We start from the raw sequence: 71416 nt of genomic DNA, 5'->3' as shown, positions 1-71416 counted from the left end.
GAACTTACTGAACAAATATGTCCTTACTCTACCCTGAAAAACATCCACAAATGTTTCAACCCCTTGTGTTTTTCTTGACATACTTGGCCTACTCACATACAGAAAACAGGATCTATAACAAATGACCTTTATTTCTCTGAGCTCCATTGTAAATAAAGTGATTTTGATTTTGATCATATTGATGGTTATTCAAATTATTCTGATGGATGGATAAAATCTCAGACCACATTACAGTCAAAAGGAGAATCTATAGTTTGCAAATCTATATGGATGGATTTAAGTCTCTCAGTTACAGGTGATACTAAGCTTTAAAACAAAATATAAAAATCTGTGTACACAGGTAGAGCTAATCATAGTATCTATAAGGCATTTCCTGGCAGCCTGACAAACAAAAATACAACTATGGGATGAATGTTTTCTGCTAAGATGCAAAGTTAAAACCAGCCTGAAAACTTGCTTATAAAATTGAATGTCTGTCTTTCTTGCCTATTGTGTGAAATAAAGTGCATCACTATGAGTTGTATTTTGCATCACTGTTGGTACATTGCACATGATGCTTGAACAGATGTCATAGAGTCAGCCATCAGTTATAACACCTTGCATCTTGTATGTGTTGCTGAAAATCTCTGAGTGATTTTAAATTTTCAGTAAGCCTGAGGAGTCAAAGGTGGGTACGCCACAGAAATCATGAGGTTTTGGGCTCACCCCTAGTTTTTCTGGAGTTTATATTCTGCCTTGCAAGCAGGAGGAATTTAAATTAACCCATCGTTGTGTTTTTTTTTTTTTTTTTTTTTTTTTTTTTTCTTTTTATTGAAAGCTAAGAAAAGCAAAAAAAAAAAAAAAGGTTTAAATAACTAAAATGTCATAGGATAAGTACTGAATTATTTGGACATGACAACATTAAGTCAAACAAGCTTGCTATTGTTTTATACAGACATCTCCCTATTTTTGAATTTTTTTAAAAAAAAGCAGAGCCAGATTGCGTTTTGCACATCCAAACCCATATTGAATAGTGGGGAAAGCTCCATCAAATCATTTCCATTCTTTCCTGTGGTCAGTGTTACAAAGGGAAAACAAATGATGTTACAGGAGTGTCAAGTGGTTTTCTGTTTTTTCAGTGCTGTGGTTATTGACAGTCCACGGTCAAAGAGACGTGCAGAGGAGCCCTGAGGGTACCTGTTGTAATTCAGTCCCTTTCCCTGATTTCAGAGTGCATTTTCCCTTCAAAACAAGAATTTAAAAGCCTCAAAAGAGATGAGAGTTTTTTTGAGAACAGCCCTAAATGTCTAACTCCTAGCTTGTACAGGGCTATGCCCAGTGCAGGCTGTGCCTGGTGAACATGTGTTGTGGGAGGGAGAAAGAATCACTCAAGCACTTGGGAGAGCCCTGTTTTGACAGAGTTTGGGAATAGCAATTTCCCATTTTGATTTTGCTATTGTGAGTTTTGAATTAATCGGTATTAGTTATGATTTGGACAATACAGCTCTGCACAGGAGCAATCTTTTTAAAATGTCCTCTTTTTAGAGTCTATGTCCTCCTATTTAGTCCTGGCAAAAAGAAAAGGTGGAATAAGCAACATATCTATTTGGTTAGCAGGAGCGGAAGCATCAGAGATCTGAGTTTATAGACCCTGGACAGACCATTAAAAATAAACAGTGTCTCCTTGAAATAATTTATAATCTATATAGACTAAAACAAAGCAGAAAAATAATCTTACATAAAACTTTTAACCTTTACCCTGTAATTTTAAAAATTATCTTTATGACACCTACAGAGAGGCAGGAGCAGAAGCTGTAAATGATGACATCTCACTCTCCCATGAAGTGTGGCAGTGGGGACAGGGAATGCTTTCTTTTGGGAGGTTCAAACAAGATGCTTTAGAGATGCATCTCCCAAAGAGCTGGTGAAAGAAATGTGGATGTTCACGTCCAGGGATTTTGGTATAAAAAGGAACTGATCTCCTAAAAGGCCATGACACCTTCTGTAATTTTGACTTGGACAAGTATTTGAGCATTGAAAATACTCAAATACTCAAATGGTGTGGGTCTTCTGGCATGATGGTCCCTCTCTGAGTGGTTTCCTGTGTTTCTGCTGCCTCCCTGCCCATTGTTCCTGCCTTTCTGCTGGTTTAATTTTTGAGTGACTGTTCAGGCCTATGCACTCTTCTTTCTTTCTTTTTTTTAAGTAGGGTTTTTTGGGTTTGGTTATTTTTCTTAATTTTTACTTGTAGCAGCTGAATGATAAATTATCTCACAAAGATTGCTCCTCTCATTATTTTTATTGATTTCTGTCGATTCATAGCAGAAGTTATCCATGGCAATGGCACTCTAGATTGATTCAACAGAAGGCTATCATATACACTCTAATGAAAAATCTAACCTGACATTTCATCACTTAAACCTGCATTAACTCCTAGGAATGAGTAGTCCCACAGGCTGTCCACTGGAAGAGCTTGTGTTACCTGAGCTGAAAGCACTGGAGGTTAAATACTGAACAAATTAACGAATACATTAAGGACAGAAATAGGCTACAAGAGCCTTGTTCCAGAGATGTATTTGTTAATCAGCAGAGAATTATTTTGTTCTGTGCATTTTTTGGCCTGGAATGAAATTAAAGGATTTTCGGAGGGGATTGGAACTAAACGACCTTTGAGGTCCTTTCCAACCTAAACTATTCTGTGATTCTATGATTCAAACATTAATAGGAAGAAATCCAGGCCCCATTGAAGTCAATGGGATTTATTGCATCTATCCTGTGGGGCAGGATTGCACACATTGTCTAAATGCAGATACCTGGAAGAACGTGGGAAGCAGACACAAATTCAGCAATGACTCTCAGGCCAGCCACAATGATATCCCATGATGTTGCCTTCCAGTGAGCTGCCTACCAGCAGTGAAACCCTAATGAAAAACATCTTTTCAGAGAGTGCTTTCTGCAGCATCTTTTCTGTACTTGTGTATAAGTCAATATGCTGTTTAGAAAGGAAGGCTAAAGAAAAGTGCCTTGGTCCTGCTATTGCAGTAGTAGTGATTCATGACAATGCTGTAGGACTTGAAGCTGAAATACTTGAGCTTAGCTGGAGGATAATGGGCTCTGTGGAGGCTGTTGTGCCATTCTTAATCAGATGAGAAAAAGACATTTTGGCTAAATCACCATCTGTATGAAAACTGTACATTATATTGGTTACTTCTCTAAATTAGATAAAGTAAGGACAGTGAGACTAACGTAATGACCAAGGGGGAGGAAAAATGGTTTCACATTATCTTGTAGATCTTCTCCAAGTTGCATAGACATTCGGGAGAAAAACTGCTATCTCTAAAGTAAGATTTTTCAGGGCTCAAAAGCTGACATCATGTTTCTGTTCATAGATAAATGAAACACAAATATTAATTTCAGTGTGAAACACAACAATCAGAAATGTATCTTCTATAATTTTGATGCAGACAAATTTCTTTCTTTCAAATTTCTTCTTCTATTTCTTTTCTCCAAAGGAATAATAATACTGATGAAAGTAGATGTCTGATTCTGAAGGATTAATAATAAGTCTGTTCTTGCAGGTTTTAGATTTTATAGGTTTGTATTGATCTTTCCTCCTTTTAGTTATAGAATATCCTGCTTTTTTAATTAAACTACTAATTGATGTTTCAGGCTAGTAACTGTTGTACCAGTGCCTTACCTGCACCCAATCAAGTATTTCTTTCATTCAATGAGAGAAGAGCTGAAAACAATTTAATCAGTGCCCCTGCCCTCTCAATGTGCACCACCTGAGGATTTGGCCTGAAAAGATACTTGCTGTACCTATCCCTAGAAGAGACTGCTTTTTGGGAGGTATGTTTGAGAGTCTTTGTCAACAGGGAAAAGGGTGAGTGTTCTTTCCAATTTAAAGATTATTTTAGTTTTATGGTACAAAGCAAGCTGCTAAAATGTGTTCTCTGAGGACCTGGGTCAAGAAGAGGTCAATGAAGAAACCATGCAAGTGCATTTCAGATCTTCTCTCTTACTTCTTTTCAAAAAACAAGGTTATTGTACAACTTTTCTATATAAACATTACTCTTGTTCATCCTCTTTTTAATATTTCACTAATATATTTTGTTCCTGAGTGCTTTTCTACACTGTCATGAGGTACCAAGTGATGATAGGATTGGGACTTGCCATGGTAAGCTGGTGAGCAACTATGACAATAAATAGGTTTACCAGGTCACCTCCAGCCTCTAATGCCTCTGGAAACATGAGAGTGCTGCTTCTCTGTGGAATGCAGAGGGCTCACTTACAGGAGCACGTTTTTGAGCCCACAAGTCTGAGTGAGTTTGAAACATGTGCAGCCGACCTCTCTTGGTCCTGATGAAAACACACATCTGGCAGCACAGGAATTCCTGCCATAAAATAACCCTGCTCTTTGAGGGCTGTTGACTTCATGATACTCTGGACCTGTTTTTTCTTTCCTAGCATGCCTGATTTTTTTTTCCTTTTTTTGTCACCATGACAGCCAGTGACAGACAGTGTTCCACCTCTGTTTAACTTCTTGCTTCCCTTTTTGATAATTTTGAATGCTTAGTTTAAGGCATCTTATACAGCTCAGCAAATGACCTATTTTTAATTACTCACTTTAATTTTAGCATCCTCCTCCTTACTATCAGACCATCCAATCCCTCAGAATTGCCTAAGTCACAAACTTTGTCTTCTACACTTATTTAGTGCAAAGTACATGTAAATTATTTTTACAAAAATAATTGTGTCATTGATGATGTCCTTCTGAGAAAAATATTCATCTTCACCTGTAATTTATTAACTTTTTCACTTAGCTCTGGTGTGTTCATTTCTCATGGTTCTAAAGACCTGTCATTCTGCCTGCAAGCTTGAATCATTATCCCATTATCACTAGGGATCAATATGTAATTTTACCTCCAAAAATACTTTTCAGAGATCTGTTTTTCCCATGGCTACTCCTGGGTATGCTCTTAATTATAGTCATGACTAATTCTAACAAGTTGGACAATATTAATTCCGTATTGCTATGAAATATCTTTCCCAGCTGATTTAGAAAATTTGGTCTCTTTAACTGTAGGTGTTTAGGTGAATTGCTTAAAGTGCTGGCACACAGCTGTAGTTGTATGAAATTACAGAGTCTCAGGTTTAAACTGTTAGTGCACATTACTGGAGGCAGCTTGGGATAGCCACTTTATCTTTAAATATCAGATTTGTATGATTCTTTCTCTAGTTCTTGTCAGTTCTTTACTTGAACTTCTAGCAAAAGACAAAGAACTTATTTGAATCTGCCTTCTATTTGGCAGGCCTGAAGCTGCAGCTCTGGACTGGAATTTAGAAATTTCTGGCTAGAAATTCAGATTTTTAAACTGCCAATATCAAGGCTGGGTCTAGTTCTTAAGTACAGCAAAATCTATGCACTGATAGATTTGAAATCTTGGCTTACCTTTGGCTCCTCCTTGGAGTCATGCATTTAGATAAAAACTGTCCTGTAAATGATCATATTTCTGATGATATTCATGAGGGAGGCAAACAATAGCTTTTTGTGCTCAGCAGGTTGAAATAAAACATTCCTTAGCTCTTTTCCAGTCAGGAGGAGGCAGCTGTGGGTGAGACATGTAATGGCATTTCACAGCCCTTCTTGCCAGGCTGCTGCTTGAGGAGAGCAGCAGGGCCTTTGCTCATGTCTCCAAGGACCTGCTTCCCTCCACGGGCATAAGGCAAAGGCTGTCATCTCACTCCTCTTTTCCACCACTGTAAAACAGAATTATCTCATGCACACTGCCAGCCTGGGCTATCAGTCCACCCAGGGCTCCTGCAGCCACAGAGCCTCCAGCTGCTGCTGACAGACTGCTTCATCTCCCCAAAATGGGCTTTACCTGAATTTCTAGGGACCTTACAAGTCACAGCCATGAGCACCCCAACTAGCACTGTAAAATGGCAAGCATTTTACAATCCTGCAGTCTGAAATAACTGGGGAAAAAAAAAAAAAAAAGTTGTTACTTAGCTTTTTATCTCTGTGTGTATTTTTTATTATTTAATTTACTCTGTTCATCTTCTGCTTATATTGTACAGTGGCATAACGAAACCAGTTTTTCTGTCTTTAAACCCTTAAGGAAGAAAGTATGAAGATACGATTGTTACAATAGATTTTTCAGGCTTCTTTTTTACGGGTATGAGAAGAATTCTTTGTGACAGCAGATTTAGGGAAGAGGAGAGAGGCAGGAAAAGGGATAAGTGCTGATGAGATTGATTGTTGCTACTGAGTAGTAAAAAACTGGGCTTGAGGCTGGGAGAGGGAAGCTCTGTTGTGGACAAGCCTGTAATATTGCTCTGTAAAGCTGAAAACCCAAATTAATCCTGTGTTTGGTTTTAGATTTGTGGCTTGTAACGACTAAATGTACAATTCTATGGTTTTTTGCCTTTCCATATATGCCAAGCTGAAGTTTAAGTATTCCTTCTTATGCCTTTAAATAATTCAGGCTTGTCTCTGAGGGGAATAGAGCAGATGTGCAGACGGTCCCTGTGCTGCCACAGAAATGTTCTCCAGAGCACTGGGAGCTCTGTGATGCAGTGCTCAGGACTGTGCCATCCTGCCAGCAGCACAAGCTGTGTGTGTGTGGGGATGAGCCCTGGGAGCAGGGGCTGCTGTGCCCTGCTCCTGCTCTGGCACCAGGACAGGACACCGGGGCAGGTGCTTTGTGTGCAGCTGTGATGCACAGAGACACATCCTGGCCTCTGTGTGTGCCATCAAATCCCTCACCAGGGGACATTTCATAGCTCTCACTGGCTACATCAATTGCACTCTGAGGTTTTTTATGACATTTTCATGTCTGCCTTCTCTTCTGCCTTCTGTGCCCCATTTTTCATGAGAGCAAATTCCTCCCCTCTCTCTCTCTCTCTCTCCTGATCTTTGAAAAAAAAAATCATTTTTTATGTAATTTGCTTCTTATATTTTCTCTTCAGTACCTGCGGCAGCTGCTTTGCAGGTCCCCTGCTGTGCAAATCGCCCTTCACAGAGGAAGATCTTCCTGTCAGGGACTGACAAGAGGTGCCAGGAGCAGCCTACGAGACTTTTGAAACCTGTGAGTTGGCAAATCAGCAGGCACCAGTGTGCAGCTCTGGATACGCCCCTAGCATTAGTTCCTAACTTGTATCAAAGAGTTTTTCGGATGATATGGCCCACAGGCAGAGAGTCAGGTTAAAAGGAACACAGTGTCTGGCTGCATCTATCATAACAGGTTTTTTGTTTTAAATATAATGACACCAGCGATTTGTTCTTGAGGAGGATTTTGACTTGTGTTTTGTTGGGGTTTTTTTGTTGTTGTTGTTTGTTGGGGTTTTTGTTGATGTTGTTGTTATTTTATAGGAACTGTGTTTACAATAGCCTAAACAAGGAGAAAATATTCCTAGTACTTAACATCTCTTGCTTTTCTTCTCCAAAGAAATAAAGATGCCTTTCATATTTTCTGAGACTGACAATATTGAAGAGGTTAAGATATATAATAAATTGAAGGAAGGAAGGAATAGACCTGCTGTAACTACCATTTTGTCGAGGGAAAGACATGGGGTTTTTTTTTGTGGAACTGGGAATGTCCTGGACAGTCCTCTCTTGATGTGCAGTTAAAGGCAAATGGTCTGCAGGGGTTTGGAAACTTGGTTTAGTTACTGAACCATCTGAAAGAGGTTTAAAATCAGTCTTAAGTGAAAGCACTTTGCAGAAGAAGGTGTAGCTTTCAGGCAAAACAACACTTGAATCAAATGCAGAATAAATAGCCTGAGTAAAGGACACAGAATTTGGTCCACTGTGATCATTTGATCTGAGTGGCTTAAGGCTTTGCATGCTTCATACTTGCAAACCAGCTGTGAAATGCAGGAAATACAAGTAGTCGTGGCCTGACGTTTCCCCATCTGTTCCTAATATTTAATAATTTGCTCTCTTCTCTGAGCATATTAAGTTTATTTATAAATTTAAAAAATATGTCTTATTCTATATAATGAGCTTTAAGCTATAATGGCCTTTTTGCTCCAAAGTGCTCAAAGCACCCTCCTTTGCCAGATGGAGGGTATTAATTTTTCTGCAGGAATCCGTGTGTAAGGTACAGATGGACAAGACACAGTTTCAGCACACCAGGCTTTTGCCTTGCTGTTCTGTGTGTGTTTCTATTCTCTAGAGCTTCTGTGCAGTGAATGTTTTGAAAGGCCTAAATTCTTTTTTGCTTTGCTCTGAGGATGATGGAGAGTGAGAAGTAAACCCTGGTTCTCACAGCTGAGATCAGTGCTTTATCAGCCATAAAAAACCCTTCCCTTTGAAAAGCTTGCTAAGAGTTATCCTCACCATCAGTACCAATTTTGCTGTTGAGCTGAACAGCACTAAGCACAACTAAACTGAACTTCAGCTACAAACAGCTTTTGAAATATTTTAGGAAAATCTTGTTTCCACATATGAGGCTATAAATTATATGGAGAAGAAGAAGATACTGGATTTAAATACCTGTGTGCACAAAAGGTGACAGAGCTCAAGCTCCAGGTTTCTGCTGATAGCTCCCCATTTTGGTGACTGCTGGGTCCATGCTCATTCTGGGAGTGGGAGGTGGTGTTTCCATACTGTATGCCCCAGAATGTCACACTAAATGCTAACCTAAATAACTCTCTGGCCTCTGTGCTCCATAATGTTAGTTTCTACAGCAGTCCCTCAAGTGTTTTCACTCTGTAGCAACTATCATTTTGAGGATGTTTCAAACTGAAATCTGAGTGTCTGAAATCAGAATGTACCACAAGCTGCTCCTACACCTACTGATTTTTATGGATCAGTCCAGTGAAGGGAATGAAAATGTTGTATGCATAAAGATTAAATCTGTTTAGGTTTCTGTAAATTTTGTGACTATGACATAAGTAATATTCTAATAAATCTGTAGAATGGGTGAAATCATTAAAAACTTATGGACTTATCTTGCAATAGTTGTCAAAAGGAATTTTCATCAAGTAGCATTTTCCAAGAATGGCATGCATCAGTGTGAGGACTGTCATTAGCCATCATTTCTCACTGCAGCATCACTGCTGTGACCCTGCTGATGGCAGTATTCCAACCAAAGGCACCTCTCATTCCAGGTCCAAGCAACTTGGGTTGCTTGGGACCAGAAAAATAAAATCTATTTAACCAGAAGCAAAGCAACAAATCAAGTAGCAGGGGTTATGATCTGGGTCTGGTGGTACTGTGAAAGCAGATCCTGTGAAATGTCTGTGGGTGCCGTGGTGGGGAAGTCACTGTGCACAATATGAGTAGGACATGGCTCTGGGGAGGGCATTTCCCTCTGTGCCCAGCGCTTCTGAGGGGTGCAGCCTGCAGTTCTAGCATTAGATTTGTAAAACTATGCTAAAAATTGGTAAAATATAGGCACTGAATAGCAAGGAAAGCCATACACTGAAAGCTCAGTGGAGCTCTGGCCACAGGATCTGTAACTGATCTTGTCCTCACCAAGTGTTTGCCTGGGAAGTTCCTATGTCTGTCCAGACACCTCCAAACCAAAGAAATTCTCACTGCTCTTCATTCTGGGGAGAGCCTTAAGGGACAAGGATTCCATCTTCCAGGTTTTGCATTGTTGGTTTTTATGGGAATGGAGCCTTTTTCTCGTTTCCATGCAGTACTAGGAAAAACCATTTCTCCACTTCATTACCTTGGGTCTCTCAAGGATAAAAACAAGTGCAACTTAAGTGAAATTGAAGCACTGAAGATGCTAAAAGCAGTATGAGTCTTCCAATTTGAATAATGTTGTTAAAAAATAATTACTGCTGAGGCTGTGGTATCTCCCAGCTATATCAAACACATCCCCAAACTCCACTGCACTGTGGTCTGTTAAACCCTTAAGTGCAAGTCTGTGTAAAGGCACTTGGGAACATTAATTCACAGCTACAGTTCATCCAAATGAATTTTTCTGAGCTTTTCTGTTTAGGAGAGCCTAAATTTATTACAAGAGGTCTGGCTAACAGCCCTGAAATGGAACTGATCACAAGAATAAGCTTTTTTATGACATTCCTGCTACAAGCCCTCACCAATATTTTTCCTGTAACTCCCATCCTCTATATCCTGAAAATAACACAGGTAAATCCCCAGTCCTTTTCACATATTGAAGAATCTACTAAGTGAAAGGAATACCATAATAAATGATCAACCATAAAAAGTTGCTTTCGCTAAGATGTTTCCCAGAAGTGATACAACAAAATTTAAATCAATTGATTTCCCTAGAAAAACTCTAATGTGTCTCTGCAGAAATTCTTCAACATGTTTCTCCAGGTTTCATATCATTTCAGGAATGGAAATGGACTTTTTCAGGACTTTTTTGAATAGTTTTCACAGAAACCACTGAAGGAAGGAGACATTACCTGAATGAATAATAAGCATAATATGCTGAGCAGATGGTGCAGACATCTAGGATCTAATTTCTACTAGACTTGAAATGTAATCATTCAGCTGCTTTTAGATTTTCTGTGTGAGGATAACAAAAATATCTTTGGAAAACTGTCAGCTTTCCCTCTAAGTTTTAAGCATTTTCCAAACAAACCTTTGATACTTTTTGTTTTCCTTTGCCAAAGAAAAAATGATAGTGTTCTTAGAGCTGTCTAAAATAGTTTGACGTAGAGCTGCAGTACGATTTCCACTTTTAAAATTTAATTTTCAAGTCAAAAATTCTTGCAGTTTGTAGGATACTTGGAAGTTTCCAGTCAGATTTTTTGGGGAGAAGAGTAACATGAAAAGAGTAATGATTATCTTGCTGAAAATGAATAGAGATCCAGTCTTTGATTCACAGTGCAGCTTTAAGAAAGCCATTCTGGATTTCTGCCTGTATTGTGACAGTAACTGAGACATGTGTATATTATGTTAAGATTTCTTCATTTTCTTTTATTTTTCACTTAGGTGGTGTCTTTTTTTATTTCAATAACTGCCACCTTCTCTTTTTTTCAGTGCACTTTATTTGTTAAATTTTATCTCTGTCAGTATTTCATTATTCTTTAAAATCCCTTCCTTTTTCCCTCATAATTTAAAACCTTGCTAGATTTATTTAACTGCCTTCCTTCATTTTTTTTCTCTTGTCTTTATCCTCCTCCTTTCTTTCATTTTTTCTTCTATATTTTTTTCCTCATAAATTCCTTTTTTGAAAATCCTGCACTCTGTACGCTTTTCTTTCCCAGTGGAAGAGGAATGGATCAGTGTGAGCAGAAGAGACTGCTGCTGTCAGAGTAGGCTACACAGGTATTTTGGGGGTGTGTGGCAGGGTTTTGGTAGTGGGGCTCTCCAGAGGTGGCTTCTGTGAGAATCTTCCCCCATGTCCAGTGAAGGTCCAAGAGATCCAGCACTGGCCAAGGCTGTGGGGAAACAGGGAGAGAGTTAGCAGTGAAGTAAATCCTAGAGGAAAGAAGGGTGGGGGAAAGGTGTTTCAAGCTTTAGTCTTTATTTTGCACTACTGACCACAAGTCTTATGTTGTATTTCTTCACCCCATCCAGCTGAGGATGGGGAGGGTTCAACCATTCCTGGTGGACATCTCTTCCCTTGGGGAAGAGATTGCTGAGGGATGGCAACTGTAATATCAAAATGCAGTTTGGCCTGTGCCAAACCGAGCAGCTATCTCAGCTAACAGAGATTGAGGGTTTGGTTCTTTCTTTTTCCCAAATGGTTTAGTTTAATTGTGCATTTCAGAGTACTGCAGCCTGCAGCTAGCAGAAGAGGAGAGAGGTGGAGGGGCTGGAATTCAAGGGCAAGCCAAGCTGTGGACAGCAAAAAGGACTGGGCTGGCTGAGTGCTGGGCTGGGTTACTGTGCATAACTGGGGCCTCAATAACCTCCTTTCTTCCTTCTCTGAAGGACACTCTTCATATTGCCATTTCCTTTCCTAATTTGTAATTTCCTTTCCTCTCTGATTCAGCTTTGACAATGAATTTTGCTGTATAGGCGTGGAAATTATCCATACATCAAACAGTATCTCTTGAAATAGTCTGGAAACTTTTGACACAGATAATTTTTCACCTGGTGTTTAGGTCCTTCTGAGGTGGCCCTAAAACAGGATCAGGACTGTTCCCACAGTCATAAAGATTGAAGAGCAGGGTTTTTTCTCAACAGTCTAGAGGTTCTAGATGAGTCTTTTGAGGCTACAAGCCTTAAAGTCATCACTGCCTCCTGCACGGGCAGGCACCTGTGGAATCTCTGTTTTGTTGCAGGGCTGGATGTCATCATCACCTTGTGTTGTTGAAGTTCTTTGTGACTTTCAATCTCTACCAGCAACTTGCTGCCAAACTCCCTTTTCAATACTTAACTTTGAATTTTGTAAAAATAGGCCAAAAATGTGTCCTGTCTTTTAGTAAAATGCACAAAATGGACAGTTCACGTGACGAAAGCCATAAGAGAGCTTTTGTTTAATACAAGAGGCACTGTTTCTCTGCAGGTGTTTGCATGAGGCAAAGCTGCAAGAGTCGCATTTGTCAGCTTCAATAATAAGCACCGAGCTGTGGATCTTCCCCCACCAATGATCCTTCCAGTGAATACAATCGTGAAGGAAATTGAATTCAAACATCGGCTTATTCCCATGCTAATCAGTGCACTCCCCGGCTCTCTCACAAGATAACAGTAATCCAAACAGAATCGAAAGCAACTTCTGCTGGGTTTTGGTGGTGAACACTGTAATTGGAGTATTTTAGAAGAACCAGCCCTAGGAGTAGGTGAGTGTGGCTTTGGAGGCACAGCCCGGACTCGGGGCTGCTGTTAATTGATGCTCAGCCCAAGGAAGCCACTGGTGAGAGAAGCTGCCCCAGGGAGTCTGTCTATCTGTTTTCTCCACTCTCCCCTAGGCTACTTCCCTGACTTAATCCCTCCCCTATCCAGCTTAGAAATGCATTTCTTTTCCTCATTTAAGATTCTGTAGACCCTTCATATTTAGTATTAGTATAAAGAGGGAACAGAGCCCCAGGAGAAAGATCAGAGTTTCTGTTCTGTTGAGGCATCAGAGTCATTCTTCCCTTAATGAAGAGAAACAGCAGGATAGATAAAAAATCAATGACTTAAAAATAAATTGGGCTCTTAATTTCGGTTTAAAAAAGTCTTTCTTGAGTGAAACTTCAAAATTAAGTTTTAAAACCTCATTGAGTCCAATTTATTCTGATGCATCAAATAATTCAAAGTTGAAAAAAAAAAAAAAGGCAAACCCCAAAATGTGTTGCTGGCAAGGTGCTCACATCAGGTCAGTGAATCACTTGTTACCAGTAAAAAGAACACAGTTCTCCTATGTTCCATTTACTCAATTTCATTCAGTGATTAAAGTCAATATGTGGAATACTGAGAAACGTTTTCATTGTGTACTCTTCAGTTATCTTCCTAAAAAAAAAAAAAGATAATGATATTAAAATTTTGTCTCAAAATTAAATATATATCCATTTTTCCATGTCTGTCACTGAGTCTCCGAAAAAGCAGGATGCTTTTTTTACTCTAAGCATAATGGTTGGAAACAACCATTGCAAGTCAAGCCTTCCTTTGTTGATTAAAGAAATTAACTTGAAAAGGAAGATGTAGTTTTATAACGCTATATTTTCCCCTTGGATTAATTTCAGTTTATAAATATTGCATTACAATCCATATTTTTGTACCTTGTTACCTTCTGTAGTTGCTTGAATAGATGTGCATAGTTAGAAAGCCCTTTCTGCAGACAAAATGAAATTATTATACTTAGTCATACATCAGCATGCTTTAAAAATGACCAGCCTGAGATAACCAACCTAACTTTAGGAAAATAACAGGAGTAGTGATGCAAAACAAGACAAAACCGAATCAGCTTTCTGCTTGTTGACTTAAAGGTCATGATTCTCTATCACACTCTTCAGTTCTCAGCCTTCACATAATTTGCTAAAACAGCCAGGTCCAGGTTTAATGTGCAATCAACCAATAACATGTTATAGGAGTGGTTATTCACTGGAAAAATGACATTGCCACCACCTTTTGGCATGTCTTTAACACTCCTGAAAAACAAGAGCCCTAGACATCTGCCATGGAGGAGGATGGTGTGTGAGCAGAGCCTGCTCTTTGATTCACACACATCCTTGATTTCCCTTTCATTCCAGGAAGTGAGACTCCCTGTCCTTCCTTAGCAGGATACCTGTGTGCATGTGGCCAGTATCTGGGTAGAGAAAACACACAGCAGACCCTGCAGATGAGATATTTGTCAGCAAATCTGCAGGAAACACGAGTGGGAGGAAGAATTTGCTCAGAAGGCTGAGCAGATCTTCACAGCCCAAATTAAAATATTGCCATTTATTTGGGACTGGTCCTGATGCATGAACACTTTATTGGATCCATTGAATTTATTTGAGTTGTTTCCAGTGTCAGTAAGTGGAAACATGTCATAGTTGTAGGACCTGGAGGTGTGCTCAGTCTGCCTTCAGGCAGCACTGACAGCCTTTGCACTAGCAGGGAAAATTCACTTTGGAACTGAAAAAATCCTGGCAGATCCTGAAAAAAAAATAAAAGTGGACTGTCATTGAGCACTGCAGAGTAAAGGCCTAATCTGGATTTGGGTTCTGATTTGTAATGCTGCTGTATCATGGGCTGGGGGGACGCTGTTATGTGACTTTTCCAACATGTGCAATGTGTGTGAAAAGGCAATACTGTAGTGCAAAGAAAGGAAGTTCCATATTTGCACATGTAATTGTTTCAGGATTTACCCCAATAAGAACTATTGATGGGAGCAACATTTCTGCTTACACTCCAATATCCTTGTTTCTTTTTTAAAAGCTTTTTCCCCCCTCCTCCCCTGCTCCCATCCCCCTGTTGTCTTTGTGCCTAGTATTTTTCCACACTTTATTTCCTAAAAGACTAGCAGGTTTGACGATGCATTGTGATTTCTTTTCTACAGGGCTTTATGAAGGAAGCTGGAGGCAGTTCTCATTAGTCTCACTGACATCTTTTATCACTTATCAGAGGAACAAGCAAACGGAGAGCAATTCCTTTGATCATGGCAAAAGTAGAAAGAGTATTAAAAACCCTATGAAGATTCACTAAGTAGAAAGTGGAAAAGACAGTCTGTGGCATGTTTCAAAGTAGTAACATGATTTAAAGTTGCCAGATTTGCTTGTATATATTAAAGAATTGTTAATGATGCTACATTTTACATGCATCCTTAGGTCTTTGTTTTTTTGTTTTCGTTTGTTGTTTTTTTTAACAGGCAAAGGAGTTCTTAGGTAGAATGGATGGATTAGATCAATTGAAAAATATCTCTAAAAGGTGAGCTGTGTCAGAGAGGAATTCTGTGATTCAATGAAAATTCTTGAAAATAAAAATAAGGTTGTAACGGTAGCACAATGGATTGAAAAAGAAACTCGCTCTCATGGGAGAATGTTAAGAAATCTTAAGAATTCCTTTTCTTTAGGAGGCATTCTGTGGTGAATCAATGCATGTTTGTGAAGACTGCATATAGGAACTGCAATGCTTGCAATTATCCATGTATACCTGACTGCCTAGCTCTGACCTCAGAGTGCTGCTGCTTCTTCATTCTGTGGAGAAAATAAGACTTTTTTCAGTGGTTCTGAGTATTGATTCACCCACCATGATGTCCTTGTCTTGTGCCTTACATCATTACCAACAGGGCATGGACAAAGACAAGTGACTCTACTTTCCTACCCACAGCTAATGAGCATTATGTACTCCAGATCCACTGGTGTTTTTATGTATGGCTGTAGCTCAGTTTTTCACTGATTAAAAATCCCTTCTCAGTTTCTATGTGGTGATCAGCTCATATCTCAAAGCATGAGCTTTGATTCAAATTGCCCTTGAAAATCCATTTCTCAACCTATGAAAATACAGAGATCACAACTATTTAGGCATTATTTTCAGCATGGACTCTGTGCTAGCCTTGCCCCTGTAGGACTTTTTACTACCATAGCTGATTTTTAACTATGTTGATCTTGATTTGGAGGCAATATAATTCAATACATTTCTATAGCACCTTCTGTGCAAGCATCCCAGAGCACTTTCTGATCAAGCTAAAATTAGCTCTGAGCTACATACAAATTCCAAAAAGACTAATTTAAAAAACCCCAACAAAACAACAATTTAAAAAATCCCACCAACTTATAAAGAGAATGCAGAAGTTTATGCAGTCAGTTCAAAGTTAAAACAGGCAGAGGGGCAAATTCTCCCTTATGCCAGAGTAAGAGGATGAGGTAATTCAAGGCATTGCTTTCTAAGAAGCTTGGGGTGTGATTCTCCAGGCAGAGCAATGCTCTGCACTGACTCTGCTGGCCAGAAGGAATTGGGTGAGTGCAGTGAGTGACCTGGAGGTGGCAGGTGAAGCAATACACGGGTGGGTTATCAGATCTCCCTTTATGTACACATTGTTCTAACCTTTGCTGCTTCTGATAAAGAAGGGGGAAGCCACCCAATTCTCTGTGATACATGGCCTCGGTCATCCTTAAGGATGACAGTGGGAGAAATAAACAAATAGCTTTGAGGGACATGACTCATGCATCCAAAATGATACAAATGTTTTTGCAGAGCAAGGGACTTGCAGATAAAGGAAACTTCAATTGGTTTCTCAGGATTGAAAAAAGAAGATTGTTGCCAGAAGCTGTCAGGAGGGACAGGGTGACATGCTGAGGAAGGAGGATAAGAGTTACTTTTTTTCTTTTTTCCTAGACCTGGAGATCTTAATGAAAATCAGAATAGCATATGACCTCTTTTATTGTTGCAAGAATTCCTTTGATCCTTTTCTTTTCAATAAGTAGAATGTCTCTTTAAGGCAGTAATTTGATCATCACTATTATGTCCTCATGGAAGAGAACTGTAGGTTGTGAAGATACATCAAAATAGCAGAGAGATGGTGCCTGAAATAGGTGCTGGTGGTCCAGACTAACAGGAGGGGAACAGAAGGTAGGTACTTCACTGCTCTTACTAATAGTGATCCTGCACGTACCAGCTCTGCCTGTCCTGAAGGTCACACTGGGGGAATTTCACCTCCATGGCTTGTCCTTGCTGCTTTCTGAGCAGTGACACAAAGGGTATCAGTGGCAACCTCAAATTATGGCAGCTTGTGACCAGTGCAGGGTCATCTTCAACAGGCAGGAGAGCCTTAAGTGGCAGTGAAGAAAAGAAAGAGACATTTTAAAGCTGCACTGTTAGGAAAAAAACAGTTACAAAGGAGAATGAAAAAATATGTAGAGGAAAAGTCAGATTGCTAAATGCATTTATACGAGGAGACATAAGCTCTTGTAAGCACAGCTAACAGATTCAGCAAGTTGCATTTTCTGCAGAGATGTGCTTTCTAACAGTTGATGGCCCAGACTGCGGCTGAACACACACCACAGGGGGCAGCTGAGCTGTCCTGCAGGGCGGGCAGGGAGCATGTATGCCCGAAAAGAGCTCAGAGGCTGAGCTGTTCAGGTCTCTAAGTCTGGGTGCGCTATTGTGAAATGAAGTTTACCAAAACAAGAAGAAAAATTGTGGAGAGGGAATGCATTCAGACTACAGTGTTTAGTGAATAAATCCCATCTGAGAGCCTGAGGACAGACCAACAGCACAGCTCAGCTGTTAAGGGCATCTCTGGAGCTTGTCCTGCTGCAGCCAGAACTTGTCTTGGTGCTGTAGTGAATCAATTATCAAAGAGGGAATGGTGAGGGGAGAGATGGTCAGACTTAGAGGCCTTTCCACAGCTAGTAAATCTGTTTTGCTCCACATATAACTGCAGAGTCTGAGGCAGAGAGAATGGGATGGGAGGAGGGGGCAGAGGGGTCTCTGGAGCCCACAGTGATGTTGTGAAACAGATGCAAAATTGCAGCTATAAATACATCCAGTGGAATGACTGAACCTCTGGAGTGACACATAATCTGCCCAGCTCTACCACATGGTTCCTCTGACAGTGGTTAGCTGTGTAATTGTGCTTTGTCTCAACTTTCCACTCGATTCTTTTGCCGTGTTACTGCTCCCTCATCCTCTCCATCGTGAGCATCAGTGGCCAACACAGGGAAAACCTGCTGAGATGAGAGAAAGAAAATCCTTCTGCCCTCATGCTCTGCCTCTTACCCTAGGATTTGAAGGGGCTTGGGGTGGCAGTGGCAAATGTTGTTTCAGAGTGTTCTGCCTTCCAGAAGGAAAATGAATTCCTTCCCTATACAGAAGATTTATATGGCAAATTAGGTCAGTTATCATTAAGCTACTGCACAGCAGGACAAATCATAATTTTAAATACATTTCAAATCTAAGTACATGTAAAATACATTCTGATGCAGTACAAATCAAGCCTCTTACAGTTGCTACATGGGCCAATCAGATGAGCATGGAGCATAATCAAGGAATAAGTTAGTTTGGCTTACTGCTGCTTGTGAAGACTATATAATTAATACTGCTGTCTATGCTTACTTACAACCAAGTATCCTCACTGCTATCTTCTTAGGAAAAGAAAAGTATAAATGCATAAACCAAAACCAGTTTTCCCTGTCAGCTTCTCTAGGGTACTGTTTTTACCATAAAGATCTGCATGACCCTTTGCTCTCAGAAGGAGATGAAATGAATGAAAACTTATACAACTGACCAACCATTTGCTTCTTTTCCTAGATTTTTTCTCTGTCTCCTTGTTTCAGAAATAACAAACTTTTTTTTGCCCGCCTACACCATTTTGAGTCTCCTTTTTTATCATCACAATTTAGTTTCATGGCAGACTTTATAATCTCATGGCACCAGAGCCCTCTGCCAAGGTTTATGCAGATTTAAAGCCTGGATTAAACTTCCCCAGTATTTGTAAAATGTTCTGAACATATGAAGCACTACAAAAGCACTGTATCTTTTTTTTTTTCCCCTTTTTTTCTCTTTTTCTTTTTTTCTTTTCCTTCCCTTCCATGATTTCTGGAAGAAGCTGAATAGGAAAGAGGCAGACACCCCTTCAAAGATTTCACCTCCTGAGACTATTCTTTCAAAGACTTTGGCAAAGTCTTCCTGCTTTTTACAGCCTCTGGACTGCCCAGTTCCCTCATGCTGTTTCTAAAAGCTAGCAGATTCTGCAGACACCTTTTGTAAAAAAAAATATCTTGATGTAGGGGGAGGCTGCTTTCAAACTCTGGTCTGCAGCTGGCAGTCAGTGGGGGGAGAAGCCAGTCCATCCCAGCAACTTGATAAAAATCCTTAGCACAACTCAAGGAGCTGCAGGCCTATGCTGGATCTGCTGTGTTTCTCAGGGGGCTGCTTCCAAAACCATTTCTATGTTTTGCTGCTTAAAGCATAGATAAAGGAGATGACTGGGAACTCTGCTCCAGGTTTAACAATCACTTCTTCCCCTTCAGTGTGATCAATCAGAGGACAATGCTCAAAATCAAAATATGCCTATGGATACTGTTTGCTGCATATTTGTGTCTGTACAATTAACAGATAGATTTTATAGTTTTTGGACTCAGAATCAAATCTCATATTCATACTTGGGAGTGCAGCTTTTATAAAATGGAGCCATTGAACTTTCCCCAGCACTATTCAGAAGGCATTATGGGCCCATTTATTTTTACTTCCCTCCCCCCATTATTTGATAGTTCTTTTAAGAGTTGTGAGTTTTACTTGGTTCCTTTTGATCAGAAGGAAAAGGTACTGTAGGAACTGAGACGCTGCAGTGATTCTGGCTTTGAACTCACCAGGTCTAAAAGCCTGCAAGAACATTTTCTCTTTCAGCTTTCCAGCCAGCTCCTAGAGCTGCCTGATAAAGGGCTGTGGTAAATTGTCCTGAAGGACAGCTGGAGAGCAAGGCGCTACAGTCTGAACCCACAATGGAGCTGAGACATATATATTTAGTTTAATCATATTAAAATTTAAATGTTAGACTTTAGAGGAGTTTTTTTTTTTTTTTTTAATAAAATTCAAGTCATTAAAAAAAGTTCTCTGTTCCATTCCTTTGAGCTCGCAGGTTCCTGAGCTCCTGAAAAATGCTGCGGCTCCATCTAGTGGCACTGCAGCCCCTGCCAAGCCTTGGGAACCACTGCCACCCAGGAAAAACTGGGATTTAAATCCCGCATTTTCAGTAAAATTCTTCAATATTTCCCATCGGTTATCACAGAGTCTTGCACCGTCTGGAATGAAAAATATTTAAATTACACTAGTTTGGAGAGATTAGTATGTGGAAGTTCATTTCTCTGAAGCATTTTTCTGAATAATCACAGACTTACATATATATTCCTATTTCTAATAAAAGAAGGTTGCATGTTTAAAACTGACTCTTTCTCTCTCTCTCTCTCTGTATCTAAAACCGTGTGGTGCTTGGAAAAGTAACTTTGATCCAAATGTCTGAAACACCTGACAAACATTTATTAAGCATCAAAACATTAAAATTTGCTTGTTCTTTCCCCTCATCAATCATCTGTCTGTCCACATATCTACTGAGTACAGAAATTGTGCACGTTTGTGCAGGCAGGAGAACTTATTCTGCTCTCAGCTACATTATAACTTAATTTATTTCAGTGTAACTACTCTCAGCCCTTACTGGTCTGACATGAAAAGTTGTGTCTTGTGTATCCATAGAGCATGTACATATTCACAAAGTGTGATGAACATATGTTGTAATGTGATCTTAATGTAAATAGCTTGGTTCTTTGGGGTTCTCACCTCATCTAGATGGGAATTGACATTCAGTATTTTACACCATTACAACTGTGTTTAGTTTTTCAACACATCTTGCTCCTGCCTTTGATCTAATAAGAAAATAAACATTCTTGATTTGATTTGCTCAGCTGCTGTCTCAGCCACAAAACCTAGATTTCATCTTGTGTCCTGGACTCGACTCCCATGTTGATTGTACAAATCTGTTGAATTCAATAAATGTGTTTAGCCTTATTAAGATTCAGGAAAGCAAATATTATCCTCCAGTGATGCAGCAGATAACAGGAGTTAATAACAAGTATGTGATAAAGATCACAGGATTCCCTGTAAACAAGATGCTGCATTGCACAGAGAGCATCTTGTCTGCATATGTTTCATAAGTAACTAGGCATCCTCATGGGCTTCTTTAGTTATTTTAGAAAGTTATGTAAACAGTATTATCTACTTAATGCCCCAAATGATATCATAATTGATATGGAAATGGGGCAAAGCTCAATAGATCGTAATGCAACTCTCCATGGACTCTTGGAGATGATCTGCCCAGATTTTATTTAAATTTTCTTCTCACTTGTATGCAGGCTGTGGTTTTTTAGCCATGCTAGGCCGATGTTGGTTGGACAGCATTTTTTTTTTTAACCTTTTTTCCTGGGAAGAAGTTAAGTGTGAATTTATACCTGGATTGTTATCTGTTGTTGGTATACTTCAGAGATGTCAATAGCAATTGGAAAAGTAAGACCATACTGCAAAGCTCTGATGTGCTGTTGTTGAGGAAAGTGGATAATAACAGTTTGCTGATGTATACAGTACTCTGCAGTGGTTGTGTGATTCCTCTTGTTTAGACTATAAGAGCACAGGAAAGAAATTCCAAAGTTCTAAGAAATACTTAACACTGGAAAAAATGTATTTGAAAATATTTTTCTGTTCCTTCTTGTGGAAAATGATACTGAAGTCTGTAGGTTTCTTATATATTCAAAAAATCTCTTAGGCAAGGCTTTTGCTTTTTTATTTTTTTAAAGTCACGGTTAAAATATTTGTGCTATTCAACCGCTCATTAGTTCTTCAAATATATTAATTAGTCAGAAATGTTTTCTCTTGCAGCGATGTCAGGCAGTTTTCTCAGGTGTGTGACACCAGGCACAAGTGAAGCTGTGTTGTGGCTGTTCATGCAAGAGGTGCTTAAGAACACACAACTGTGACATGTCTCTTTTTGCAAAGCCAGTTGAGCTTCAGTATTTCTTCAGGCAGTCAGTGTGGTCTCCAGACCACTGTACTAGACTTTGGGAAAAATCACTTCTCTTACTTGTACCACAATTCCCCCAGCTGTAAAATGGGGGAAAATGATACATTGGAATGTACTACTAAAATATAAGTAAAATGTAGCTTTAGAGAAGAGGCCAAAGCAATATTGGTAGTCTAAAGAAATACGAGATTTGATTAGTTGATCAAAGTGACTCAGTGGGCTTGTGACACTGCCAAGAGCAGAGCTTGGGTCTCAAGATCTTCAGCTGGTGACTGACTCCAGCCACCTTCCAGGTAAGGAGAATGAATGATGAAGGTTAATGATGCAAAAAGGACAAATGCCAGCAAATGCTTATTTCCATCTATTTCATTAAATGAAGAAATATCTTGTAAAGAGAACTCATTGTTTGGGGAGACAGGAAAAGGATGAAATGGATTTATTTATAAAACATGGTTTTATCACTCAAATATTGCACAGCAGTGAAGAGTGGAAGTAAAATGGCTGGGGGAAGCAGGAACTACCTGCTTAGGTAATTTATGTTATGCTCTTGCATATGTGACAGTGATGAAGTTTCCTTCTTCCAAAACACTCTCACTGCTGCAATCCTGTTCCCTTTTGCTGGCCTGGCACCTGGAGGGGTGAGATGTGTGGTCTGGGGGTCTGGGGGCAGCACACTGCACAAGCATTTCGGCCAATGTTTCTCCAGTGGCTTCTCAACAGCACTTAAGGGAAGGCAACAGGTAAGCAAGACAGGTAGATGTTTCTCTTTTGAGCCATTCTCAAAACATTATTCAGAGGAAAACTAAGACAAGGTGGCTGGTGTAGAGAGCTATTCCATTGTTTTATATCTTATGGAAAAGCCAGGACAACACAGCAACACTGCTCTATTGCTACAAAGATAATAGCAAAGATGCTAATCTTGTCTGACTGCCTGCTGGAAATCTGTCCTGCCTGCCACCACAATTTTGACTGTGGAAGATAAAGCCATGTACAGGCAGAGGGAACCTGGTCCTTGCAGACTGTCCTTAGCAGTGGAAGAGAGTATGGGAGCAGGAATGCCATTACCTTTTAGTTTAATTACATGCAACCACTTTGCTGTAAAAATCGACTTTAAAAGGATATGCAGAAGTTGACTCCTGCAATGTGTGTAAAAGGAAGCAGAATTCTTTGGCAGGTCCAACCACTCTGAGATTTTACAGCTGAGAAATCGGAATTGGTGGATTGTCTGTGGGGCTGATCAGTCGGCTTGGTCTCACTACAGTACAATGTAATATAGAGATAATTTTGTAACTTCTCTAGTTTATAAGGAAATAACACCTGATTCTAAAATAAGACTGCATTGGTACAGAAACTGCAATCCACAATAAGCACACAGGTTTGGCAACACAATACCTCTTAGGTTCTCTTCTGCCTCAAGTTATTCTTGAGAACTGGAATAGACTTGTGTAAATCAAAGTTGTCTCTATCCTAAGTTCCAAGTTAAATCCTGGACTTAACTTATTTGGTCAAGTTTCACAGCTGTCCTGCTCTCTGAGTACTCAAAACCTGAATGAGGAAACTTTATGGGGAAGTACTGTGTGAGGAAATAGGGGCACAGACATTAAGTTCAGACCAAGTCTGTGGCAGAGCTCCAGGTGAAATCCAGCCCCTGTGGGCCCTCATTTGTTGCCATAAGTATCCTAGCTTTTTCTTTCCGAGGATTTTTAATGTAATCTCTGGGGAGATGAATAAATCTTACATCTTAGAGATGTGCTGCTTTGCTGGTAATTGTCCTTGCTAGACATCAAGAACTTATGGATATTCTAATCTTGTGGTCAGCTGCAAGGTGAGGGTCTGTGGGTGCAGGTAGATATCCATGGACCATCCCACAGAAACTGAGAGAATCCATGAGAACTGTGCCTGGGAGGCTGCACACGAGGATGGGAGGAGGCAAAAGGGAGGAAATGATTTTTTCCTATTCTTTTGGGTTTTTCATGACAATCTGTTGTGGAGTTAGAGCAGTGTGAAGGCCATGCTTCTTTTCTGCCTGAACTTGAAACTGCCTGAGTATGATTCAAACCCCAGACATGCTTTTGTCTTCACTGCTTTGTTACTGATTCACACAGACTCTAAGAAGGTGTTACCTTTGATCCATTTTAGCTGTCCTGCAATACGCTATGTTGTGGGAAGATTAGCCCTTAAGTATCTTAATTAATTACTCTTAATTCTATTACTTCTGTTATAACTAGAAAAAATAATAATTGTCAAATAACAAATAATCCATGTGTTTTGTGTTTAATGCCTAGCTGTTAATAGCTACTTAAAATATTAACTTTTCCTCCCTAGTAAGTCTTATTATTCTGTATTTTTTTTCAAGACATCCTTCTTGTAACAATGCACAACGAACTTTTTCAGCTTCAGTGCATTTCCAATGAGCTGAATCTTTCATGTCTTGGGGAGGTAAATTAATACAGTTATTCCTGATTTATAGACAATGCCATTGTGGTGCAGGTAGTATTTGTAACGGGAGCACAGGGCTGAAAGTACTCAGTGGACTATGTTCAACAGAGAATAATGACCCATGCTAGATAATGACATGCTAAGTGCAATATTTATGAGAAATAATTTACCAGATTGTTAAAATCAGTGTATGGGAGAGGCCTTAGAGATGAGGGGAATTACCAAGGTGGGCAAGCAAACGAGAATGTGCCTTCAATGCAGGAAGTCATAAAAAAGTGTTAGTTACAAAAGGGAGATGAAGCGTATTCCCTCATCTGTGCTGGAGTGATCATCACTTGTATTTCTTGCTCCCAGCAAAGCTGATTGCAAACCTTCTCCCTCCTGCCCACAGCAGCTGAACTCAGTGGGAACAGGACCAACCCACCATGCTCAGAAATGGCAAAGTGCCGTTTGGTGGGGCCCCAGCTGGAGGAGTAAAAACCTACACGCAGTGCCGGAAGTTGCACCCTTTAGATTGCATCTACTGAGAAGATATTTCTCTTCTTGGAAAGGAAGTTGCTTCCACATCAACAAGTAACGCCTGTGATTCTGTAGATTTTCAAGTGCTTTATTAATTGTATTTTCTGATTCTGACTTTTCACACAAAACAAGCTATGTTCAAAATAACCAACTCATAAATGATTATTTTCTTTCGAATTTCCTTCAAAAAACCTTAAGGTGCTCCTCAGGTACTCCTCATTTCTGTACAGCAGATGAAACATATTCCAACATAGATGTTAATGTCCCTTCGAACATAAAAGATACTTAATTTATTTTTTTTCCTATTAATACTTATGGAAGCCAAACAGGTAATTTCCAGTTCTCACTCTTTCAAGAGTTTGCCCTTTCATTGAATTCTTCTTGCGCTCACCGTACGTACTCCCGAACAGCAAGTTCTTTCAGGGTAAAAACCCGTATGGGATCTTTCTTTGTCTTCCACTCTTCCAGTTTTTCTTGCAAAGACAGAAAATCCTTGCCAAGTTCATACGCCAGAGTGATCATTGTATCTAACAGTGGGATGTAATACCTGTGGCTGGTGTGCACATGAAGGCGTGACAGAGCTTTTTCTCCATATTCAAAGGCACTTGCTGGGTTTTCCAGGTCCTTGTGGCACACCACGATGGCACAGAGAGTAGGGACAATTGCCACAGGGTTCCCTCTCGTCAGCCTTTCCTGCAGCCCAATGACTTCTAAAAGGATTTCCAAAGCTTTGGTGTACTGGCCACCCCGCAGGCAACCATATGCTTCCTGAAGCTCTGGCCTTGTTAAAAAGTCAATAAATTTTTTTGATCTTCTGATGTATTTCATAGAATATAAGAGTCTCAGGTAGTCCTTGAAGGCTAATTTTCTTTCATTGATTATTTCTTCTGTGAAGTTCCCTGTTAGAGTTTTTTTGGGAAAGGTTACATCTTCCATTTCTTCGCTAAATTCCTCCAGCAGATTTCTGTGCAGTTTCTCAAAATCTGAATAGCGCCGTTCAATTACAGACTTGTTGCTGTCAAAACTCCCTGTTTGCAAAATGATGATTTTATACATCTAAACGCAATCAAAGAGAAAAAATAAGCATGAGAAGGGACCGTTCCAGCCCCAGTGCAGTCACATTTTGTCTGATACTGTTATGAAAAGACTTTATGCTTGTTCAGTCCTCCAGCTGAAACACTCCTGCACCAATTTTCTGTGTGTAATCTCGTGTACTCCTGTGGCACTGCTGCTAAAAATGTTATTGTCTGGGATTATGGTGCATGCTCAGTGTAGACTTAAAAAATCTGCAGCCATCAAACTAAAAATTCCCACCTCCTGCTGTTCTGTACTTCTGTCACCAGACAGGCTTAGCACGTAAGTAAGTCATACATAAACAGGGCACTAAGAGATCCCATCCTGTAAGGTGCTGGAAAAGCAAACTAGCAGCAGACTGAAGCACATAAAAACACTTACAAGGCATTTCTGTAGTTGTACTTTGTTTATAATAGCCATGGCTGCTGCAATCAATCATTTTCAGTGAACTGAATGGATTTCCCAGACTTAATATTGAATGTAATCTATTTTACATCAGTCATAATATTCAGAAATGTTCTTTGTATAAGAAATTCCTAGGGATTTGGGGTGTTAGTAACGCTGTGAAAGAAGAGGGAGTATTTGGCAATTTATCTGGAGTGTGCAAAAATAAGATGGAGCAACTCCAAATCCTTTTTTTCCGATCTAAATCACTGCCCTGTATTCAAACTTACTTCACATTTAAATAATACAAACAAGTGACATTTCTACAACAATCTGCTATCCAAAGCCCTTCACTATCAGCTGACAGCTGTGCTGCCCCACATTGACAGTACTCAGGAGCATGTCTTCCTCAACTCTTCACCAAAAAGACCATAATAATTGTGGTATTAGGCACACAGCTGCAAACCAAAATTCTGTGCTGTGTTGTCCAAATAATCTCTTCTGGTTCTGATCCAAGCACAGTGATGCTGAGGAAGGGCCAATCCCTAATGTGTGTAAACCATGATAGCTCCATGGGGCCAGTTTAACTGTGTCACCAGACACCAGCTAAGGTTGGCTGGCCATAGATTGTTGATCTCTTGGGTGATGACCATGTTCACATTCGACTTTACCCTGTTCCATTGATTCACACAGGAGATGGAAGGGTTTTGCTCATGCCAGTTATTTTCTTTGCTGCTGTTGAAGGGTGCAAACCAGTACTCGCACTATGCCTGTCTGGTTTTCTTCCTTGTTTTCCCTTAAAGAGAAATTCTCTCTTTTAATCTTCATAAATGATCTTTACAAGCACTTCTTGAAAGGTTTCTAAATTTGAGCTGACTTCTCTGATCTCTTTTCATTTGTAAGCACTGTGACATTTTTCTATACTTTGTCCTGCTCCCTGCTGAAAAGTGTATATATGCCTGATGCATTCTAAAACAATCATAAGAGCAATCTTTTTAAGCTATCATTTTATCAAGGGCAGCAAAGTGAATAATTTACAAGTACTTGCTTTTTTTTATTTGTGGAGTGTGCATGAAAAAGGCAAGAAGTAGCACTTAATTAGACTGTCATTCTAATTGGCTCAATTTTGTTGTAATGTAAATCTTTTTGCCTAGGCTTGTGACTTATGACTAAGTTTAATTGCACATATGCTGAATGATATTCTTACTCTCTTGCAGTTGCACAAAACCAATTTTTAGCTATTCAGAAGCTGAATAGTCAGGAGTGTATACAAGAAAAGCAGTGACTAAGTGGGTGTGTCCAGCACGCAAACAAGATCTTAAGACAGTCTCCAAAATGTTTGCCTGCTTCAAATTTTACCAAACTGGATCACCCAGTGTCAGCAATGCTGGTTCTTGGCATTTTTCATCTACAGATCTCACTGACTGTAGCAAACAAGGAAATCATCCCTATCTGAATTTCACAGGAGTACTAAAAGGCATTTGCTCTAGATCAGGCCTTCTGAAGGCCAGGAGCAGAATCAGAAATAAAAGCTAAGTGTCAGTACTGTGAAAAAAGATACAAAACTCCAACCAACTTGGTTGTTCCCACTCCTCATAATCATGTTTCATCTTAAAAATATGACAGAAATATGCCATCTAAGGGAGCTCCAAGTGGGGAAGGGGAACAATCCCAAGTGATCTAGCTGGAAGATGTCTTAGACTTTGTCAACATCAAAGAATTCTGCACTTGTGCTAAGAGAAACCTCTGATGTGGAAGTTATACAAACGCACTGCAGCTGCTACAGCTGGCTAGCTCAGTGGAAGTGTAAATATACAAATATTTTTACATTTGTGTGAATTTCCTTAATGTTGACAAAACTCTGTGTTTTAAGGATACTCAAGATACTAATTTACTTGATAACACTTTTTCACTGCAGCAGGTTTTGTGAACTGACTGTCAGAGGGGTTTTTTTAGATGCAGATTCCACGAGCCAGGCCCATACAATCAGTGGGAACAGGTTCTGCTCAGTGTGACCATGGCTTGCAGAACTTGGCCCTCGGTGAGGCTTTCATGTAGTGAGTCCTGCTGTGTGCTGTGCAGACCCCTGTAGAGTGAATAAAAATTAATGATCTTCTTACGTATTCATTTCTTAGCTTACCACATATTTAGATAAATTGTGCTCTACAATTCTGGTTGATGGGATTTCAAAAAGAAGTTTGATTTGTTTGCACTGGCGTTTTTCATTCCTCCAATATTCCTGAAGCTCCTTAGTGGTCATTGAAGAGTTGGGACTTAGGGTAGCACTGGAATCTAAAACAAATATATTTAGTATTTCAGATTATATTTTTGCATTTGGAAAGAAGATTCCTATGTATTTGTTGTGAAAGGACAGACTAGATTTTCTGTTTCTGTAACAGCAAAACCTAAAGACCGATAAAATAAGTGATTTCACTGCTAATAGACAGGAGCAGATGCTTTGAAGAAAGCTATTAGGGTCTGAAATTTTGAAAGAAAACATATCACCTGCAGAATACAAAATTGTAGAGAACATACTGCCACAAAATATTGTATGTCAAGGTTGTAACCTCAGGCACAATCTAAGCAGATTTACTTCATCATCCCAAAAGCAGCCCTAAGAAACACTGACTGAGTCTTTTGAGTCAGATATTTCTCCAGGCTTCTTTGTTGCTAAATGGATGAGATAATACAATGCAGCTGCAAATTCAGACGTTTATTCAAAAACTGACCCTAGTGAAATATGGGGTTTGTGCAGTAATAAGAGAAAGCTGAGAAAACACGAATATTCTAACCTCAAAGTTGGATAACTAGCTCAGCTGAAGGAGGAATTCTCACATCCTCTTTTTTTTTTTTTTTTTTTGGTAGCTGAAATGATGGAACAATTCAGCTACAAATATTTTATATAGGTTCCTTCTTTCTCCTCTCTCTTTCCCCAGTCACATACACACACACAGACATATATATATTTATGTGTGTGCACATATAAAAATATGGGACAGCTGGTTGGAGTTTGCTTATAGAAGAATTTGATGTAGCATTTCAAAAAGGCAGTTTCTCTGTCTTTGAAATCTACTGACAATAGAGTTCATCAGGTAGCATACAGGCTAGCAAAGTGGATAAAAGAAATGGAATATTTGTCTCTCAGTGGCCACATTGGTCCCAGTTTCTAATCATGGATGTCTTTGTCCAGGCAGTCAGCTGAAGTCAGTCTGCAGGGTATCTAACATTCTGCCAGTGGAGGTGAAAGAGCACAATTGAAGGGTAAGAGAACAGCTTGATGCAGAAATAGACTTGTAAAGACACCACAGTACTCTTTCAGTGGCCCCACTTTTACATGTTCTTAATCATCTGACCATACAGTTTCAATTATCAAGGCCTTGGGGGTTTGGCTCAATCCCTACAAAGCATCTATTTCCTAGGAGAGGTGGTTTTTATGACATCCTTCCAGACTTAAAATCTTGATGAGATTATATATATATTTTGGGTTATACATAACATTCTATTTAATAACAGATGAGAGCAATCTTAGGCATGGTGAGCGTTCAGTGCTGCCTCCTTAAAGGCGTGTGAGAGCTGCCTGCTTGAGATTTGCTTCAGTTCGGTGTTCTTGCTGACATTGCCAAGAAGTTCAGATTTGGTGATGCACAGAAAGTGCACACCCAAGACCAGCCATCTGATGATCACGGCTTTCATTCCTGGTGAGTAAATGAAATCTGTGATACATTTTAGGCAGGAGGCATTTGAAAGGAAACCTTTGTGTGTGTGTGCGTATATACATACCAGGATGGGCATCAGTTTCACTATTGCTACAATATTACAAGTGTAATCAATGCTTATTTTCAGTGGAGTATAGCAGCACAACTTTGAACCACTGCTGCCATAAATAAACAAAGTTTTTAATGCAAAAGATTAATGGCATAAACAGCTAGATGAAAAATTAAATTAAAGGATAGCATCAACCTTGCATGTCATCTTTTTCTGGGTTTTCTTTTCTTGCTTGACATGAAATTTCAGCTTTGGGTTGATTTTCTTCTTCATCAGATGTACTTGCGGTAGAAGATGTAGTAATTCTGCTTACAGCTTCCAACAGTTCCCTCTCTCCTGTGCAGTGTGAATCTTGGTCCATTGCTTGCTATCACTGAAAGATTACAAAGCCCATGACATTTCTTAGTACCATGCCTTTAGGGGATCCAGATTGGTAATTTTTCATATTATTCATTTTTCTCTGAAAACTTAAATCAGTGCAACTTCATAAATACTGAAGTAATAAATAGAAATATCTGCATAGTGCAGAACCATCCCTATTACTGTTACCAGTGAAAGTGTTTGGATGTTTTTCTGGCAGCTTAAAATCAAACAAGAAAACCGTAACAAGTTATGTTGAATAAGATTAGATGGGGAATTCAGTTCTTACCTATGAGAAATTTGTCATGAACTTCAATGTGGGCAGATTTCTTCCTCCTTGTATTTTGCCCTGAAGCCTGCAAGTATGAACTCAGATGAACTAAAAATCTTTGAGATAATTAGTATAACCAGCAGCCTGGTTCTCTTACACTGCTAAAATTTACTCTTCTCAAGACTCAAAAACTTATTGTCTGTTCTGCAGGACAAAACAGAGTGATACTTAAAACAGTATAAAGTTTTTATCATATTTCATGGTTTTAGGTTTGCTCTAGAGACTTGACTTTGTACTGTGGAAACAAAACAACTGACTTTGACAATGGCTTGGTGGAAGGAGATCTGAGTTTTCTAATCACTGTACAGAAGTATTCTCCTTTACTTGTTCTTTTACCCTACACATACTGTGATATATTAATCTGTTCTGCTAGGACCACTATTTTACCATGTACTGACAAAATGCTTAACAGAATATAGTCCTACTCTACAGACCAGGTTGGCCATTCTGCTGCTTAAATATCTCCACATTTAAGGACCTTTTTTTTGTTTTGTTGGCTTTTTTTTTTAAACAAACAAAACCTACCTGTTACACCATTGTATTATAGGAGCAGTTGAAAAACTTCTAGGAACATCCTAACAATTTTGCCAAGGTGCTGTGTTCCCTTAGCATGAGTGAAGTGTTGCTCACAGTTCAGTCAACGAATGAAAACCAAACAACACAAAATTACAGTTTTACAAGAAACCCTGCTAAAATAATGCCCAAACAGTGGATATTAAGTAATAGGAGGGTTTAGGAGGGTAGTTGCTACATATCCTTTTGCCTCCATATTTCTACCACACAGTTACACAATGCTGGATACAGAGGTGAGGAAACTCCTTCAGCAGACTTATTGATTTTTGGCAAGCTGCAAGGTTATAAAAAGAAAAGAAATTACTTTCCCCACTGGAAATAATGGAAGTGCAAACCACCTTCCTCTAACAGAAACCTTTCCTTTGGCTGGCTTGCACAAGCAGGTATACAGATGCTGTCATCCTCCTTAATGAAAGCATCATGGAAGCCCTTGTTCCTGGAGTGAAAGTTCTCACTGGTCTTCAGTCCTCCTTATGATCTGCTTTTTGAACATGAAGAATAGCCACTAACTATTTCTTTAACTACTCAATCTTTTGAAAATCACAACAGTTTATCCCAAGAGTGTATATAGTAGATTAAATGAGGAATCTGAAAATGGCCAGATTTAAATGACAACTTTCTTTCTTGGTGATAAGTTAGGATAACTTCATAAGAAAAAATATATTTACGTTGAAAAAAAGTCTTCGTATGTGCATAGGTTTATATTCGTAAGTATAGATATGAATATATATATATATATATGTATACACATACATATAAAAATACATATGCATGCATACATACGTACATACATATACACACACTGTTTTAAAACATGGTTTACCGGGATACATAACACACTCGTAAACACAAGAATGCAGAAGTGGATGTAATGACACACAAGTCTTCTGCCTTGAATATAGGTACCTTGAACTGCACTTCATGCAGTTTCATTTTCACAGCTAAAACTCATCACAAGCTCTTTTAACTAAGTTACCACTTACTTTTCTGTATAAACCCCCCCTCCAAACCAGCACAACCCCCCTGCAACAAACGGCACGATGTTATCTTGGGCAGACGCTCATCCTGTTCCGTTTCGGGGTGAGCCCTGCTCCAGCTCACTCTCTGGGTTTTGGGCAGCACCGGCCCCGCAGCTCCCGGAGCACCCACCTGGGACTCGCGGCGTTCTGTCACTTGCGGCACATGTGAGCTCCGAGCCAGGCCCCGCACCGCCCGCCTCGCCTTCCCAAAGCGCAGAAAAAGATGTCTGTGCCTTCTTCTGGCGGGCACATTCTACCGTGTGTAACAAAAAGGAAGGAAGAAGGCTCGATGCAGTCACGCTTCCCCGTCCCATTGGCCCGATCGCGCATGAACCCTGCCGTGCCCCGGCCCCGCTCCGGGGCTCCGGACCCAGCGCCGGCGGCCCCGGCACCGCGGACACCGCGGCACTCGGTCCGTGCGCTCAGCACCGCCCGTGCCGGCTTCTCCGCATGGCGTGCTGAAGCCAAAAAACACTCCTAGCGAAAGGGAGATTAGGGGAGGAAGAGCTAAGTATGTAAAATGTACTTATGCGGAAAAATAATGCCCCTTGGGATGTCTTTAGAATACAGGCTGAACATCCAGTTTGGGAAAGAAAATGCACGTGGCATCACAACAAACAGCCTTGCTCTGTGTAAACTTGCACTTCTGACAGAAATCCTGGTTCTGCATAGTGCAGAACACATGATTAATTTCAAATATCTGCTCAATTAAAATTCAAACAGGAGCATTATTATATCTGACATGATTACTAAACTTGAGATGGGCTTATGAGTGTGCCTAAAATTAATCCTATATGTGCTCAAATTCATTGTTGAACTGAGGACAAAATGAAGAAGAACGATGTATTAATCCACATGTCCTTTGGCCCAGATGCTTCCTTTTGGAGCTCACTTCAGTTTGGAAATTAGCTTTAAACCACCAGGATAGCTATTTCTGGGGTAAATAATATGGACATTATCTTTTTCTGGTAAGGTAAGTTTCCCTTCTGCCAAAATTCAGTCACTGAAAAACCAAGCAATTTTAATGCAGCACAAATGTAGGAGGCAAGCATCCAAAGGACCACATGGATCCTGCCCCACACATTCCTTTAGAACAAACAATTTAAAATAATGTAAAACCAGGGCCATAAACTGGTAAGGCTTCTCTTCTGCTTTATTTGCAACGTAAAACAATGCCAACTTTAACTTGGACTTGGTCTAAATGTAGGAGTTTTGCCAAAATAGCTGTCAGAATGATGAAAAATCCCTTGCATGCAGCTACAGCCACACTGGCAAAAGCCCTGGAGTAAATGCTGTTATATTGGCAGAGTCCATCGGCCACTTTAGCATATTCCATGAGAAAAGTGATTTAAGTTACACCCGAAAAGAAATCTGTGCTTGCCAATTCAGCTCTAAGGTGTAGCTATACCAGCCAACTCTTTTAAGTGTAGACAAGGCATGGATTTCTGGCACTACTCTCATTCCTTTAAAGCTAGATTTATGGGTTTGGTTACAATTGTGAGCAAAAACCAAGGGGGATTTCAGTGTATTTCACTCATGCTGACAGTTTACAGATGTATCTAAACTTTGAATTCGGATTCAGCTAATTTATGTGTTGCCAAAAAGCAATGTATTATTTTGTGATGCTTACTGCTATTGTCTTGCTCTTGGTAAAGTGAAAAGAAAAAAAAAAAAGAAGTACATTTTTCAGTATATTAAGTGACCTCTACTTTCAATTATTTCAGAATAAGTAAATTCTAGTAAAATTAACCTAGATGATTAAAAGAAATGAAATGTGTTATTATATTTACAAATCAGGGGTGTTCCACAAGACTTCTGCCTGCCTCAGTAGAGTCAGCTATTATGGTCACAGCTGGTTCCTGAGGGTTTCCTCATGCCCAGGAGCTGTGACATCCACAGCAGGTTTGGCAGGCTGCTAGTCCTCATCCTGCTCCCAGGAGCTCAGGTTTGGTCCAAACAGCACCTCACCCTTCACTGGGACCCAGTGCTGGTAGTCTGGCAGCATTTTACTTTTCTAAGTGTCTACTTGATCAGCACATGCAAAACACACTGCAGTACACAGTGTTGTTTGCTAGCAGAATGCATAACTATTATTTCTTTTTATATTCTCAGCTATGCTTCCAACAGTCAAATATTACATAAAAGTTAGGCAGTAGAAAATAAAATTTTCCCAATGGCAGCAAGGCATTCTGAGAGATGGGCAAGCACACTTACACCATCAATTTACCTTAATACTCATAAAACTGTGGTAAATTTTAATGGAAAAACATTTTCTGTTGTTGTCAGGGATGGAAAAGGGATCCTGATGCAGTGGCTCACTCTGGGTTTGTATTCTGTGAAAGCACTGACTTTGTCAGACATAAAGAGCACGGTGTTAAAATGCACCTACCAAAGGATATGGGAAAAGTGTGCTCTGCAATAATGCAGGAGTGAGGCATGGTTAAAATCATAACAGTGCAGTGCATAAAAAGTGGTTGCCATATGAGTTATGTCCTCCATACTCATTTAAGATGAAATGACTCATTTTAAGAAGAATGACCGGAGTGTTTATGCCCAAAACTTGGTGCCCAGCCAAGAGATGAGCCAACATTGTGATGCCATGTAAAAGATGCCTGCCACTACTGAAAGGCTGAGTGCTTTTGATAGTTAAGGAACCAAAAGGGACTGCTGCCCCAATGTCAAGCATTCTGCCTTGGTTTATACCCCTATCTGGGCAGTTCCCATTTTCCCAGTTTTACACAAATTGACGGATACAATATTTAACTATAGACTACAAAGCTGGTATCAGCTGGAAAACTGGGAGCTAAACCAACCTAATATGTGAACTGCATTTTTTTGGCAGATTTTATTGGCATTTTATCATAGGCAGACCAAGGTCTTATTATTGTTAAAGAACGTGGCTGTAATAGCCCTACTACAAAATAATCTTCAGCTTATGTCCTAAGAAGTGAAGCTTCAGGCAACCTCACAGCCTCTGTTGCTTTTCCATCTCAAGGCCCGAACTCTTTAGCTAAACATGATTTATTTTGCTAAATCGTGCATTAGAACAGTAGATTATGACAAAAAGCCCTAAACAAACAAGGGGAGGCAGAAATACCTGACATATTTATCCAAGTCCCTTTTTATCACATAACTAATATTTAGAAAATGCAGTCTTTGATGCTTCTACAAGAACCTTTCCTCTCTGTTTTTTTAATGCAGCTGGATAAATACCAACCATTTCCATGTTTGAATTACCAGAAAAAAAATCATCTGTTTTGATGAATATTTTGCACTTTTGGGGCAATGCTGTGATAAATGAATACCATACTCCTATCCTGGCACAGCACAAAATTCTGCTCCATGCTATGTTATAATATGTAATTGCACAGTGTTGTGTCAGTTGGAAGTGGAATTTGTTTACCATACCTCATTATTACAAGACATGTCTCTCTTAACAAGACTGTGGTTTAAAGAAATCATTCGCTGTTTAATGCCAAATGTCTCGTGCTGGTGTTACTGACAGGGTTTTCAACATAAAAGAGACGTAGCAGGCCCATTGTACACTGCCAAAGTCCTGTTATCACTTTACAACTCCTTTATACTTCTGAAGGAGTATGAAGGAGCTTTAGAGTAAACAGCAGCCTTGGCCTGCCTTTCATCTGTGGTCTGTCAGTGACATGGAGCTGTGTGCAAGCCCAGTGGGTCAATAGGATATTAACTTGGGTTAAATGTCACAAGCACTGCTCTGTCTGCCGAATGACAGGCTTTGTGAATGGGCCATGTTGGTCATTTCTCCTGCTGAATTCATAGAGGGTTGAAGCGCATAATTACATGCAATACAGAATACTTTTAAATACTTGATTGTGAGTTATTAGGGACACTACATGTAGTCATTCCTATCAAGCAGTTTGATATTTTATGCTCATAATGTGTCTGTACTCTTTTTTTCTCACATATAATTATGGTCTACTTTGGCTAATACTTACGGTCATGTTCCACATGTGATTTTTTTATACCCCAAATGTAAACATGATGAAATTTGGGATAACAGGATTTACAGCAGACACGTTAATGCAGTTTGCAGTAGCATAAAAGGCAGCTCCACAAGCAGAGGCTGCAGCAGCTGTGTGTAGATAGATAGCCACCTTGAGGATCAGCAGAGCATGACTTGGGGTTACTGTATGCTCTTCTGCAAAATGTGGAAGGCATAAATCCTAGTATATTGTTTAGTGTAGTATATTTTCAATGGTATTTATTGTTTAAAAATTAAATGTGACTTTGAAATGCTATTTTTCTTTTAAGGAACTAGGTGGAATGATTAGTGTGACCATTCATTCCATAGTAGATAGAATTGTTTCCTCAGGTGTTCCCAAAAGACTCCTGCTGGTGTCTGTGTCCTTTCCATCTTGCACATGCCCACACAAATAAAACCCCTTGTTCTGCCTTCCCATCTTCCTAGCAAAAGCCTTTGTTATAAGTATTGGTGAATTAATTCGTGTTTTATAGAAATATACTGTATCAAATAATTCTACTTCCACAAAATAAAAGTGATGGTGAAACTACAAGCCGCTCCCAGGAATAGGGGGAGCCACCCACCTGCAACACCAGGAGATGGGTCCTCACCTGAGATGAGATTATCAACGACCCGGTGATCAACACCTGACTGGGATCTTATCTACATCGGACTGGGTGGGCATGCCAATGCCGGGTTCACGTAAATGTAATCAGAAGCCTCAGCCCTGCCCGGAAATCCATTCACGGGACCGGCAAACGAAGAGAAAAGAAATATGAATATGAAACACCAACGGAATGGACAATGGAATGAGGCAATCTCCCCTGTTTAATACAAGAAAACCTGTATAAAGGTGGGCCCTGCAAAGGCAGACTGTGTGAACGGGGAGGGATACAGCACGCTGCTGATTTGAGGTTCACTCAGCATCGATCCTGGGCTCGATGCTGTCCATTCATTGTGGCTTTTTCCAATATTCCTACTTCGCAATATTTTCTAATAAAATGGCATATTGATGAAATTAGGCTGATCATTTATTACAGCCTTGGTAGTGACTCACAGTGCTTTAGAGCTTAGAAATGGGCAGTGATTTGGGGCTGCATTGGGTCTGCTCACTGACTGTCTCTGCATCCTGGAGAGCTATAGGGAACAGGATTGACTGGGACAGCCTTTAGCTGGTGTTGAACTGCACGTTACTAAATTACATAAAAACATACATTAAGGGAATGCTACTGATGCTAAGAAAGCAAGGAAGTGTTTATTTATGTGCCGATATTACTGTAACCTCCTGAGATAAGAGAATCAAATGCTGTATCCTTAAAAAATGCTTCTTTGTAGGAAGTCCACTTCTACAAGTGCAAAACTTTAGAAATACTTTAAAATGAGATTTAAAACACTAGTTTAAAATACTACATGAATAAAAACAAATCTTCTCTAAAATGTGTTTTTTTAAATGCTGAATGTGTGAATGGAGTCTTTAAAACCAACTGTCGTGTCGAGAAACTCCCTTCTATTTCAGAGTACATTGTCTCATTCATAATTTAAGCAAAGCTCACTACCTATAAACAGCAGTGGACAATGTGGAACAATGGAAGTTGCTAAGCGGATAGAACAGAGCAGCACTCAGATGACAGGAGCAATCAAAAGTAGGTCGGTTAAAGAGGAACTACATTTGGCTTTTATTACATGAAATACTCAGTAAAAATATTTCATTTCTTGCGAGTAAAAATATTTCAGAAGCGCTCCTGTCTCCTCCCAAGCGCAGCCGGGCCTGTCGTTACTCCCGCCGGGAGCTGTGCCCCCTGCCCGGGGAGGTTCGTGACGGCACCGCGATGTCTCCGCTGCCTCCTGAGGAGCGCCCGTGCCGCCCCCACGGGCTGCGGGCACCGGGGCAAGGACCAGCGACTCCGGCTCCGCGCCCGGCGCTGGACGCGGGCTGGCTCGGGGCGGGGCGGCCGCGAGCAGCGGAGCGCTCAGGCCCCGGAGCCCTCAGACCCCCGAGCCCTCAGATCGCGGAGCCCTCAGGCCCCGGAGCCCTCAGACCCCGGAGCCCTCAGACCCCTGAGCCCTCAGATCGCGGAGCCCTCAGGCCCCGGAGCCCTCAGACCCCCGAGCCCTCAGACCCCCGAGCCCTCAGACCCCCGAGCCCTCAGACACCGGAGCCCTCAGACCCCGGAGCCCTCAGACCCCCGAGCCCTCAGGCCCCGGAGCCCTCAGACCCCCGAGCCCTCAGACCCCGGAGCCCTCAGACCCCCGAGCCCTCAGGCCCCGGAGCCCTCAGACCCCCGAGCCCTCAGACCCCGGAGCCCTCAGGTCCCGGAGCCCACAGACCCCGGAGCCCGCAGACCCCGGAGCCCTCAGGTCCCGGAGCCCTCACACCCCGTAGCCCTCAGGCAGCGCAAAGCCCGCGCGCGGCCGAGCCGCGCGTGCCACCCGCACCGACCCCTGTACGCAGTGCCCGCCCCGCCGCTGGGGGCACGCGCGCGCCATCCAATCAGCGCCCCTGGAGTGCCAGGAGTCCCGCCCCCTCCCCTTGTACTACCAATCAGCGCCCTTCAGGGGGAGTGTTCCACCGTCCACCCCCTCCCCTGCGGCTCATACAAGTGCGATGCGCAGGAAACCCCCGAATCCGATGGTGACTGGCGGCGCTTGTCGCCAATAGCGCTGCTCAGAGGTGGCGCTGGAGCGCTGTGATTGGCTGCGAGCGCGGCGGAGGGCCGAGGGGGCGGGCCTGCCGGAGCAGCAGGAGAGGGTGTGCGGGCTCTCGCTGCGCGGCCGTGGCGGCGATGGGGCAGTGCGGAGGGGGCCGGGCCGGTGCGTGAGGGACGGAGCCGGGGCGGGAGGCCCGTGCCGGGCCGGAGGAGGTGAGGGGCCGACGGGGCCGGGCGCGGCTGCGGGACGTCGTTCGGCGCCGTCAGGCTGGGGCGCGGCTGGCGCGGCCGCCGCCTCAGGCCGCGCTCCGGCCGGTTCCGTGGGCGGTCGCCGCGGGCCGCCCCGGCCGCCCCTGCGGTGTCGCGGGAGCCGGGCCCAGCGGCGGGGCCGGGCTGCGCCGGGGGTGGCGGTGGCTCCGTCCTGGCGGGCCCTGCAGGGCCTTTCCCACACTTCAGCCTCAATCGCCGAGCGGCGCGTTGGCGACTCAAGAAGTGTTTCGGGACTTCCCGTCCCCGTCCTGCGCAGAGGCGCCCGGGAGGGGAGAAAGTGCCCGGGTTTGGGGCGGGGGGAGGATAATTGTTCTCCAAAGCTCAGCCTCGCACGGAGCCTTGTGGGTCGCACGGACGTGCCTTGCCATGAAACGGTCCGTGAGAGAGCCCGGTGAAATACGATATTCGGTGTCATTTCGGAATCTGAGCACACGTATTTCATTTTTTGGGGAGGACTGTGCCCGCGGGGTGTCTGCAGAGCCGCCGTATTGGTAAATCTCGTAACGCCAGAGAATTCTGGCCCTTGGGAATGATTCCTGTTCTTCCTCTCGCGGGGATTATTTGTGTCAGATTTACAGCGCCGAACACAGCGGCAGGTGCCGTTTCTTTTAGGAATGATGTTACCAATAGAACATCTTTGTATTGCATTGTTTCAAGTGCTGTTTTGAGAAACGGCTTCTGCTTCTAGCACTCGTGGCTTGTATTGCCGACGTGTAATTCTGTGTACATTGGGCTGCAGCTAAATTTCCTTGTTTCGAGTTTTAACCTTCCCATGGAAATTGGCTTTGGGCTGTATAAGAACAGAACTTTGCATCTCAGCTAGTTAAATTATTTATGGTAATAAAATATCAGTTTTTAAAGAAACTGTAGAGTTTATTTTAGCCTTTTCATTTTATATTCTGAATCAGAGCCACAGACGTGTGTTCATTCTGAAACCTGATAGCTGGTTTAAACATCTTTATATGGTTCATCTACGGCTCCTGCAGGGTAGAAACAGAGTTCTTGAATTTCAGAAACTGTTATTCTGATGTGTCTGTAGTGACAACAGTGACTCACAACCGAGGAATAAAGGAAATTAGGGAAGCTTTGAAGTTAGGTAGCTTATGGCCTGACAATTTTAAAAAATAGTTTTTTCTTCCAATCTGTGTAGTGTTGCAGTCGTAAATGTGTTTTACCTTTTTCTCCCCAAAGTCTTTGGAGCATGTAAACTTTCAGGTGGTCGGTGGAATAGAAGGATGCAGCTGAACAGGCTCTGACACTTAAATTGTCCGTGTTGGTGCTCAGATACTCTTGGGTTTGCACAAGTGTTGTAGCTGCTGGTGTGTTGTGCAGTGCAGTGATGACTTTTTGGTCAGGATTAAGTTGCTTGGTTCCCAAGTTAATCAGTCTAATAGTTTATTCTGGTCATGGTCTGACACAAGTACACTGTTTGTTCAGCAAAGATTTTACTTTACTCAGAGAATTCCATGGAAAGTGGTTGTAAAAAATCATCCTAAAATCAGTGGTGTATGTGAATGTATTTTTGATACATTGCCAAAACTTAATGTCCTTTTAACAAGCTTTTCTATACTCTTAAAAAACTAATTTATCACTTGTATTATCGTAAAAGAAGGGTATTTGGCTTTTAAAGCTGTATGAGACAGTGGTTGTAGATAAGTTTTTAAAGGAAGACATTTTTATATAGTGATAATGAACCCTTTAATAAAGGAAAGCCTTTTGGTACTGTAGCCAGTGGGTTTAGTAACATTTCTGTGGGTGACTAGGGCTTTGAAAGACTGACCACACACCACATAAAGTTATTCCATAATCTAAATGCAGCTGTTGACAGTTTTCATGCTGAATTCTTTACTACTGAATATGTGAAGATTGTATTGTTGCAGCAATGAACTTGCAAACAAGATATACTTATTAAAAATAGATATGATAAAGCTTATTAAAAATTCAGTTAATCTTTTTTAAGCTGTTCAACAGAATTTCACTTTTAATTTAATATTTCCATGCATACTTACTTAAAATTATTATTTCTGTAAATGAAGTAGGAAAAATAAGAATCGCTGTAATATCAGAGATACCTGGTTGCAGTCTACTGGGGGTTGAGAAACTTTGTGGAATGGCTCAAAAAAGAAAAAAAAAAAAGGAAAGTGAAGTGTGTCAGCTCTCAAAAGAGCATAAGTGTTCTTGAGAACATAAAATGGAGCTATGAAGAAAAGAGAGTGGTTTTTTTCCCATTGTGTGAAAAAAGTAAAGGGAGAGAACTAGTCAGAACTTGTATGAAACTCTTATTTGACCATCTGAGTAGAGTTACAAAAACTGATGGTCATTTAATCATGTTTCCACACGGGGCAGGAGGGGGAAAATCTTGCTGTGTTCTTCATCAGTTTCCACATAAACTATTTCAGTCCCATGCTCACGCCACTTTTTTGTTAATCATCAACAAACATTAAAGCTGGTTTAGGTATATCAAATGGAAGTGAGGAAAAATATTTTTTAGCTTGGAAGCACACGGATGGTCTGCCAGACTTTCCTAAAGTGAGGCCTGAAGCTGTCCTGAGCTGTCAGTTACTTTGCAGGTGGAGGCACACAACTGCTGTGAGCTGCTGCAGCAGCAGTGTGGAGGTGTGGTGGTGACACTGACACCCACATGTCACATCTGTGCCCAGCTTGGAATGGATGGCACAAGAGCCTCACCAAGGCAGCACAGGAATGTGTGAGTTCCTGGGGACTGAAAGATGAGACTTTGCCCAAAGTTCAGGTTGTCTGTAGTTGCTGCATTTCTTTGGGGAAAGAGTTTTGTTAAATACTCTGTCTGTTTAAAAAGATGAGGAAAATAATTATGGGACTACTGGATTTCATTGCTTTCCAATAGCATTTGGAACTGGGTTCAAACAGGATAGGAGAAGTAGCAATAGATTTTGTGGTAATTGAATGCCAACAGAGAAAAGTTGTGGAGAAATAGGGTACCTAGGCACAAGGACAAAGATTGTTTATTTGCCCTTAGGTATAAATAGTTCCTGAGATTGTCCTTTAACTAAATGCAAACTGTGGCATCACATATTGGGAACAGGAAAATTGACATGACAATATATTCTGGGCTTGTGCACTGCCCTTTGCTGTCATCTTTAAAAGAACAAATCCTGCTGAGGTACTGCAGATCTTTCTTCATGTATCCAATATGATCAAAACGATAGACACATATGCTCAAAGTAGTATTTTCAAATTGTTCTTTTTACTTCACATTGGTTGTGAACTGTGTTTCTAAATGTGATGTTGAACTAAGGTGTTCAACATGCTATTTTAATAACTGAAAGTGAGGTATTTCTTACTTTGTTGAAGTGAATTATCTTTCTAGAATGATAAAAATAAAAATCTCTAATTTTTTTCTGAGAATTGCATGTTGCAATCCCAGCACAATTTGGTTTTCGTATATTGTATATTACTGGAGCTGTCCATTTCTATTAAAGAAATGGCTGTTATAAGTTACTAAAGTTCCCATTTTCTGCTGCTCTATTTTGTCAACACAATTTTCTGCTTCACTAAATCAAAATGTTATGCAGGATGACAGATGCAGTACACTTTGTCAGAAATAAGTAGTCACCAAGCATGGGAGAAGAGCTTTATAGTGGAAAGTTTCATTAAAATATTGCTTGGAAACTAGAGCAGGTTGTTTATTTATGTTCATTTGCACTTAGGTTTTCTTTTTGCTTTCCCTTATGTGTGTTTTCTTTGTTTTCTGCTTTTCATTACATGTTTTCCACAACCCTTTTTTCCCAAGGAACTAAAGAAGGAAGTGAAGTACAGAGCCATAAAGAGCAGAAATGGGTAAATGGGTCTGTCCATGGTCAGCAGTACAGTAGCTCTTCTGGGACTGTGGTCACTGCCCTGCATTTTGCTGAACTCTGATCTGTAGGAGAAATAATTCTGGTCACAGATTTGAATTGTTTTATGTTTTACTTAAGACCAACTGTACTGACCTAATTCAATTTTGGTTTTTTGTTCTTCTCTTTTTATTCTAGGCTTCCTGCTCTGAATGTCTCTCTTTGCGAAATGAATATTGCAATATTCCACAAAGATTGGACCATCCAGTAGAATTTGGAAAAATCACTGCACATAACTTGAGATTATTTTTCTTGAAGACTTCTGTGCAGCTTTTAAAGTATTGATCACAATGAATTCAGGCTTATGGAGTCAAGAAAAAGCAAGTTCATCCTATTGGGAAGAGCGGATCTTTTACTTGCTTCTCCAAGAATGCAGTGTCATAGACAAGCAGACTCAAAAGCTCTTGAAAGTGCCCAAAGGTAGCATTGGGCAGTTTTTTCAAGACCGTTCTTCTGTGGCACACTCCAGAAATATTCCATGTAAAGGCAAGAAGCTGCAGATTGGATTAAAAATTCTGGAACAACCTCATGCAATCTTGTTTGTGGATGAGAAGGATGTTATAGAAATAAATGAAAAACTAGCGGAGTTGCTTCTGGCTATTACTAACTGTGAGGAAAGATACAGTTTGTTTAAAAGCAAAAGCAGGTTAGCTAAAGGTGTCCAGATAGATATTGGCTCACCTGTTAGAGTCCAGCTGAGATCAGGGGATGAGAAATATCCTGGAGTTGTTCGCTTCAGAGGACCCTTAATGCAAGAAAGGTCCCTAACAGGGATATACTTTGGAGTAGAGTTGCTGGTAAGTTACTTGCTAAGGGGTAGTATCAAATACACTTTGAGGTGAGCTAAATATATCTTCAGTATAAAGATGAAGCCCTAATATTTTATTTTTTTTCTAGAAGCATATTACGCCTTAAATCCATTACCTTCAGTCTTCTCATAAATACTTCCATGTGAATGTGCCATATCACATCAGCCTTGTAATCTTCACGTTAAGTGAAGCTTGGTGTGGTGCATGGGCTGGCAGAAAGATTCAAACATATTCTGAGTCCTCTAGCCCAGAAAAATTTAATTCATAGAATCATGGAATGGTTTGGCTTGGAAGCGACCTTAAATATCATCTAGTCCCAAGCCCCTTGCTCTGGGCAGGGGCACCTTACACTAGACCAGTTCCCCAGGGCTCCATCCATCCTGGCTTTGAACACTGCCAAGGATGGGGCATCCACAACTTCTCTGGGCAAAAGTGCTTACATCCCTGTCATGGTGAATATCTGACTCTCAGATTTCTGTTGAGTACTCTGTTTTCCTGTGTCAGGCTACAGTCTGTAAAGGCAGGGTTGGATTTTAGGGCTGTTGTTTTGGTAGATCCCTAAAAGTCCAATGGCAACTAGTTAAAACAGGGAACGTATCTGTTGTGTGCTCCTTGTGAGATATTTCTGCAAAATTAATGACAACCTTAAGCTATTGAAGGGTTATGTTCAGGAGACTTCTCTTGTTGTAGAAGTATATTTTTCAAAGTACTTTTTATACTTTGCTGAACTCTTTGTAATTCCCACTGAGAACTTCAGGGAATATCAGCCCCAAGTTTCTGAAAATTGTCTCACTTTATATGGCATATAAGTGGAAGTTTTGAATGTTTAGCATTATGTCTAGTATGAAGTAGTCTTGTCTTGATACAGCAAAAATTTGATGATTGAAGCAAAATGTGCACCTGAAGAGAACATGCCTCTCTGAGTATAAAGGCTTCTGCCTGCAGCTACTCTCTAATCTAGTGACATCTTGCTCTTTATTCCCTGAAGATAGACAACCTGTATATTTGCCACAGATTCTGACAGCAGAATTCTCTCAATAACAATAGTACATCAGGCAGATTCTTAGTGCAATTTGTCCAAAACACTGGATCATGTTACTGCTTTTTTAGTAGTCTGTTTTTCACAAAATACTTGGTTTGGTTTTTTATGTGTTTTTTTCTTTTCCTTCCTCTTCTTCCTCGTCCGACACTTAGGAAGAAGGTCGCGGTCAGGGCTTTACTGATGGACAGTACCAAGGCAAGCAGCTTTTCAGATGTGATGAGGATTGTGGGGTTTTTGTTGCCTTGGACAAACTGGAGCTGGTGGAAGATGATGACAATGAACTGGAAAGTGACTATGCAGCTCCAGTTGACGCAATGCAGGTAGAACTTCCTCCTCTGGAGATCAACTCCAGGGTTTCTCTGAAGATAGGAGAGAGTATAGAGTATGGGACAGTTATATTCTGTGATGTCTTACCAGGAAACGAAAGTTTAGGATACGTTGTTGGAGTGGACATGGTAAGAAACTAATCTGACTTTAATAACTTCTGCATGTGTGTTAGCTAGTGAATGACATGCACGTAGAAGGAGAAACATTATCCACAAGCTACTTCAGCGGAGGCTGACCTAAAATGGGAAATCAACACTGTGTTCAAAGATGCCCTTGGTGATAATTGTTTCTTGGCATCAGGTAAATGGTGTCATATTTGATGCTAAACAGTCCAGGCAAAACACTCTGCTTACTCTGAGGAGCCTCCACTGAGCTACTTGCCATACTAGGTGTCAGTCTTGAAGTCATGGAGCTGAATGTTCGTCTTGTGAGACTGGCTTTGTTCTGCCTGTTAAAAAAGTAGGCTGGATGTCTTTTTCTTTTTTTAGCCATTTTTAAAAGCTTTTTTTCATGTAACTGTTTTGTTTAACTTTGTTCCACCTTAAAAGTGTGAGTTTCAAGTACAAAAGTTGATCTTTCAAGAAAATGTGAAGCTTGTAGTTAAAAATTGTATCTAGCAACATGAATTTTTTAAAATGAACAGCTTTAAAATTTTTGATAGTTCAAGATCATTCTGGTTTTGTAGATTAGATGCTTCCATTTTCTTGTTGCATTACCTGTTCCCTAAAAATGCACTGGAATTGCTCTAGCTTGTTTATCAATAATGTTTTTTAGAAGAAAAATGCTTGTTAAACTAGGAGCTGTTTCTCAAGAGATAATGTTTTAAGCTTTTGTCTTTAAAGACTCTAATGTTTGGCTATTCTAAATACAAAATCAGTTACCGGAAAAAGTAGGTGTTGTCAAACATTTCATTTTCCCTTTGATATTCCTCAAGACATATGTCTCTACTCAGTATGATGTAAATCTTCTTTTGGGATACATGAAATGTGTTTTTCTATTTTTAGGATAATCCGATTGGAAACTGGGATGGAAGATATAATGGAGTACAGCTGTGCAGTTTTGCAAGTGTTGAAAGTACACTTCTTTTGCATATCAACGATGTTATTCCAGGTATGCCCTGCTTTCTTAACCAGAAGGCAGACTTTGATAACATCTAGGACATCCTCCACCTAGGCACAGTTATATGATTAAAACAATACTGCAGAGCTGATACCTGAAATTCACTTGAATTACCTTCTCTGTTATATTTCTCTTCAGTTGCTCCCTCCTTTGGGTTGCAGTCTCACTAGTAGAAAAGCTTTAATATGGAACAAAATTCCTGTCAAGTTGTATTGTATTTACAATACTATGCAGTAATAATTCATGAATATGTGAGTGTCTGTGGTGGGAATCTTTTCTATGGAATGTTGTTCAATTTCCTCCAGGAGTTCAAATATCTTGATTGGAAAGTTGTTCTTTCTGTGCTTGAAAGATGCTTACAGGATTCTCTATGCATTCTGGGGTTAAATACTTGAAATGCCTGTCAAGACTCTGGAAAAATTCACTGCAGTAATTCACTGAACAGTGTTAACTTGTACCAACTGCAGTTCTCTGATTCCTTTTCTGAAGAAAGAAAAGTTTGTAAGAGACTTCTGTTTGGGCAATATCTCTAGGCAGATTCTAATCTGTAATTGTTGCTCTCACACTTCAGTTTGACTGACTTTTCTTATGTCTGTCTTCTACTTGCTGGTTTAGTTGACACACAGGTTTTTGCACAATTTTTCTGCTCTTCTCTGGAGAATTCATGGGGACTTCTCCACTTTTTCAAAAGAGCATTTATTATAGATGAGTCAGTAGAAAAAGACTTGAAATTTCTTGTATCTGTTTCCCGTAATGGAAATCCATACAATACATTAAAGGATGTGAAGTCAACCTATTTGATATATTCAAGAAGTAATGGTAGACTTTGCAGTAAGCAATTGCTGATGTGATAAAAGCAGATTGCATACACATAAAATGCTGTTTATGTGCCAAACAAGGCTTTGTTCCACTCTGTGTTAAAGCCTGCGATGGCAGAGCTTTGTTCAGTTACATCTCGAGGTGAACTTGGTGTAACAGTGAAAACGTAGAAGAGGGAAGCTGATAACACTCTCTTCATGTCCCATGTCTTAGAGACTGTGTCACAGGACAGGAGACCTCCCAAGCTTGCCTATACCTCAAGAAGTGGTGACAAAAGCTCGTTCAATCATAGTAAGCCAAAGGCTATAGGTATGTATGGGAAGGGATTTTTCTTTACTTATATAAGATTACAAAATGTTGCTGCTTGCAAAAAAGTATTGTCTTATCTGTCAGTTGATGTATTATTTCAGTTATGTCAAGTTCACAGAATTATCAAGGCTAACATCAAGTCCAATTGTAGCTAAAAGTTTAATTTCTTTAAAGCAGCCTATTAGTATGAATTTATTTAATCATTATAAAGATGGTAGTCAATTTAAATTAAGCCCTTATTTTCACGAAAAAGAGATTGAGGTTTAGCAAAAATTCAAGACCAAATTACCTACCTGTCTAGTGTCACCGGGTCAGGACTGCATTCTGTTTCTCTGGAAGTGTGGTGCGTGTTTATTTTTTGGTTTGGGTTTTAATAAATATAGTTCACTGTTGTCTTGTTGCAGAACTAGTAACTACAAAATTTTTAGCCCAGGGGCAGATCTGGTGAATAGTGACTATATTAATTTCCCTGTGGTTCAAGACCAGAATTGAACTCCCAAAATATAAACTTTCGTGCCTCTGTTTTTGTTCAGCTCTGAAAACCACCCCAGGGGAAAAAAAACCAAACCCAAAACCAAACCAAACACACACAAAAAAGCCCTCAAAAAAACCCCAACCCAGTGTCTTTTGAATTTACCAGTGGCTACATTGGGTAGTAGAATACTAATGACAGTATATTCTCTAAGCTGTCATTTTACCTGGCATTGGATGCTGGCAGAGATGATCTTCACTGTAGTAACTGTGATTATATGTTGGCACAAGCAACAGAATTGGAATTGGATCAGTAATTTATTTGTCTACTGTGAAATTTTAGTGCTTTAGAAAATATTGTTACTGTACTGCAAATACCTTCTTACATCCATAAATTATAGTAATGAAAAATTTGCTCTTGGGAGGTACTTTCTGCCTTCTTTTCAGCTTGGTGACTTGAGATTTCAGCTCAAAGTGTGTCTTGGTTTGGTATAGACTTCTACCTTGTAAGCTTAGAACTGTGTTAGCCTTGATGGGAGAGTTTGATCCTTTGTGGAAAGACAGTTGTGTCTTCTTGAAAATGTAGTAACAAATTTATAACATGGAATAAGAGCATAGGTGACCTTTTTTAAATAGAGACTAGTATCTTCAATAAAATATGTTCTTTTCCAGGATCTACCTCTGAATCTGGAAATAGAAGCAGATCTGAAGTCTTCTACACATTAAATGGCTCATCAATTGACTCTCAGCCTCAAACAAAAACAAAATCCCCATGGTATATTGATGAAGGTAAAGAGAGAGGATAGTTTTTTATACATTTACTTTAAAAACCCACAAAACAAAACTAGAGTGTATTATGTTCATCAAATAATACAAGTATGAGCTTAAATGTAAAATGGTTGGGCTGTTGTCGTAGTGGAATACATCACAAAAAGCATCTTGAAACCCCTGTGAAAGTATACTCTGTCTTGGTATGACCTGTGGTTTTATTCTGCATGCAGGAGATTATGTTCTTGGCAACTCGTGTAGCTCTGTGGGAATGCACATGTCTCACAGGCAAAATAAAAGCTGAGGCTGGGATGGAAGGCATGATGCATTCCTTGTAGCCAAGTATACACAGTAATTGTATTTTGCCTGTCTTTGTAGCTCTGTTCCAAGGGAACTGTAATATTCTGCCATGCCAGCTAATCTGTCTGGAAGTGGGAGCAGGGAAATTATCTAAGTATATGTGGGGTTTTGCTATGTTTTAAAAAAGTTATTTCTGTAAAATCTCTTACGGTTTTTAAAACTATGAGTGCACATACTTGAAGGATCAATATATTTTGATTTGCTTCCAGGGCTATTTTTTCCTGGTAAATTTAGAGAAGTGTGGCTAACTGGCCTAATGACTGAATGGGTAAATACTAAACTGTTAAGTTACACCAGAACCCTGTAGCAGCAGTAGTCCCCGAGTTCCTTGAACCACAATAGAAAATGGGTTAAAATTGTTATTGTTTCTGTAACACATGTCTTTTTTTTTTTTTTTTTAACATTTTTAAGGCCTTAACTTCATTTAATGAAACAGCTTGGGGAGAATAGGTGAAGACGAAGAGGCTTTTGTTCTGTGAATACCAATTGTGTATTAGAGACTCTTCTAGCTCAGGTTATTCTATGGCTATGTAGAGAGATGAGAGACGACAGATAGTGCCTATGTTGTTCCATGTAGTTGTGATCTCTTTTATCAGGCACTGCATTGCTCATGACATATTTATGTTCTTTATTCTTTATAGACACTGATAGATTCCTGGTATTAGAACCAAAGTTGTTGTGATAGTGGAATAAGCACTTTTCCATTTGCAAGTCATATATGCAAGCAATTATTTATGTCTTTATAAGCCATGAACCAAATAATTTCCTCAGTCACAATGACCAATGAGCTCTTTCTAGTTTTGCCTCCTACAGTCATCATCCATGGGGCTGTTAACTCATGTTCAAAGAAAAAGCCTCTAGTGATGATGAGAAAAAGATGTCAATTTAAACCTTCCTGTAGTTTCTAACGTCTCCTTTGTGCTGTTCATTTTTGCTTGTGGTAAAAGTGGTGGGACTGCAGCAGTGTCTGCTCAGTCTGTTCTGTGTCTCCAGTGTTGCCAAGTGACAAAGTCCTCCTAAATGTCCCCAGCTGTTAGTGCTTCCCAGCTGTTATATCAGATGTTGCTGGCATGAGAGCCAAGTCTTTCCTTTTTTGATACAGGGAGAAAAAACCCCTACACTTACTAACAACTTGGTTTTGATTTTAACAGCGGCTGAAGACCCTTCAAAGTCACTTACTGATTCATCTCCTGGATTTGGGCATTCTTCACCACCACTGCAGCCACCTTTAACAAACTCTGTGTCTACAGAAAACAGATTTCACTCCCTCCCCTTCAGCTTGACAAAAACAACAAGTACCAATGGTACTATGGGACATAGTCCTCTCTCTTTATCTGTTCAGTCTGTCATGGGTGATGTGAATACCACAGCTACCCAGGAGAGTCCATCAACAGCAAGCCCCATTGGAAACTCACATGGTCTTGAAGCAGGTTCCTTGGCTGAAGTTAAAGAAAATCCTCCTTTCTATGGAGTAATCCGCTGGATTGGCCAGCCCCCTGGAGTAAATGAAGTATTAGCAGGACTGGAACTGGTAAATATAAATTCTAGTTCACATTAATGTCAATTATTAGTTTTGTTTCTCCGAGCTGGTGTGTGTATACATTGCAAAAGCAGCCAGTCTGGGGGATTTGCCCAAACAGGCTGCCAAGTGATCTCCTTAGGGCTAAAGTCTTTGATGAGCTGTGACTTTTATGGCTGTCCTACACCTTAGCCTGTTAGTAGGCTCTGAGGTATGTTTATATCACAACGGGAAAAGGAATTTGTAGGACTGATTTCTTCCTTGCTTTAAAGGAGTGTCCTTTCCTTTAGTTGTGGAGATAGATTGTAAATGAAACATTAAATTTAAAGATCCTTTAAATGGAAATTTATATAAAATTCTCTAGCTGTAGAAGTCTTTGCTGAATCTGATTCTTGTTTGTTGTTGGCATATAAGCAAACAGGCAGTCAGAGTGAGAACTGTCGGAGCTGTAAGACTGGTTTTGATAATTGACAGTAGTTGATTTGACAGATATTGTTGATTTGACAACCATGTGCTTTATGTGTTTCTGTGGGTCCTTTGTAAAAAAAAAACAACCTAGAGTTGCCTCAAACATGAATTGCTGTTGTGCACTGACATTCCCTCTGTGGCAGCTACTGACAAGGTTATGATTGGGGTATCAGTTAAGTTAATGTATACACAATTAGGGTGATAAGGGTTCTTTATTTTGGGATAAGGTTCAATAAAATATTACATAAAGCAGTGTAAAATTACGTAAAACACAAGCAAAGTATGTGAGAATGTGAATGGAATTCCAGCTGAAGTCCTGATCCTTGTGGGTGTTTTGGGTGAAGTTGAGGCCAAAGCTTGCCACAGGCATTCTGAGCCTACTCCTTTAGGTACCGTGAATTAACCTGGGTGCCACTCAAGCATTTCATTGAAGGCTAGCCATTGTTAATAAGAAGGCAATGTGCCTTAAATCCTGTTCTCAAATGCAGCAGCTTGTTGTTGTTCACTCCTAGTTTGTGTTGTCTCTCCTTGATGTACATTTTGTGTATGTTGAAGGAGGCATTTTTCTTGTGCAGCCAAATCAGGCTGAAATTGTTTACACTACCCCATGCTCAGTGATTTTAATTAAGTGGTAAAAAGTGCTCTTTCTAACTACAGAAGGAATCTGAACCAGGTTAAATTCATAGTCTCTCCTACCTCCCCCACGCTGCTTCTGATGGAATTTTTGTTTTGTTTTGGATAGAATGAAAGTTTAAGCATGAAGAAAGAAACATGCAAGTCTTAATTTTCTCAATAAATCCAGTCAAACAGCACCTCAGTTGAGGCTTTGCATACTAAATTGCAGAAACAGTGTGTGTTGTGCTTCAGAGTAGCAGAAGGGTGACTTGTGGGTAGATAGTTTATCAAATGTCTTACTGCAGAATTGTAGAAATAAGAAAACTGGTGAATTCTCACTTGGATTTTCAGGAGGATGAATGTGCCGGCTGTACGGACGGAACATTTAAAGGAACCCGGTACTTCACGTGTGCTCCAAAGAAAGCTCTTTTTGTTAAACTCAAAAGCTGCAGGCCAGATTCCAGGTTTGCCTCACTCCAGCCTGTTTCCAACCAGATCGAGCGCTGCAATTCTCTAGGTACTGACCTTCTGCTCATTTCTTGTTTATCAGCTGGGAACTGGCCAGGGCTTTGGTTTCCTTCATTCCTGCCATAAGCTCTTTGTATTGAGCACTTGGAAATCTGTACAGATGTTACTTAATTGGGATTAATGAATAGCAGATCAACCTGTACAGAATACAGTGATTCTTGAATTATTCTTTAATGCTTTAAAACAAGAAAATGTTCATATATTTAAAGAAATGTCATAAAACTATGGGAATTTATGCTGTACACTTTTTACTTTAGAAGTTGTAAGGCAATCTTGCTGAAATGATATTTGCAACTCTAGGATTGTATTATTGCATTAAAAGAAAGGCAGGCAGTTGCTTTTCTATAATCTATAACATCAAATTATTGTCTTCTCTAAATATTAACAAAGAAAACATGTATTTTTATGATGGAAGTTAGTGGTGAAAACTTCTTTTTTCCCTAACTTCAAGTACTGTAGATTTCTTGAGTCATGTTTTATTGTCTGGGACAACAGCAAAAAAAAGTGCCTGGTGCTTATAAGGTAGTGTGAACAGGGCATTTGTAATAAAAAAAGAACTTCATTCCTACTGGATAAAATTAATTCAGTGCTGCAGGCTTTCTGAAGCACTCTAGTGTGGAATGTAAGGCCTTGTTCACTCTCTGGAAGACTGTGAGTCTGAGCTATAATAAAATGTTATTCTAGTCCAGAGAAGGAATGCTTACACTAAGGCAGCAACTTAGCTATAAAACATTAATAGGAAAATCTCAAGGGGGATAAAATTTGAGGCTTTAAAGTGTCTTTTGAAAAAAAAAATTTCAGCCTTTGGAGGTTACTTAAGTGAAGTGGTAGAAGAAAACACTCCTCCAAAAATGGAAAAAGAAGGTTTAGAGACAATGATTGGAAAGAAGAAAGGTATCCAGGGTCATTACAACTCCTGTTACTTAGACTCCACCTTATTCTGGTAAGTTCATAATTTGTATAGTGGCATCCCATGCTAGAAATGCAGAACATGTGATCTTTGCTTGAGTGACTGTCTGTGTGTCCCTGTGCAGCTCCCAGTGTCCTGTGCTGCAGTCCCTGTGCTCTCCCAGTGGGAGCAGTGAAGTGCTGCTCATGTCCAAAGTGCACTGGCCCTTATGGATCTCCTTGCTTAGACTGAGGGCGTGCCTGGCCTGTAAATGGTTGGAGGATAAGGAGAACACAGGCCAGGGGGTGGAGGGAGGGAAATGCCTCTTACATCTCCTTTGCAGAATCCTGCCTGGGCAACTGGTTCTGTACTTCGCTGCAGAAAGGATACTGGGTTGGAGTGGCCTTTGCTATTTAGTGCAGCTGTGTCCCCTGTCCATAACTGGCTCTTTTTGAGGCAATTTGTTTAGTTCTTTAATTCTTCTGTGGCTTTGCTTGGTTTGTCTCATGTTGCTCGGGCATCTGAGTGGTCAAAACAACCTTTTCCTTTTTTCTTTGTAGCCTATTTTCTTTTAGCTCTGTTTTGGACACTGTGCTACTCAGACCTAAGGAAATGAATGATGTAGAGTATTATAGTGAGACTCAGGAGCTGCTGCGCACAGAGATTGTGAATCCTCTGAGAATGTAAGTAAAGACAAGAGCTGCTCTCTAGTCTAACATGAATTAGAGAGATCCTGCAGTGTTTGCATTACTACTGCAAACCTGAGAAGTTTGGCTATCTGCTGCTACTCAGTGTATTTTTTTTTAAGTATTTTTACTTTTGTTTCCATGGGAAACTTAGTCAGTGATAACTGGAAAGAGTTATTCGTTGTTTGGTGATAAATATTTTCGACTAGTTTCTTGCAAATAGATCAGCACAACGCTGTTGTAAAATTCGTACAAGTATGAATACAAAAGTATTGATAAATACAAGTTATTTTTGTTCACAACATTCATCTTTACATGACAAGAAAATTATTTGGGTTATCTTATATGGAATTTCACAATTTGATAGATTCAGCAGGGCTTTAGAAGTTTCATTACTTTTTACGTGTGGGCTGCAAGTGGCCAAAATGCTTTTATTAGAAGAACTTAATATGACCTTTGTAATTTCTCAAGCACAATGAGCAAAAGAGGTGCAACAAAAATCTCCATGAAAGGTTCTTGTTCCTAAGCTTGATTTTTTTTTCAGAGATGTGAATAATACAGTTGTAGTTCCAAAATTCTGTGGGCCGTCACTGAACAATTTCTGACAAAGCTTTTATTTTGATAAATAAAAATGTTGGCTCCTGAAGCCTTGTTCTTGTCAGGGAGTGTGTGCTTTGCCTGGTGTGTTCCAGGGACTATGGAACAGGTAGGATAACAGGATGCACACTGAGTAGCAGAAATCTCAGGTGCTGGACATGGTGAATGTCTTAATGTCCTTTTACCATGCTTAAAACAGCAGGCTGAATACTCAAAGCCTCAGCTTCTTAGGTCAGCAGTACAGCTCTATGTCTTTTTCTCAAATATTGAAATGTTTTTTTTATTAACAACTCCCACAGTGCTGTTATTTTGTGACATTCTGAAATGATGTATTAAGCTGTGTAAATTAGAGTGAAAACAATCAAAAGTAATTGACTGACAAATCTGAAAACAGTTATCTTGGTAAGTTGATGATTAAAAATGCTCTTAGAGGTTGTAAAAGAACATTGAGCACGGCATTATACTACAGTAAGAAAACTGGGAGTCAGAGTAAATATGAGAAATCAGTATGTAGTTTTGAAGAAATGCTGTATGCAGTTAAAGAAAGATTGGAGAACCTGTATTTCAGTATTTAAGTGGTTGGTTTTGGCTTTTTTTTTTACTTCTCTGACTTGATCACAAATTACCTAATAGCTTATTAAACCTATTTATCTTAGATATGGATATGTATGTGCTACAAAAATAATGAAATTGAGGAAAATACTTGAAAAAGTTGAGGCTGCATCAGGATTCACTTCAGAGGAAAAAGGTAATGGGGGAGGTTTGCCTTTCTGTAAGACTTACAAGAATCTAATATAAAGGAGCTGAGGAACATTGCTACATAATTCTACCAGAACAAAACACCCAAATATTTTTCTGTGGCAGTAGTGTCTCTAGCAAAGATCTGAGTAACCACTGGCTGCTAGCAAGGGCTTTTCTGCTTCTTCAGGTATGTAAGGAACCCTAGCTGAAAAATTTCTGCAGTCTTCCACTGCCTGGGTTTCTTTTAGTGCCTTCCTGTGCCCCTGGAACACCCTTTTAGCCGTGAGAGGAGAAGACGGTGATAAGGCTGGGGTGTTTGTCCTCTTTCAAATTGTCACTTTGATCCCTGAGGAATTAACTTCTGCACTACAGCATTTAATTTTTACAATGGTTATGCAGTATTTTAAGAAAAAAAAAATGTTCAAATTATGTTGGACAAATCAGTTCCCAGCTTTTTGATCTTTTGCTGCATGTATTGATTAATTAGCGATGTATTATGTAACTGTTCTGCTTTTATTCAAGAGAATGCTATTTTTCATTTTTTTTTAATCTTGAGTGCTGGAATCAGTATTTACTGCAGTTAGTGGCAGGGAGAGAAATACACCAGCAAACTGTGGTGGGGGAGAACAGCCCTCTCGGAAGCTGAATTCTTGGTTAGAGAACTTGGTCTCTAGTTTGGATGAATTTGGGACTATTGTGTTTTGTGTAACACATTTTGTGTTCCTGTCACTGCTCCTCACTGGTTCTCTGCAGTTTCACTTTTTCTTTTTGAAAGCTTTTCTCCTGGAAAAGTTGTATGGTGCCAAATGATTCCTTTGAAATACAGAGCATTTTTTTTAACTTTACTGGAAAGCTTTGTTACCCTGTTGAGCCTTGTAGCTTTTATTTGAGCCATTTAACACTAAAAGAATAAATAGAAGTTTGTCATTAAAATATTCGTAGTTTGTCATAATGTTGTTGTGGTAATAAAGCTGTAAAAATTAGATGTTACTTTTTTTCTGTGAAAATTTTGAAAACCTTCACTTGCAATAAGTCTTGAACAATGTGTCTGGTTTTGCATGCTAACAAAACTTCTTTTTCTCTCCTCCCTCCAGATCCAGAAGAATTTCTGAATATTTTATTTCACCACATTCTAAGAGTTGAACCTCTGTTGAAAATAAGGTGAATCTTATTTCTTTGGTCTTCAAAGGTTTTGTCGTGTCTGTGCCTTACACAGAACAAAACTTCTGTTCCACCATTCAGCTTTTAACAGCAGAGTTTGTGTGCATTGTGCACATACCTGAACTCTTCAAGGGCAGTTCAGAAGTCTCCTTTCTTCTTAGTAGTGGTAGCGCTGAGCATCATGCTTTTAGAATTCTTTTGACACCTGATTACTCAAAAAGCAACATTTGCTTAAATGCTGGCTGAGATGGGAGGAAGTTACAGTTTACAGCAAACCTGATGAAAGTTCCCAGGAACTTTTGATGCTGAGATGAAACATCTCCTACCTAATGGTTTTCTTTTGCTGTTAGATGGTTAGTCCTGTATGTTTTTTTGCTATTGTAGCAAAAACCTTTTCTTCAATCTGAGCACCTTCTTTTATATACTTTCTTTTGTACTTCCAGAGGAGGTTGAATTGCTTATCTGAAGATCTCCTCCCAGATATATCAGAGTTATGTTTATTTAACAGAAACACTATCTGAAAAGATTGGTACTTGATACTTGACTATGTTTTGAATATCTGACCTCAAAACATACTTAAATTGGTAGCTTAATCCTGTGTCCCTCTCCTGATCCATACAAGATGTGTTGTGGTTTTGTGGTCCTTGCATTTTGAAGGGGATAATTGGTTTGTGGTAAGGATGTGTGTGTTTAATGTGTGTGTGTTTAATGGAAAGGGTTTTTCCTTTGTGGTGGTGGGTTTTTTTGTGGATTTTTTTTTTTTTTTTTTTTTTGTTATGGTGAGGCTGAAGAAGTTTCTCCAGACTGCTTCCTGTGGCTTGCATTGGCAGTTTATGTGGTAATCTGCCTCAGAGTTCGCCTAGGTGTGGAATTAGAGCTGGACAGCCTTGAATTTGAATTATCCTTTTGGAGAGTTCTCTGCTAACTATAGAGCAAGCCTAGCAACATTAGCCATCTGTGTGAGACTTCCACTGCAGGAAGCAGTGTAAATATCACCCTGATTTAGAGGAAATGTTTCATTAGACCCATCATAGTGAAGATAATTATTGTTGTTTCATTTGATATTTTATTACTGAAACTCCTAATTGTCTCTCCAATGAAAGCTGCTTTATTATCTTGGAGTTTTTGATGCAGATGCTTAGGAAGTATTTCTCAGTTGGTAGTTCAGCCATACATAGCCATATGTTTTTAAAACATGCTCTGAAGCGCACACTTACTTGGTTTCTTTTAGTTTTTCTATGATCAGTTCAAACTGATATTTGACTGCCTGGCACTTTGTTTTTGGGGGCAGGGGACTGTGTTTTGTCAGGCTTCATGGTTTGTTTGGGTTTTTTTTAAAGCACAGTATATTTTTAAAGCAGAGATAATGTAGATGTAATGTAGATCCTAGGAAAATACAGTCATCGTTACAGTAGAGCTTCAGAATCTGTTGGTTTTGTTTTTTTGTTTTATTTTTTTTTCTCTCTTTAGATCACCAGGTCAGAAAGTACAAGACTGTTACTTCTATCAAATTTTTATGGACAAAAATGAGAAAGTTGGAGTCCCAACAATTCAGCAGTTACTGGAGTGGTCATTCATCAACAGCAACTTGAAGTTTGCAGAGGTTGGTGACATCTGTTGCCTTGTTAGAAGTGATCATACCTTAATATCTGTCCATTCAGCAATGGGAAAAAAGTAGGATTTGGTATAAAAACATGCAGACATGTTGTAAATGGGAATATTGTGTCAGTGGTCCAGGATGCTTACATAACAAAAACATTTGAAGGTTCACCTAATGTCATGTATTCTTTGGCTGAACAGATCAAAGTGATTTAGGTAAAGACTTTAATTCCTAAAAGAAAACTTCTTAGCTGCTGCCATTGAGTTTTTTTAAAGACTAATACTTTGAGATCCCCCTGTCAGTGGTGTGTGAGTTTAAAAAACATGAATATATTTATAGCATTGGAGAAATGTTTATGAAGTTAGATAATGATTTATCTCAAGTTCATACATTATATTCTGGCATTTTTTCCTAGGCACCCTCTTGCTTGATTATCCAGATGCCCCGGTTTGGAAAAGACTTCAAAATGTTTAATAAAATTTTTCCATCCTTGGAATTAAATATAACAGATTTACTTGAAGACAGTAAGTATATAACATTTCATTGTATAATGGAAGAGAGTTGTTGAGAGTGACTAACACAGTGAAAGTATTCCTGGTACTTCTGGTGGGTTTGTTGGGGTTCTTGTCTGTTAGATATTTACCAAGATAGTGTGAGATGCTCAGGCTGAGGAGAAATGAAAGTTTACTGGATAGAAGGCTTTTTTCCCTCATGTCAGTTAGAAGTCCTATTTCAGAAGAATGTATAGACTACAACTTCTGTTTATTTAAGTCTCGAGTACCTGTACAACTGAACTTAGTTTGGGAGTGTTTTTAAAATTGAGTTACTAGCAGTAAAGCAGTTCATTAATGTGGCTGTTCATTAGTTCATCAGAACTAGAGGGGAACCTGAGGAGAGGATGTGCACTGGTGGTATATTGTGGCTGTGCATTTTTTAGCCATCGTTATATAACTTATTTTTCTGTCCTAAGTTTCTGACATGGGCCATCCACTGAATTTTTCATTGCATTATGCTAAGGAAGGACATGTGCTTTTAAATTTGAGATAAGAATTAATAAAACTGCCAAAATTCATTAGAATAATAATCTCTAAAGTTGCCATGGCCTTTTCTGTCCCAGTCTTGGCCATCAGCTTATGCTTTTTTTTTTTTTTTTTTTTTTTTTTTTTTTTTTCCCCCCCCTGGTGTTGATAGCTGCAGGGGCTAAGCTAGCTGTACCACTATGATGAGAGAGCTAACATGATTTAAATGCCTGTTTTCGCTTGTTTGGGTACTTGATTTTTATCATCTTGTTTTGTCACTTAGCAATGTAAATGTTTTTTCTCTTAATCCATATTGCACCAAAGAGAAGTTAAGTAGACTGACGCATTGCTCTTTGATCAGCAATCTCATTTTAACTTTTTTTAATGTAGTGTCATTCTCCATTTAAAGTAGTAGTTCTCCTTCATGTTCATATTCCTTTTCTTAAAACACCAAGCCTCCCCAGCCTGGAGACTAATCCCTTTGTTGCCAATGCAGCTCCCAGGCAGTGCCGTATCTGCAGAGGACTCGCTATGTACGAGTGCAGGGAGTGTTACGAGGACACTGATATTTCTGCTGGCAAAATCAAGCAGTTCTGCAAAACGTGCAATACACAAGTAAGTGTGTGTCTTTGTTATTCATGTGGCTTTAACCCAAATGGTTAATGCTGCCATAATTGAAAAAGAGGCTGAAGAGCATTAGTGAGAGTTCTTCACCAGCACCAGTGTAGCTGCCATCCACCAAGTAAAGAATCTCCTTTGGTGGCAGATCAGGAACTCCTCCAATGTATTTATCAGCAACTGCCAAATCCAGGACTGCACACAGTGGAGAAGTAGAAACCATATGTTTTAATTCCTAATTTTATGTTCATGCTACCTTGTTAGAGTTGATAAATTCATGACAGAAATGCTGTGTTTTTCTGTTTGGCAGTTGCATGAAGATGTCAGTCATGGCTTGTTTTCAAATTTGAACATAGTAGAAAACTGTTGCATTAAACCTTAGATTTGAATTTTCTGGACAATATTGAACTACAGTGGTGGGGAAAAAATAGAAGGAAGGTTTAGTCAGCTGCTGTTATTGCAGTTCCGTCTCTAACACCATTAATCTTCTGTCCAGCAGTAATGTTCTTTTTAGCTTTGCCTGCCACCAAAACAAATAATCTTATGGAGTGTTTTTTTTCTTTTCTGAAATATCACTTCGATTGTAGGTTCATCTTCATCCCAAGAGACAGAGCCATAAATTCAATGCCCTGTCACTTCCCAAGGACCTGCCCGAGTGGGACTGGCGGCACGGCTGCGTGCCCTCGCAGAAGATGGAGCTGTTTGCGGTGCTGTGCATCGAGACCAGCCACTACGTGGCCTTTGTCAAGTACGGCCGGGACGACTCCGCCTGGCTCTTCTTCGACAGCATGGCCGACCGCGACGGTACCTCTCCTGCACTCTGCTCCTGCTAGTTTACACTTCTGCCACGGTTTCCGAAAGTTTTGGGGATATTAGTGTCGTTTAACTTGATGTACTCCATGCTGGGGTACTGATCTTGGCTCAGCCTTACCTTAGCACCTTGATTCCCTGGCAGCTTCTGTTTTGCGTCTTCTGAATTTCGCCTCTGTGGATACCTTAGTTATTAGATGGTACAGAAGTAAATGCAGAAGTTTCCTAGCGGGACTCCTTATTTTTCTAGCATTTTTCTATGCTTTGCAAATTTGGCAAAGACAATTAATTTTAAATAATCAACTGCAGGAATGTGCTTTCAGTTTATATTTAGGTTGATGTACATGATTATTAGTTAGCATACAAATATTTTTATTATTTTTCCTTAAATGACTTAGAGTATCTGTCTTTAGAATAAAGGAAATAGTCACACATTACATCATTTCTGCTATTCCTTTGAATCTCTTTAAAGTTATCAGTAGAAAATTGTTACCCTGTAATAAAACAAATGTTTTCTTAGACACTGCTTTTTAAACAGATCCAGTTTAAATATGGGCTCTCTCAATTCTGGTGCCTAAGAAAAACAGTAATAGATGAAGTGTTAGACACATAGTAATAATTTTTGCATGAAGCATTCTTGAACCCCTCTGTTACAGTGTGAGTTGGCAGGGAGAGAAGAATGTTGCCTCCTGTTGAAAGTGGAATTGCTACAGAAGTAAAGTCACTTTCTTAGAACAATCAGGAGACAATCAAGCTTCGTTTCAGAGTGCTTGAAATATGTATGACTGTAAAGAATAACTTTATTTCAGGAATTTAGATCACATGAGGTGCTGGAAGTATCTCCTGCTGATCTTAGGGGGATTTTTAGTATTGCGAATATTTTTCTTCAGCTTTTCTTCATAAGCTAAAAGTCTCTACTGGGAACAGCAAGATGTTGTGTTGTTTGAATTCGCTCATTTTTGTGTGGAAAATGACCAGGAGTAAACTGTGCCTTAGTCTTGCAAGTCAGGTACAGACATGGTTTTTAAATTCATCAGCTGTTACCAGTTGTCATGTTATTAACAAGTTCAGTGCATGTGAGGTGGTTTATGCATTCAGGTCACTCTCCTGAAGTCACACAACATTTTTAGTGTTAATGAAAACCCAGAGTTCTCTCTGGTTTCGTGTTCTGTTTGTGTGGGTGTGGTTTGTTGGTAAACACTACAAGATACTCTGTTTCTAATTGTGATTTCTTGAACAATACACTTCTTATAGGGGTTTACCCTGCAGCAGTCCAGTGTGGCATATTTAAGTTTTTTGGAAAGTGCTTTCAAGAACTGGTGATGCTGTCATAGTAAAAGTACATTATGAAGAGCAAATATATGTAGGTGCTCTCCTAATCTGTTTCTTCTTCTTTCCTTGTGGTTTAAAAGGAGGACAGAATGGCTTTAACATTCCACAAGTTACCCCGTGTCCAGAAGTCGGTGAATACCTGAAGATGTCTCTAGAAGAATTGCACTCACTGGATTCCAGGAAAATCCAAGGTTGTGCACGAAGACTGCTATGTGATGCTTACATGTGCATGTATCAAAGCCCAACAATGAGTTTATACAAATAAAACCAGGATCCCCGCAGAACTGAAGAGACAGTACAGAGTTGCCCACTCCTGGGTTTGCTGCAGTTTTGGGTAGTTCAATGCAACCGTTGCTGGCAATGGGAGAAGTTGACTATGACATCAAGAGGATTTACTGTTCCAAAAACTACATATGGAGTTCTGTCACTGACGTATTTAAGCATTTTGCACTCTAGGAAGTGTGCTTGTGTGTGTTTGTTTTATAAACAAAGTTAAGTTACTAAAACTTAAAAGCTTTAAGTGCATTGATGATACACAGGCTTTTTTGAAATGTTAAAGGTGAAATTATATGTGGGGAGAAATCTCCTTAGTCCATTGGGAAGGTAAGAATACAGTGTTCTAGTGCAGTACATTTCTGTGGACAGGGATGATGATTCTCATGTCTTTCTCTACCCCACTCTGTCTCTTCACCCTTGATCTTTTTAGCACCATGGATTCTCTCTCAAAGAGAGAGCAATTTCAGTTTGAGCAAGATAAATTTTAGACTGCTCATTGCATATTATGATCTATTATCTACTGCATTCTTTTCAGTTTCAAAAATTAGCATTCATTTAAAGATCTGAATCCCTGTCTTGCAAAAATCAAGCACACAGACTTGCTGGGTTGTTAACTTGCAGCTTTTGGAAGGGAAAGAGAGGAAAAGAAGAGGGTATTAAGGTGAAGCGTAACTGCTAAAATATAAAATTAGCAATGAAAGTTAACAGATGTCTTTTTCTAAGTGTCTATTTTTAAAGAAACAAAGCAGTCTGGAAAAGAACAGCAACTGTACACAGATGATTCCAGGACAAAACAATAAAATCATGGATTGCCTCAGGGAATGTTACTGAAGTGAATTCTAGTCCTTGGTAAACAAAACTGACTTTTCTACAGTACATTAAGCTACTGCCTGGGAATATACATCTGACTCTTCATTTCAGAATCAGTAATATTAAAAATCTATGCCTGGAAATATGAAACTATAAAATAAAGGTAGATCAGAATTTTACTGTATACCAAGTACCTGATGAAAACTAACTTGAGAAGCTGCACAACCTGTGTTAATGTGTAAACTACTATACCTTGAAGTCTGGTTCCTGTTTGCAATGAGATACTGTTGTTTTAGTTGCCTTTTAGCTATTTCTGTCTACACTGACTAGCAAACATGCAACTATATATATACAGTAACATCTGGTCGTTCAAATTGCATCTATATGAACTGTACATTTTCAAGTCTTAAGCTGTTTTATATGGAAACTTCCTTTTTGGGATCAGATCTATAGACGGGAAGAGATAACAAAATGTAATGAGCGGAAGCGATGGAGACTGATCCTTATTGTAGAAAGTGTGGTTACTTTGTTTTTCTTGGAAAACCTAGATTCTTTCTTTGGGACACACTGCCATAAAACAGTAGTAGAGATGTTTGAAAACAGCTTGAAGGACTAATCTGTGTGAAGCAGGAGGTGCTGGGGGTGTTGATTTTTTCCGTTAGCCTTTGCATGAAGTGTGCTCTAATCTTTCACTCTCAAGAGCAACAAGGTTATTAGAAGTGTCACTGTTGCTTTTGCCTAGAAGAGTCTCTTGGCTTTCATGTTCCCTTGCCTTATTTGTCCAGTCTGCTTCTTGGCAAAACTCTTTTGTTTCAGTACAGAGCTCTTGAGCTCTTTCTGTCTGGAAAAAATTCAGTGAGGTTTTAGGTGATGGATTCTATAACCAGGCCCATTGTGTCCCGGTCTGGAAAGGAGGTCCAAGCAGTGACCCCTTTGAACAAGGAGCAAAGACAGGCCCAAGCACAAACCTGCACCCAGGAGGCAGTCTGAATGTCTGGATTTTTTTCTCTTCTCTAGCCCTAGGTTTATTTTTGACTTGCCCAGTGCATTAGTTTCATATGTCTTCCACTGGTGTCATCTTTCCAAGCCCCTCCAGCCTCATTACATATTCCTGCCTGAGCTTGAGGAACAGCCTTGGACCTGCTATGGCCAGAGGAGAGAATTGGAATTGGCAGCCATATTAAAGTTTCCTAGGTGAATAATCTTGTAGCAAAATATCCACTCTTGTGCAGCTGGAAACGATCCAGCTTTTCAGGATACATACTTGATTAGCAGAAGTGAATTAATACAGATGGGTGTAAATGAACTTGGCTTCTTGCCTCCAAGCTTCTGGCCTGTCAGTGGGAAATAGGTGTGGACTCTTCCTGTGGGACATGTAGGGAATATTCTTTACTGTGCACACTTCTTGGTTACAAGTACTGTGTGTGTAAAGGCAGGCAGAGCTTTACAGCCTGCCTTCTGTACTATAGATTATTGCAAAATGGTAAATAGTTTTGCAAGCACTGTATAATTACATGGTTAGTTTGTTGATTACCACTTAAGAGGGCAGAGATATCTTCTATAGCATGCAAAAAAAAAATAGTTCTGGCAATCAAGGGGTCTTCTTTTAATCTAAAAGAGATTGCTGTGTGCTGTACTGCACTGCATTGGAGGTGATCTGGCAATGTAAATGAAATGTAACAGAAATAACCCAAATTTTATTTCCTTTCTCAGAAATGAGTATACAAACAGAAAAGTGATTTCACTGTGAAAGGAAACTTGTAAAATAACTTATATGCAAGGGTAAAAAAGGAGGGGGTTCTGGGGTTTTTTTTAGCCTTCAGCATATATTTGTAGGGGATTTGAATAAGCTATTTTGCATTCTAAGCATCTACTGCTGTTAACTGTAATGCCCAAAGATTCTAGTGACTAAGCATCCAACATTTATGTTGTTTAATGCATTTGGAAACCTCCCAATCAATTATTTTTTCTTTTTTTTTTCATATAGTGAATGTCCCCCCAAATTAATAGCACTTAGATCATTCTTCATGGTTTGGCTCGTAAGTACTGCTAACAATGGCCTTAACCTGTGAGTAGGAAAATACATGGACAACATGGTTCCTGACAGCTTGTAAAAATGTAAAGTTTCATAGGACATAAACTTTTGTAACTGAGGAAAAAGCTCACCTCATACAACTTGCCTGCTCTGCTAAACATTTTTAGAACTAGGGGTTCAAAATGGAACAAATCACTGTGCCACTTGCTTACTTTGAACATCAAGGGTAAAGAGGAGAGGTATTAGCTAAAGGTGATGCCTTACAGATTTACTCAAGTAAACAAAATCCTTCAAGAAAACCCTAACCAAACCCACTGTAAGTTAGATCAGAAGGCTTGTTGTTGGGTGGGAGAGATAATTGGAGGAAAAATACAAAAGTTCAGTAAAAGAAAAATATCTTTCTAATATATGATACTGATTCTGTGCTCTTGAAAATTGTAGTACTGTGTTGTACTGAGCAGCCTGTGAGATTCCCATTTTAAGCAAGTACTGTGTGTAACAAGAATTGCTCCTGATCATAACTGGTTCATTTCAATGCACTTATTTTTCTCGTGCACTTTATACTCCACTGAGTAGCTGAGTGTGGTCACCACGATCCCTGACACTTGCCTGTTCCATCCAATACCAAGGCACCACCGTGCTGCACACCAGACTGGTGTGGTTTCTCAATTGAGCTGGTGTAAAAAGCAGCTTGAAAGCTCTGTGTATTTTTACTACTGTAACAAAGCATGTTTTTATCTGTTCTTGATGTTTTGCTAAATAAACATCCCATGTTTTGTGAACAAACAGTCTCTTAAGCTTACAAGGCTGTCTCCAAGAAGGCATAAGGGAAACAAACCATTGGATCAGGTTGCCCTCAACTAGCCTTAATTTATTTTTTTTTCCAATGGTAGGGCTGAATGAGCTGCTGCTGGAAAGGAATGTACTATGTGTTCTTTCTGTATTAATATTAATTAAAAATATTATTCTTATGGCTCTATTTGTTTCTTTGGGGCTTGGAAGTGTGGGAGTGTCATGGAAAAGCATGAATACAGGGTCAACTGGCTTGTTTTGTGTAGTTACAGGAGGCTTTATGTTTATATGTTTCTTTTAGTCCTTCCTTCAACATTTCTAGGAAACTTGGGAATTGTTGTACTGTATAAAATCCAGTCTAAGACTATGTCTTGTCTTGTGTCTTACCGATTAGCACCTGATGCTGAAAGGGAAAACCACTGAAAAGTAGCTATAGGTACCTGGAGTTTTCCTGGAGGGATTTTATTTTAAAGTGTTTATTACACTGCCTTACTAACCCCAGTGAGCAGCTCCTCCTGGCATGATGCTGTAGCTTCACTGCTGAATCCACAGCTCCCACTTTCTGTGTGTTTTCTGTCTAGGAAAACACTAACTCTTATCCAGCATTTCTAGGTTTATTTTTTATGTATTTATTTTCCTGAGCATTTTAGTAATGTAAAATAAATAAATAAAACCAGGGGTAAGAATAGTGAATAAAGTCCTACCTGGGCGTGTAAAAGGAATGCTGTCTATCTAAGTAATTTTAACATCCTTATCTTACTGAAAAAAATCCTCAAGCACTTTTAAAAATAGATGAAAAAGTTATTTTTAGGAAATAGCTGCTGTGAGGGGTCGGTTTGCGGTTTAAGCTGAGTTTTCCGCGGGCAGTGGGGATGCTGATGCTGTGTGTGACTCCCGTCGCGCCCTCCGCGCTGCGGCCACACGGGGGCAGTGCGGGCCCCGCCTGGCCCGGCGCTGGGCGGGGTGCGGCTGCGGGGCCCGCTGTGTCCCCTCTGTCCCCGCTCTGTCCCCGCCGTGTCCCTGCTCCATCCCCGCAACTTCGTCCTCCTTTTCCCAAAACTACTTGTGGCCTCACCGAATGAGGTGCACACAAAGCTGTCGCAAGTTTATGCATTTCAAATCCCCCCAAACATAAGGCAAGCTGTAACTTCCTGCTGCTGGAGCCCAGGGCACTGCCTGGAGCCAGTGTGACCCATAGCCCGGGCGGGCAGTGTGACCCATAGCCCGGGTGGGCAGTGTGACCTATAACCCCGGTGGGCAGTGTGACCCATAGCCCGGGCGGGCAGTGTGACCCATAACCGGGCGGGCAGTGTGACCTATAACCCGGGTGGGCAGTGTGACCCATAGCCCGGGTGGGCAGTGTGACCCATAGTCCGGGCGGGCAGTGTGACCCATAACCCGGGTGGGCAGTGTGACCCATAGCCCGGGCGGGCAGTGTGACCCATAACCCGGGTGGGCAGTGTGACCCACAGCCCCAGCGCTGGTCCCGTCTCACTGCTCCGCTTGTACCCATCATTGAAAACTGGATCCGGATGGTGCCTGTGTCTGAGCGAGGAAAGCAGATACTATTGGGAGATGCAAAACGACGAGGAAACCTTAAGGTAATTGCAGCACTCTGCTGGAACCTGATGAAAACTCGTGATCAACACGAGTGATCAGCAACACGAATGTAATGATAATTTCCCCACCAAACCTCCCCTGCGGAATGAAGTGGCCCGGAGGCAGCCCAGGAGCCGAGGTCCGGCCGCGGGAGCCGGGCGCTGTGGCCGCAGCACAGCCTCTCTGCTCCCCGCACCTCTGCAGCTCCCCGCTCCCGGCTCCCGAACGAGCCCTGGACACACACACCGCCCCTGCGAGCTGGGCAGCCTCCAGGCTTTAAGGACAAAAATAAAACCACCACCCCCACCGAAAACCAGCCTGCTTTTTGTGGCCCTAACTGACAAGTTTTGCAGCTGATCGATCTGTGCATGCAGAAATGTGATAGTGGATATTGTTATTTACTAATCTCTTTTATCAAATCGTTAATTTTAATTAATGGATGAAAAAAAAGTGGAGTTTTTCTGTGTCTAACTCTTCCCTATATGTATTAATAATTGGAAATGGAAATAATTCCGTGTGTGTATTTTCTATCTCTGGCTGTCCCTGGCTCTCCATGGCCCCATTTGGTCACTGGTGCTGTGCTGGGGCTGTGGGGCTGAGCTGCCCCGCAGGAGCTGCCCACCCACACTGACAGCAAGGCGTGCCACGTGCTCTGCAACCTTCCTACACCTTTAGCTTTCTAATTTTTGATGAGTCTTTGCTTTCCATCCTTTTTGTCCTTAATTTTTCAGCTGACTCCCTGTTCCATGGAGCAGAGACATCTGGGAATGTAAGGATAATTGTATAGCAGTTACAATTATATAATTTTTTTAAACAGTGTATAAATTATCTGCATTTACCTTCACTTTATTATGAGACCAGCTTGATTCTGCTAGTGCTTATGTGTGAAGATGTTATTCACTGGGTAACATCTCACATTCCACACTGTATGTTGGGTATTTTTAACCATGCAAACTTCCCACCTATCAAAGTAATTTGCAAAGGTAATTTTGTTTCTACTCATCTATTACAATAAATCGATGAATAAATAAATTATAATGCAGCAATTAAATGTATAATGAGATGGGCAACAACTATTAATAAATGCAGAGCTAGTTGCCCAAAGGTGAACAGACTCCCCCTCTCTCCTTACAAGTCAGGTAATGATCTTTCTATAATGGAGAAACAAGCAGCTGTTAAACATGTAAATGAAACCAAGGGATAGATGAGTTCACACTACAATACTGTTCTTCAGCCCCATTATTATTGTTACATTATCGGTTCTTCTGTGACTTTTCCTCTGAATATTTAAAGACAGGGAGGGGATATGCAATTATGCTTAAACATCCTTCTGCCAAATGACTGAATGAAGTCAACCATATTGCTGAGGAAGGACTTGGCTCCCTTCAGCAACCTAACTGGTACAGGCTGAGTTTTGTCCCAGCAGAGCTGTTACAAAACCAGTGTTGATCTTCTGGATAATTCAAAGAAAAATGCTGAAATTTCATGAGGGATAGAGGTTCCTTAAAAAAAAAACCCAAAACAGCACAACAAATTTGCATTATTAAATATCCAATCTAAACAAAACTATACAAGTAGGATTTAAACTAGTGTATCTTCTAAAGTTAAATATGGCTGCGAGTTGTAATATCACTGCTACTCTCAGTATCTGATATTGCTATAAGGAAAAGCAGAATACAGTTTCCCCACGCAGTCCTGTTCCTGCAGTAGGCATGCCTGGGGATCCTTCACGTTTCTTCAATTTGCACCCATCCTCAATATCTTTTTCCTCTTCAAAATTAATTGTCAGAGAAATACCATTGCATTGGAACACATTCATTTCATTCTGCAACAGCCACCACAGTGAATCCCTAGTCATTTTACTCTGGCTCTTTCCCGAGCAGTGCTTGTGTTCTCTATCTCTCTGTGTCACTTGCTGTGTTCGTGTTTACCCACACGTGCTTTACCACCCGAGATCACCTTATTCCAAAAACTTGTTTTCAAAGGAATGATTGATGCATTGGGTTCGCCTCAGTCTGAGCTGACTCTGGCACCCCATTAATGTGGGGTGAGGAGATACAGCGTTGCCAGGATATCAAGTTGTTCATCTAAAACTTTCTTAAATTTAGAAGAGTGGAGATTTCCCTCCCAGCCCCCCATACAGTTTGAGAATTTCAAGGACAGAAGTTGGCAGAGAATTCAATGAAGCTCCAGTGTTGATTTATTGTAATAGATGGCAGGAAACAGAATTATCTTAGCAAATTAGTTTGGCTGATAGGAAAGCTGGCCAGCAGATAAGGCGCAGTGCTGACCTGCACATGCCTCTGACAGAGTTTCACCAATTTGAAGCTCAGGATGAGTCACTGCACTGAGCAGAAAATGCTCAGGAAGAACAAAGAAAGCAGGATGTGGCACGAGCTGCACACAGTATGCTCCCTGGAAGCACTGTCCTTGACACTGCCCAGCTGCCCTGCAGTTTCTGGGCCAGGTGAGAAATGTTGTCTGATCCATTCATCATTTTATACAATTGAAGCTTTCAGGAAGAGGCTGTTTCACAGAAAAAGCTGGACAAGTCTTTCAACTGCATACTGCAGTCACTAACGTTCAATAGTATTTACCAACCCAAATTCAGTGATTTCTTTGGCTTTCCACTGCTGCACCTCTCTGGCTCTTTGAAACCCAGCAGCAGCTGGATGAGGGGACCTATGGCAGTCAGGTGACTTATGGAGATTTTGCTAAAGGTTCATAGTCTTACATGGCTCTTTCATGCAGACAGAATGCATTTAACTCTCCCCAAACTGTCTACTCCCACTTTTCCTGTTTATATAGGAAAAAACAGAACCCTCAAAGCCTTGAATAATTTCACAGTATATTCTATTTAGCACTGAGTGCAGCTGTGTCTGCAGTAGGGCACAGAAGCTGTTTAAAACCAGGCAGAAAAAAAGATACATGCAGATATAAAAAGCTCACATTTGAGAGGAGCTCAGTTTGGGAATTGTCAGTAACTGCACACACAAATGTTGTGTGTGTGTTTGTGTCTGTATGCTTGAGAAGCCCAGTTGTCATAAAGGGAAGCAAGACCTTTCCTGCCATATTTCATCTTGCTGGAGCTCCCTGGAGCAGGATGGTCAGGGTGGGAACTCTAAGACAAAGCCTTTTGGCTCATTGCTGCACAAGGTGCTCAGAAGATATTTTTTAAGCATGCACTGGATGTGCCTTTGATTTTATGCTGGGTTGCTGAGGATGGCAAGAAGAATTTTTCAGTTCAAACTCTGACTTTGTCAGCAGACCCCAAAGACCCTCCTCTGGAAACTGACAGTTTTGGTGTCTTACATCCTTGGGAAGCAAGTGCCGTCCGTGCCCTGGGAGTTTGCTCAGAGATGCTGACTGGGACCTCACAGACAAAAGTGCTGGAATTCAGTGGAGCAGTTGATTCTATGCACCAAGTCCCCATGAGCTCAAAAGTGCAGAGTCATGGAACAGCTGATGGCAGGAGCAACCTGAGGGGTGCACACGTGTCCTGGGCCCTGCAGGTGCTGCTGCCAGTAGGGGCTAAAGCCTTGAGCCCTGTGTGCCACCTGGGGTAGCACATTCATCAGGGGTGGACAGGAAAGAGTTTGACACTCCTGGGTAATTGCACTTGTCCTGTCTTTGCATGGGCTGGGAGCCCTGCTTGGCTCCTGCAGCCAGAACCTACAGCCACTTCTTCCTTCTTGTGACAAGGGTGAGGAAATGAAATTATAAGCATGGAGAAAAATACTATGATAAACACTGGGGAGGGGGGCGCAGGGAGAGCGGGACAGGAATGAGCCCTTTCTGCAAGGTAAGAACTCAGTGATAAATAGATCAGTGCATATTTCCCAGTCTCATTCCTCACTTGCCAAGTCTGATGCTATTTTCATTAGGCCATGTTACCATACATGTCATTTTATACAAAGGTGCAGTATATCACAACTGGAGGTTGAGGTGCTTGTAGTGAACACAAATGAGCTTGTAATGGTCCATCTGCTTTGATTTTATTTAGTGATCCCTCAAGGGCTGGGAGCTAGAGTGAGAATAACAATGCTTCAACCCATCTGCTATTGTAGTACCAGCTCCAGTTGAATTATCACATGTTCTGAGTGGCTGGCATATGCTGTGACATAAAGCCACAAGAAAGTGTTGCTCTCCAGCTGTTGTGTTGACAAATACTTTTCAGCCAGTCATTAAGTTCAGCTCAATAACCAGGGGGAAACTG

General features: G+C 40.3%; 2 protein-coding genes across 4 annotated transcripts; one reads left to right on the top strand and one right to left on the bottom strand.

Annotated features, from left to right (window-relative positions):
- Positions 1 to 24855: 24855 nt before the first annotated feature.
- SNX20 (sorting nexin 20) lies at positions 24856 to 32557 on the bottom strand. 2 transcript variants are annotated; one of them, XM_066327876.1, is made up of 5 exons: positions 32425 to 32543; positions 30661 to 31549; positions 30207 to 30384; positions 28387 to 28538; positions 24856 to 25844 (listed from the first exon to the last, which is right to left on the bottom strand). In XM_066327876.1, the coding sequence occupies exons 3-5, from the start codon at positions 30370 to 30372 to the stop codon at positions 25176 to 25178; spliced, it is 987 nt and encodes a 328-aa protein (XP_066183973.1). In that variant the 5' UTR covers positions 30373 to 30384; positions 30661 to 31549; positions 32425 to 32543; the 3' UTR covers positions 24856 to 25175. The 2 variants fall into 2 exon arrangements, with proteins under 2 accessions (XP_066183973.1, XP_066183972.1); XM_066327875.1 differs by lacking the exon at positions 30661 to 31549 and having other exon boundaries at positions 32425 to 32557.
- Positions 32558 to 39040: 6483 nt separating this feature from the next.
- On the top strand, positions 39041 to 65780 carry CYLD (CYLD lysine 63 deubiquitinase). Of its 2 annotated transcripts, none has more exons than XM_066327873.1 (17): positions 39041 to 39149; positions 43220 to 43878; positions 45085 to 45252; positions 46264 to 46369; positions 47411 to 47506; positions 48650 to 48766; positions 50257 to 50636; positions 52059 to 52224; positions 53037 to 53178; positions 53685 to 53807; positions 55064 to 55155; positions 56243 to 56309; positions 57780 to 57912; positions 58325 to 58433; positions 59425 to 59543; positions 60134 to 60350; positions 61769 to 65780. In XM_066327873.1, the coding sequence occupies exons 2-17, from the start codon at positions 43372 to 43374 to the stop codon at positions 61951 to 61953; spliced, it is 2727 nt and encodes a 908-aa protein (XP_066183970.1). In that variant the 5' UTR covers positions 39041 to 39149; positions 43220 to 43371; the 3' UTR covers positions 61954 to 65780. The 2 variants fall into 2 exon arrangements, with proteins under 2 accessions (XP_066183970.1, XP_066183969.1); XM_066327872.1 differs by having other exon boundaries at positions 45085 to 45387.
- Positions 65781 to 71416: the final 5636 nt, after the last annotated feature.

This window comes from Sylvia atricapilla, chromosome 12 (genome assembly GCF_009819655.1).
Source record: "Sylvia atricapilla isolate bSylAtr1 chromosome 12, bSylAtr1.pri, whole genome shotgun sequence".
In the NCBI taxonomy this organism is placed as follows: domain Eukaryota; kingdom Metazoa; phylum Chordata; class Aves; order Passeriformes; family Sylviidae; genus Sylvia; species Sylvia atricapilla.
The sequence above is the reverse complement of the archived record's forward strand: the minus strand, read 5'-3'. Positions and strand labels throughout refer to the sequence as shown.

Bases quoted from the DNA above. Each gene is read 5' to 3' on its own strand.
- SNX20 (XM_066327875.1), bottom strand. From the start codon at position 30,372: ATGGACCAAGATTCACACTGCACAGGAGAGAGGGAACTGTTGGAAGCT. The intron at 28,539-30,206 runs GTTGATGCTATC...TATTTGTTTTAG, and splicing joins AGAAAAAGATGACATGCAAG to ATTCCAGTGCTACCCTAAGT. The intron at 25,845-28,386 runs GTAAGCTAAGAA...GATTGCGTTTAG, and splicing joins ACAATTTATCTAAATATGTG to ATGTATAAAATCATCATTTT.
- CYLD (XM_066327872.1), top strand. From the start codon at position 43,372: ATGAATTCAGGCTTATGGAGTCAAGAAAAAGCAAGTTCATCCTATTGG. The intron at 45,388-46,263 runs GTAAGAAACTAA...TTCTATTTTTAG, and splicing joins ACGTTGTTGGAGTGGACATG to GATAATCCGATTGGAAACTG. The intron at 58,434-59,424 runs GTAAGTATATAA...TTGCCAATGCAG, and splicing joins AACAGATTTACTTGAAGACA to CTCCCAGGCAGTGCCGTATC.